Source organism: Hirundo rustica, chromosome 3, assembly GCF_015227805.2.
Source record: "Hirundo rustica isolate bHirRus1 chromosome 3, bHirRus1.pri.v3, whole genome shotgun sequence".
NCBI classification, from domain to species: Eukaryota; Metazoa; Chordata; class Aves; order Passeriformes; family Hirundinidae; genus Hirundo; species Hirundo rustica.
The window spans coordinates 39,709,480-39,781,568 of NC_053452.1; the positions used below are offsets into that span (position 1 = coordinate 39,709,480).

At 40.2% G+C, this 72,089-nt stretch overlaps 1 long non-coding RNA gene across 1 annotated transcript; it reads right to left on the reverse strand.

Annotated features, from left to right (window-relative positions):
- Nucleotides 1-18,662: 18,662 nt before the first annotated feature.
- Nucleotides 18,663-38,583, reverse strand: LOC120750601 (uncharacterized). The gene is made up of 5 exons (XR_005700068.2): nucleotides 38,354-38,583; nucleotides 38,090-38,205; nucleotides 37,019-37,069; nucleotides 23,435-23,547; nucleotides 18,663-18,845 (listed from the first exon to the last, which is right to left on the reverse strand). It is a non-coding gene; the product is annotated as an uncharacterized LOC120750601 (long non-coding RNA).
- Nucleotides 38,584-72,089: the final 33,506 nt, after the last annotated feature.

Below are 72,089 nucleotides of genomic sequence, written 5' to 3' on the forward strand. Positions count from 1 at the left end.
TTTTTTTTCAAGAACTGAAAAAATGCATATGATTCAAGAGAAAGGGCTGAAATAATTTCTTAGGACTCTCAGAGCCCTAAATCTTGACCTGGGTTTTTACTAGGATGTACTTCACCACTTTTGTTTATTTCATTGTATATATTTATCCTTTTAATTAGATTGTGTGATTGATAAAACTTCTCAACTTGAAGATTTTGGCTCCTAATATGTTACAGGAAGTGTACCTTCCTTCCCATGTTCCTCTTCCATGTTCCCCTCTGCTTGCATGCTGACTGGGTGAGTCTGCGTGTAGTGACCCCGATTTACAGACTGTGAAGGCATGCTTTGCTTCTGGGTCACAGCTGTGGCACCTCAGCAGGGACGTGCCAGCAGGCAGCAGTGCCAGTCACTGCATTCACTGCAGGTTGTACAGAGGTTTTCAAGGTGCTTCCATGAATGTGATGAGACATCAGAGATCAGCCTTCAGTCACCATGAACTCAGCAATTCAGATCAAGATGAGATCTGTAGTCATCTGTCGTCCTCTCACAAAACATTTTCCTTTTATGGTGAGGTACGCTGGAGGGAATGTGCATGCTGGTAGATAACTATGTTTCCCAGGAAAGAACTTATTTTCTATGGTTATAATGAGGTCATCAGAGCTGGTAACTGCAAGCTCAGCTAACAGACCTGCCTCCATGTTTAAACAAAGTGAGGTTTGTTTTCTTCTCCCTCATTCACCAGTGCCCACTGTCAATTGTCATTGTCTGCACAAACAGTATCAAGCACATATGTATCACTTTGAATCTTGAGTGGCCTGCTCCTCTGAGGATGTTACCTGTTACCTATACCTCTGAACCATCCTTTATCAACCATTTTGTAACTTGCTAATTTTGACTCTCAGAGTGCTCAAAGAGCATGGGTCAGTCAGGTTGTATGCATATTCTTTATTTTATTTCAACTACTAAACATGATCTGTTTTCTCTCTCTGGATACATTACATGGCAAAGCATAAACAAATCATAATAAATGGAGTATGGAATCTGAATGCCTCTGTGAGGTTTTCCCACCAGGTCAAGGACGCGTCTCTATTTTCCTGATGCATTTACAGTTCTATTTGTTAGGAGCTGTGGCAAAGTCTGTATAGCAGAAGGGTATACAGACTCCAGCACTTGGATGTGACTAAAGGAGAAACTTTTGGCTTCATTGACCTGTTACTGAATGTGCATGCCTAGCAAGTCCCTTCTGTTTTACAGAAGGTCATAAATAATGCACATTCCTCACGTGCACATTCTCAGCCTTGGGTGCTGTTTCAGAGTGAGGTACACATATATGTAGTAAAGAGCATGTTATGAAAATACAGTCTCTAGCTGACAGAAATGGGTGGCTGTATTGTGGTCAACATCAGAAATCCAATCTAACTCCTTCTGCTTAAACATGTATGCAGTCACCCCTCAGTCTGATTTTGTTTTTTTTTCCTCCCGGTGATGCAAATGCATCCAAATGAATTCATCACAAGTCTTAACAATGCACAAACTTTCTAACAGACAAGTTGCCTTCTGGAGCAGTAACAGATCTCACTTCCTTCCATTGGCGTGAGGATGTGATGGCTCTAAGCTCAGCAGGCCACAGCCCTCAAGGAAGAGGAACAATTCCTTGAGTTCATCCTCTAGGATCTCCCAGCAAGAAAGCCCATAGGTATGGGCTGATTCCCTTGCTTTCAGCCTGTTTACAAGGGAGTGAAAATAAGTACCTACTCACCAGAAGTAACACTGAAGAATCCACACAGTTATACAACTTATGTCTGTTGTTCCAACAAGAGTTCTGGAGTCGTACTGTGGCAGATATCACTGAGAATTATGGTTACTTAACTGGCTCACCAGAGAATCAGCCACTGTCCTCTTTGGAGCTTGGGAGCCAGCTGTACAAACACCTCAGGGAGTCAAGTCCCTGCAACAAATATCTCATTTGGTGGGCACAAGTCATGTTATGCCTACAAGCTGAAAGCTACAGCAGCAGTTTTCAGCTTTTAGTGCTCCAAAATTTTTATTGCTAGTTAAATAAAAGCCAACTGAAGTTTTCACCTCAATGAAGCCTATAATTTTGTGGGACCCAGTGGCTACATTTTTCACATGGTTGTAGGAAGGGAATGAAATCTCTGGACAGCACTTATTATCCATTCTCCTAGGCATTCACTCCGTATTCTGATAAAGATCAGCCTTGGGCTTTCTGGTTATTGATCTCAGCTGAAAGGCAGATCTCTCAGATCCGGCAAGTGTTTCTGCTAATATATTTTCCTTCCAACATTAATACTCTTTCTAATTTCAACCTCAAGAAGCAGCAATAAATTTCAGTCTGTGGCTTTAGCTTGTAAAAGCAGAGTGGACCGTGTGAATATGTGTTGGACAGCTTGTCACAGACTGCTGCAAAATCCAATTATTTCTGGGGTTATTATACCTTCTTTCTCTACAGCTATTCTAATTGAGGGGAGGGGGAGGAAAATAAGGCTGAATGTCCACCCCAGTGTCAGAAAAACACTAAATCTCAAATAGCTGAGATGCAATCAAACTTGCCTACAGTATCTAATGAAATGCACTGTGTAATTTGAGCTTGTTATCTGAACTGATAGGCAGAAAATACTGATGCATCTGTCTGGAAATCAATAACTGCAAAAGTTACTTTTAAATACAGTTGTGTGTCTTAATTGCCTTGACTGGGCCAAGTTCTGGCTTCTTCATTGGGCAGAAATGTTGCAAACCTGTGATTCTTCTGGTGGACTATTTCCTCATAGACATGACAACTGTGAGTGTTGGCTCAGCCTCCCCACAGAGACCTGCCAGGAGAAATGGGTTTGTACCTTGCAAAGGGAAGGTACAGCCTTGCACCCAAGGTGGGGCAGAGATGATGTCGGCTCGAGACCAGGATGCCGCACTGAGATATCATTGCTGGCTTTCTCCAGGCACAGTGCAGCCATGTGGGCTCTTCCTCGGGGTGCTGTCTGGATACATGGAGTTTTACTCCATCTCAAGTCCTAGGCAAATCAATTGAGAGTATATAAAGGCAGGATAGAAAAGAAAGCATCAAGCTTGCTGTTCAGCAAGACTAATGCAAAAAAAATGACAAGCTCTTTTTCTGTTTTTAACTTACAATATTCTGGATTAATTCTTAAATATATGGAGGAAGTGTTGCAGTCCATACAGACAGATTTAAAGAGCAAATCACACTTTGGCATACATAGCTTATTATGTGCACTGGTATTGTAATATCTCAGTTAATTACTGTGAATTATTTGCTTATTGTTGCTCCTTGGAATTTATGGGACAAAGATCAAGTTTAAACAAATCTTTTTGATCTTTTAATGGATTTTGTAAAGGCAAAGGTACGAAAATCCCATCCGTATTTCTACATATTTGAACGTTATTAGAATTGAGGTTTTCTTAAGCTGTTGATGCAGAAACGAAAAGGAAATTTCATTTGCATAAGCTACAGAGCAAGTATCAATCCCAGCATTAAATGTTGTTACACAGCTCTGTGAATAATAATAACCCTTTTGTTTCATTATAGAACTGACATCAGTTTTTCTAGATGATACTAAGAGAAATATTTCGGAAGCAGTTAGTGTTAAACAAATGGTCTGGCTCTTGGGTGACATTAGCTAATCAGATATAAATGAGGGCTTGAAAAATAGGATAAAAACAACTTAATTTGTAGGCTAAATATAAGTCAAATGGGTTTTGCTTGCCCTTTATGGTCTGGAGGAGTTTTCTCAGAAACAAGAAGATAGCTAGATGAAGAAAGAAGACTGTGACATTTGTCTGGATCTGATGATTGTCATTTGAATTTGTATGCACCATATTCAATTTTTATTTTTATTATGCAGTTTGAGTTTATAATCTTGAATCTTAAAGGCTGGAACTAGCTTCTGACAATGGGCTACTAAATCTGCCCATGGCCATGCAGGCAGCTTTGAATTAGCTGCCACAAAATTGAAGGGCCAAGACCAGACCAGTCTGTTCAGTTTCTAGTATGGAATAGAAGTGGCAGTGGACAGAAATTGAAACACAGGAAGCTCTGTCTGTACATCAGGAAACCCTTTATTTTACTGCAAGTGTGACCAAACACTGGAATATGTTAGCCAGGGAGGATGTGGAGTCTCCCTCCCAAAAACCATCTGGACACAGTCCTCAATAATTTGCTCTAGGTGGCCGTGCTTGAGCAAGAAGGTTGGACCAGATGACTTCCAAAGGTCATTTCCAACCTCAGCAAGTCTATGATCCTGTGAAGAGGGGTAAGGACTCAGGGAAAAAGCCTGCCTCATTTTATATTGCCTGAGAGCTAGAGATATATAATGACGTAACTTGGCATAAGCCATAGTTCAGCCTCTTCCTCAGCATGCAAAGCTAATCCAGATATCAACAGGTCTGAAGCATGAGCCTTTGGCACAAGAAAAATTTTCTGGCACAAGCAACATCCCAGCAGTCTGCTACCCTAAGCAGTTGCCTGCCCTGCTCATGGCTCAAGACAGTCCAGTCTACACCTCATTTAGGTTATGTTCTTACACATCCAAATGCCATTTAGTCTTGATATGCATGCCTTCTCATAGCACACCCCAACTGCACATTTTTTAGTAGCTTCAGCATGTCCTGCCTAAAAGATCTCTGCAATCCATTACTGGATAATATTTTCTTTAGCAGAAGCACAACTAGAAACATATTACTATGAGTGACACTTTTTAAAAATTAGAGTAACTACTGCAAATCTTTATCCTGACAAGGTTCAAGGGGTCAGAAAAGCTTTTATATAACCTGTAATTGGTATCATGCTTTCCACAAGCTCATTATACTGTATCTGTGAAAAATGATTTAGTGGTAGACTTGGTAGTGAGAGTAACACTTGGACTTGATGAGCTTAAAGATCCTTTCCAACCTAAAAACTTCTATGATTCTTTGATTTTGTAGCAGATAACAAGTTCCCTTCATGCTGAATCCGTACACACTGCAGCAACCACTGTCACAGCACGAGGAGCCGCAACCAACAGAATTTGTTGCTGACATTTTACAGCAAGCTGAATTCAGATTTGTTGTGCAGTGCAAGAAATTGATAAAAAAGTGATCATTGGGCAGATGTGACCTCAAATTTAGCTTACACTTCTGAATGTTTTCCACATACTTATTTTCAATTCCAAGGAGAGAAAGAACGTATTCTATGGAAAGATGCCAAATTGCCCAGTAGATTGTTAGTAATTAAATGGTAACAGCAACCCAATTTCTTCATTCCTTAGACCCTGTGCAAGCTTAGTTTGGATTCCTGACAGCTATTTTTCTCTGATGATGATAAATATTATAAGAAATATCTTTAAGCTGGTCACAGCAAAAAACTTCATGGACCATATGTGGCATCTGATCTATGCACTTCATCAGCTTGGGACCTTCAACACATCTAATTCAGATACATTTTCACACTACACTCAGCATGCCTTTCATGTAGCAAAAGCCTCTAAGTGCATCTCAGAGGTAGGAAAATGCTAGAAAAATATTGCTGTATTTGCACTGTGCTCTAGTTCCCAATTTCCCTCATGCCTCTCAAGTTTGCTTCTGCAGACAGCTGCAGGTTCACAGTGATATCCCATGAAAGTCCTCACGAAGTTAGACTTTATAAATCCTGCCCTTTTAGATATTGAAGATACTGAATATTTACCTGGGTTCAAAGAGAGACAGGCAAATTAATATTGCCTCTAAATTCATACAAACCATGGACACATTAGGAAGCCCACATGATGTGTAACTACTGGTGATAGATGAAAAAGTAACTGAGGAAGAAAATTTAGGTATAAATGTCCTATTCTTATGCTCTTCTCTAAGCATCTGCTGTAGGCTATGTCAAATGCAGAGTGGTGACTTAGCTGGCTCTTTGGTCTGACCCGGTATGTCTGTGCTCATGCTAAAGAGCTTCATTTATTCAAGGTATTCCTGACTTACGCACCTTGAATTATTCCCTGGTGAATACGTAGAGGACCTCAGAGCCTGTATTAGAAGACTCAAGTTTGAAAGTATGCTTCTACTGCAGGAGCCTTGAGCAATGAAGACACATCACAGCAGAGGAACAGATCTGCTCATTTTGGTCTGCCAACTGGATGAAAGTATACAGCAAATTATTTATCCTGGCTTCTAATTGGTGGCATGAGATATTCCTTCCCTTTTTAAGTAGTTTCATCCTGCTCTCTTTGGACTTCCTGCCAAAGAGTATGAGAAGGGGGCTGAGTCCTGGGTCTGTTTCTGTGACTCAGAGCTGCAGGAACATTACCAATCAGAGCATCACCCAGACCAGGGGCCATGATGTGTTTTTCCTCTAGCCAATATGTCGGCTCCCATACCCAGGTCAGGAACAGGTTCCCCCAGTGATGTGAACTAATAAATGTCATCTTCCTTCTTTGAGGCTACACACTAATGAACCATAGTTTTCTAACAATGGAAATTCAAATTTAGATATCTGAATCTGAATGTTTATGACTCAGTCCTTTACAGGAACTAACTGTAAGCAAATTAATTTAATATTTATAAAAAGTTAACATCTGAAGACAATGAATAAGAAAAAATTAACCAGGATGGTTTATATGAGATTATTCTGGGAATAAATTCTGCTTAATTGTGATTTGTGTGTTTTAATAGAAAGATCTTTAAATCATGGTTAGTCTGATATAAATTATATTGACTCTTCAAGCACTGCAAAATACTGAGGTAGACTCCAAACATCCCTGATGTAGTTTCAACCATGGATTCCTCCTTTTTTCCCCTTAAGTAAAGGTTTATTTTTAAAATTTGTTTTCCCTTTGCATTTTTTTTACCTACAGAAATAATGTTTTCCTATCCTTTTCTGAATAAAGAAAGTAAAAGAAAAAAGGCCAAATTCTCATATTGGCAGCTGGGATTTCTTGGGGGAACAAAGAATAAAAAAGAAAAAGGAAGGTAGAGCTTTACATGGAGAGAGAATATGGCGAGATTTCTCATGAGCATTGAAAAGGGTCAAACATTAATGGAAATCTGACAGTATAGTTCTCTGAAATGAAAAACTTCATTTTCTAATGCTAGTGTAAGTTCTCTGACAGGTGAGGGGTTTGCTTTTGCAATAAAAAAAATATTCAAAAGTAGTCTCAAGAGATGAAGAAGGGAGGGAGGGAGGGAGGGAGGGAGGGAGGGAGGAAGGAAGGAAGGAAGGAAGGAAGGAAGGAAGGAAGGAAGGAAGGAAGGAAGGAAGGAAGGAAGGAAGGAAGGAAGGAAGGAAGGAAGGAAGGAAGGAAGGAAGGAAGGAAGGAAGGAAGGAAGGAAGGAAGGAAGGGAGGAAGGGAGGAAGGGAGGAAGGAGGGAGGGAAGGAGGGAGGGAGGGAAGACAGAAGAATTTTGCTCTTTCTATTTTAGATATGAAGACCTAAGGACAAACCTGTTCCTAGTCTCTACAGGTCCCAAATAACATAGGAAGATAGGAAGAAAGGCAAAAACAGCTCTTCAGCTTTCCTGGAAGCAGCTACTATGAGGCTTCATCATGAGACATGGAAACTTTTTCTTCTCTCTCTCTTTCCCTGGACACACCAAGCTAGTCAGCCTGCCTGGAGAGCAAGACAACGTGTGTCACCTCAATAAGCTTTGAGTTTTATACCCATAATTTTTAAGTTTATTACATAGGGTAATGTTTATTGTTAAGTCATTTGCAGAGTATTTAAACATGACAGCACAGCTCTAGCTCTGCACAGCCTTAACTCTCATGCTACCTTTGTATAAGCTGGAAAATAAGAAGTCACTTTAATATATTTAAAGGGAAGAGGAAGATGAAAGTGTCTGTTTCTGCGGCTTCTTCGAGACAGCCCTGGCACAACCTTGACTCTGCAAGGGAAAGGATGGCCTGATTTCAGCACCAAGTGGGTGATTTCTCTGCTGGGATTGCTGCTGTGGTCAGTCCAGCAATTAATGTCACTGAGGTCAGCAAGCAGGCATGAGGTGGTAATGACTTTCAGTTGCCACTGACCTGCCTGGATCCTAGCCAGAGACCTAGAAATTGAAATTTTTGCAGACTGCTAGCAGTCCCTTTAGTTTCCTTTTACTTAGCATATTTCAAGCTGTGGAACAACGGAAGATGAAAAAATCAAAGGCAAGTAGATGTTGCAGGGATGATAAAAAAAGAGGCAAGAGCAATGGGAAATTGGATTGGCAGGTAAATGATGTGAAGAGATATAGATCTAGAAAGGAGTAATTTCAGATGTTTGTCTGTCACTGTTTTTAGTTGTGCACCCATCCCACATAGTTCTAATATCAAAAGATCACGAGCAGTATTTGGTTCTCAAATATATAGGGTTTTTTTAAAAATGCAGCTGACTTCCTGATTTGCAAAGCAAAACTTTTTTGGTTGGCAATTAGTAGTGCTGTGGTGAATCACTCCTCAACTGTTGTTTCACTCGCTCCCTTTCTTCCATAAATGCTTCTAAGAATAGCTGTTATAGAAATAACTTTCATCTAGGGGAATAGCCCAAAATAGCAAACTCTATCCCTAAAAATTATCAGACTGATTAGTCATTAGCAGAATATTAGATTGGAAAGAACAAAAGCCTGAAAGTAGATAACAAATGTGTTTGTTATCAGTTTATTTTTCACTATGATTTATGCTTAAAAGTACAAAAAAATCAGTAAGCTCATGTTTCTAGAGAAAGGAAGGTTAATTTCCTTAAAATCCTGTAACACCTTGCTAAAATCACATGTTGTCAACATTGTGCTTACAAGTAAATTATTCTGCCAGAAATAAAAGATTTAAGTTTCATTACATCCTAATCCTGATGTTGGGTTGTTTGGGTTTTTTTTGTTTGTTTGTTTTTGTTTGGTTTTTTTGTTGTTGTTGTTGTGTTTGTGGTTTTGTTTGTTTGTTTGTTTGTTTGTGTGTGTGTGTGTGTTTGGGGGGTTTTTTGGGTTTTTTTTGAAAAGCAGTAAATGGGCCAGTACATATATCTTCCATGTGCTGAATTTTACAGACAGCTATAGTGCTTTAATAAGTCATGTCACTCCAGTGACACCAGCAGAACTGGCAGAGAAATTTTGCCTCAAAATCTCAACACCTTTGAGAAGCCTCTTTTCAGTATAGTATCAGTGAGAGGAGGATAGAAAGTATGCTTTGTGCAGCTGAGAGAATAGTGCCCAATGGACTAAATTTCTGAACTCAGTTCACCTAGATGTAGTTTTGTACGGTCTTGTGCAGCTCAGTGGGATGGTCAGTCTCTTTAGATTCTGTGCTTTGTTAGATAACAGAGTTTATTTGCTATTTGGCAACTGGCTAATGTCCAGGGTTTTAAATCCAATTACATTTTATGTGGTACTTTTGCTACTTTACATAGCCCCTTAAGACGGCCTGAAGGCATGTAATAGGTATAGATTATTTATTTAGTCAACCAATAACTTCAGAGTTCTCTTCCTCTGAGCTTCCACAACTAAGAAGCCCAGGTTATGCCCTCCTGTGCACTGGGATCTCGATTCACCTGTGTGTGAGTTCAACTCTCTCCTCTTTTACAAATAGCTTCTCAAATCCACACACGGTGTAGAAATAGCCCCATCCTCATCTTAAAAAAACCCAGGAAGCTATGTAGGTTGTAAAAAGTTACCGAGTCTAAGCAGCTGATGCCATGAGAAAAGCCTCTCAGATCAGAGGAGACAGAGAAGGGGCAAATGAACAAACACGGACAAACGCACAATGAAGGCTAGGGAGTGGCCTGTGCCATTTTCCCTGCCACCTATGATCTACAAATGTATGTCATGTTCCCAGGAACCTGGCAGGGGGGAAATCACAGCAAAGAGAAAGATACACTCTGAGCTATCTTTCTGTCTTAGTCTCTTCTCTGAACAGACTCTATTGTTGACCTGCTTAGGATGGCTGAGGGTGGTAGCAGCACAAGTTGTCACGAATTGCTCAGTTCACCATCCCGCAGCTCGCTGTCCCCTCAGGCATGCTTCAGACACAGGCTGGCACCATCCCAGTCAAGCTGAAAGCTGAGTTTAATTTCTAACATAATGATTTATTCATTGTAGTATTGGACAGTGGTACAGACTGACAAGCCGGAAGTTCGCACCTTGTGGTGTTTTTGAGGGCAGGCTTACGGTTCTGTGCTCCTTCAGCTTGGCAGCCTTGTTCACTGGCTTATATGCTCAGCCAGGCTAGCTGATGATTGCATCAGTTCGGTGCTTTGCTTCTTGATTCCTAAATCACAGTGCCTGCTACTATGACAAATTCTGATACCACGTCTCCTCACAGACCAAACCTGATGCTGTCCTCCCAGTTTCTTCTGTGCATGTTCTTGATACAGGAATGCATGCAAATTTGAAAATTAAGGACTAGTAGGACTGTGATTAGTAGGTGATGATTCCCTCCAGAAAATTGATGGACTGGTCATGGCAAGGGCACGTAAGAGCAACAGATATGCTGTGGTGCTAAAAAAACTTATAGTGGGACAAATAGCATTTGTTTGAGGTGCCAGTGGCATCTATCTCAACTAGGGTATATTGGGTTATATCTAGGGAGTGAAGGGAAGTACAGTCAAGGTTATTTATTCCATCAGATTTTGTATACTGGCTGTATAAAGTAGACTTTATAGGACCATGAAGTGCTGTATGAGTGTTACCATTTCATCACAGTTCAACATCTGAAAACTGGAAATTAAGACCTGTCTCTGCATTATCCCTGGGGCCAGGACTGACATATTTATTCTCTTTTAATTAGTCACAGCAAACGCCAGGCTGGGTCAGGGGAAGCTGGAAGGGAGAATCTCAGAATGAGCATTTAAATCCTGCCTTACTGCAAGGGGATAAACAGAAGGGTATCTTTGACTCTCTGACCTCTAACACTGTGTGGGCTCTCCTGAGCATTGATTTCCACTACAGGGTTTGCTACAAAGGGATACACACACAATTAACTCTCAAGGAGAGAAGGGCAGTCTGGGAGTGACAACAGAATATGTACGTAATTTCTGGGAGTGACAACAGAATTTGTACGTAATTTTACTTTTGGTTTCAGAAAAGGTAGGCAAGGCAGGGTGTGGATGCACTGCCCTTTCCCATTCCCACTGTTTTCGTGGGAGGTTCCCCTCGCACAGTCAGGCACAGTTCCACTCACAGATTTGTACTGGTTGCAGAGGTCCTGAGGCTCCTCTCAGTCAGTAGTAGACATACGTGTCACCCAGCTCTCCATCTCACCATGCCTGCAGTGAGGAGCCACAGCACCAGCAGGCCATGAAGGGAAGCAGTCTTCTCAGCTGGCGCAGCAGGTGCTGAAAAGGCCATTTTACTTACGTTATTGCATTCATTATAAGGTCATCCCCAGTAATGATGTCGTATGCAGATGCTTCACAGTCTGGTGGAGGGGAAAGGACAGGGGAGCACATAAAAGATACTGAAATCCTCTGTGAATTTCTGTAAGGCGTGGCAAGGAGAGGAGCAAGTGGAAATTCACCTCTGTGCTTTCCGCTGCACAGAGATAACTTCAAGAAAAAAAAAAAAAAATCAAAAATTAAGCGCTACAGTGATTTGCAAAGGTAATTACAACATGGCTTTTGTTTATGTCCTCAAAAAACAACTAGAATAAGAATTTTTCACCACTTGGAGAAAGAAGATAATGAACTATTACTATTAATGTTATCTGAAAAGAACTGGCAAAGATTTTTTCAGGTTTTTTTATTCATCATGTTTCTGTCCATTTTATGTTTGCTTCCTATAAATATTCTGGCAGAAAAATTTACTGTCAATAATGTACTTCAGAACAGTAAATATTTAAAATTTTTACTGATAGCAGATCTGAAATCCTTTAAATTTCTACCAAACATTTTCACAGACACATAATTATTCAGTAGAGGCACAGAAATACCATGTGAATAGCACATTAAATCCAAACAGGTTTGACCTTTTTTTTTTTTATTTTATTTTTTTTTTTAACCTACAGAAAGCTGCTCACAAACAACCAACGGTTTTTGGATATTATCCTCAAGTAAGTTAAAATGAAAAATAAGGAAGTAATATTCAAGCAGATTTGCGGACAGGAAAGAAATGGACTACAAGTCCAAGTTAACTATTTAATTTCTTATTGCTGGAAATTTAGCTAATAAATTTACTGGTAACTATAAATCTATAAAGGATCCATGTCCCAATATGCTATGTATTTTGAAATTATTCTTCCTAGTGTTTACCAGAAAGATTTTCACTTAAAAAGAAATATTGTAAATAAATGGGGGGGGGGGGGGGGGGTGGAATTAAACCCCATAATTATTTTAGTGACAGTATTTTTTCAAAATATTAAACAGTGACTTCTAAGCTACACTTTTTCTATAGCTGTGTTACCATTAAACTGCCTCATCAGTGCTATTCCACATGGTGCACTGGACAGCCCACATTCTCTGTGGGTTTTCCCTCATCTTATGTAGCTTCTAGTGGTGCGGTTCTATCATTATCTCTTATCTTGTTACTGAGTGCAGACCTCAGAGTGCAGCAGTGCTTCTTTCGGCAAAATATTGATCATGTTAGTCTCTTCTCCCTTCCTCCCCATTCCCTTCATCTTCCTAACCTTTTTACCAATTTACTTGCTCTTTCTTTCTACTGTATTAAAACAAGCCTATGGGCCAAGCCATTTATTTCTCTTTCTTGTTTTATGACTCTTCCTGTTGCATCAGAAAGTCTCGACAATGTATGAAAAGCTACTTCACGTGAAGAAAGGCTTCTGTACATAATAATAGCACATGATGCCATTTGTGCCACAGAGGCTCTTTGGGGCCCTCTGCAATGTAGCTTCTGACAGATTATGCAAAACAGACAAGACAACATACAGAACTCTAAAACACATGTGGCTTGCACCCAAGTCAAATTAATTCACTTAAGTGAATTAATTGAAGCTGCCAATTTCAATAAATATATAGAGATTTGAAAAAACAAAAAATCAGTCCTATCTTCTCACATTCTCATTTCAAAAATGCAGGCACCTTCACACTTTATCATATATATTGCATGTGACTTTTCTGCCAAACAGCCTGGAATTTAAAATAATATGGTATTTTAGGCTCTAATTTAGGGGACTGGTTATTGAAACACTGCTCTTATCTAGCTGGTCTGTAACTAAACTGATTAGCTGTGTACAGTGCAGACAATGACAGCACTGAACACTATGAATTTAAAGAAGCAGCCTACTCATAGCAAAAATTGTGGGAGTGAGCTTTGGGATGGATAGCAGAAATTTACTGATGTGATTTCTGGTCTGGAAATTCTTCTGACTATTGAAGCTCTTTGTGCTTTTCTGCAGGCTGTCAAAAGGACAAAGACTTTAAACAAAAGTTCAAGTTCAATCTCTGTTTGACTTCCCCTCTTAAAACAAGAAAACCAAATCTTTTTTCTCAGTTTTACATTTTACTTCACACTTCAGTGTGAACTTAGCCCTCCCCATATTTCCGTCTTTGTGTGACTTGGCCTGAGGGTGGAGGGGTTAGAGAAACAACTTGAAAATAACACCTTAGGCAAGCCAGACAACATTGTAGTGCCCCAAATAAATTCAGTGCCCCTTCTCCAGGGGGAGACATTGAAGGTCAGAAAAGGAGAAGTTTCTCCTGTTTTTCATAGAACATAGAATAATTCAGGTTAAAAAAGACCTTTAAGGTCATCAAGTCTAGCCACAAAGGAGTTCAAGTTAGCCAAACAGGATCTGGCTTTTCCTCTCCAAAGTGGCTTGTTGCCTTTATATCTTTTTGACCACAAAATTAATTAATTATTTCAAAGCCTGACTTCCTACCATATTGCAGGTAGGAATGAGAGCTCAAATACTTCCTAATTGTCCTCAGTTTACCTCTGGTTCTCTTGTTGGAAGGCTTTTATTTCCATAGATAATGTTAAGGTTGACTTACTCCTGCTGCTGGTCCAAGGCTTCCACAATCTGCCGCGCCATTGAAGTCAATAGGAGCTTTGCTATCAAATGAGCTGCAAGCTGGAGGCAATCCATAATTATTTAACTCTGATTGCTACCTAGAACTTGCTCTGTAATGGCCACTAATTTTCTGCTAATCTGTATCTGACTAAAGACTCGGACGGAGTACTCCGGAGCACTCCCCATTCCCAGGGAGGTTAATCAAATCACAATTGCTGCTCTTTTATGTCAGAAATAGGGGATGAGGTAACATAAACCCCACAAAATTTAAGCTAAATAACAGGTCCAAAGGAGACAAAATGATGAGTGTCTGCTGTGGTCAGCAGAGAGTCAGTAGCACCGAGGCCATCCACACATTTAGCATGAGGAGCAGCAGCAGCCCAGAACTCCTCCACCACCCCCCGCTGCCACAGCACAGTCTGATCACCTCCTGCCCGCATCTCATCTGACTAACAGCCAGCTGCCTCAGCCCTGTGCTCAGAAACACTGGCCAAAATTTCATTTAAACCAAATGGGCCCTCATTACTCTTAGAGTCCTCTCGCTGCAGCACAGCATGACGCTGGGACTAGGTATTATTTTGTTTTAATCAGTGTTGCTGATATTTCAGAGAGAAGGGGAGAGAGAGAGTGAGAGGATTTCACTGCAGCCTTTAATGTGGCTGTAGTGAGATGCTGTTATATATTGGGCTGTGTCTCAGTATAGGGGCTTGTTTGACAGGCCCTGTCATCATCTACCTCCAAGATTATCATTCATGCTGCTGGAAAGACAACTTTATTGGACTAAATATTGGCATGTGTCTGTGTGGCCCACACAGGTAAAGACTCTCCCTGGGCCGTGTGTCTGAGTCACTGTGCGTGGGTGTAACGACTGCACTAGTTATTATTAATCTCTCTGAAACCTCTTTACAGTGATTAAGGGAGTACTGTATGAAAGCAATCTGCTTTGTGGGCTCTCGCCAAGGAAGACCCACTAAGCAGATTTTGTTGGATCCTTCAGCCAAACTGCTCTTTTCTTGGCAACTGAAATGTGCATCAACATAGATGCAATGTCAATTTTCAGCATTTTTGTAATGTACTTTATTCAGATTATTTGGATGCTACACAAACCACCAATTCAAATCACAGTATTTAACATTGCCAGTCACTTTTCTGATGCGCCAATGTATATAAATAAACCTGAGCAGGAGACAAAAGGTCACATTTAAAAGATACCTAGAAGGGAAAAAATAGTGTGCTCTTTTTGCCTCCAACCCCCTTTTTGCGAATAAGACACTTGAGGGGGGATTTCAATAAGAGATGAATGGCAGGTATATGCCAGCAGGTGATGGACTCCCTGCAATTCATGGCCAGAATGGCAGAGCAAATTGCCAGGGATCTGCTCAGCTTTTCTCCAAACGGGGCAGTTGGGAATGAGAGGAGCCAAGCTCTCACTGAGGAAGCCATGAAGCTGAGATCATGTGACAATGGCCTGTAGCTAGAATGGAAGTTCTGGTAACCCTGGTTTTGGATGAAAACAATGATCACACAGAAAGCTTTAATCTATGTATGTTACTAAACAGGCCTGGTAGCCAGTTTGCCTGAGTCAGAGGAAGACTCTAGTAGATTTCACCTGACCCGTTTTCTTTGAGCTGTGGTACCTTTAACTTCTGTTTACTCCTGTAAAGTGTCATAGATATATAGAAATATCTAAATCTATCTTTCAGAAAAGCTCAACCTTTTTATCTCTTCCCACATCCATTTCTAGCAACAGATCAAAGCCTGGGTTTACTATTCTACTATGTGCCTCATGACATCTCGTCCTCACATACCAGAAAGTGACTGTCTCTAAAGAAACTAAGCAACTCTAAGAGGCTAAGGAAAGCAGAGTAAAATAGCAGCAGACTTAAGTTTTTCCATCTTTGTCTGTTCCAGGAAGGTTAGGCTGGAGAAAACCTAGACACTCTGAAGGAAGCAGAAAACAAGAATGAAAAAGAAACCTGTCTCAAGCAGGAAGGAAAAGTAAAAAAAAAAAAAAAAAAAAAAGAACATAACCTTAGGCAGAATGATAGATATTTGGAGTTCAGAGTGCTACACCAGTCTGACCATACCCAACTTTGACCACCTACAGCAGTTTTTATATCATCATCTTTGTGTCATTAAGGAATTAATGTTAAGGTGATGTGCCATTTTCTTCCATATCACTTGCATACACTATACATCATATCGTCATCATTTCAGTTTCTATTGTGTTAAAGTACTTAACAGAAGTCAGTTCCTTTCTGACTTCATATATTCAGTGTATGTTAGTTGTGGTTTTTGTCTTTCCAGAGAGCAAGTGAGCCAAAATACCCAGGTAACCTCTGAAATGCATTTCTTACATCTAGAAGACAAACAAGCTTACCCTTAAGAAAACAGTAAAGAACAAACACACAGAAAACTCTTTACTAGCTTAATAGGACCCATGTGATAATATCATAGAATCAGAGAATCACAGAATGGTTTGGGTTGGAAGAGACTTTAATAATCATCCCGTTCCAACCCTCCTGCCATGAGCAGGGACACCTTTCACTAGACCAGATTGCTCAGAGCCCCATCCAGCCTGGCCTTGAACACTTCCTGGGACATTAACAACTTCTCTGGGAAACCCATTCAGCACCTCACCACCCCTACACAACTTCTTCTAATCTGAACTTAGCCTCTGTCAGTTTGAAGCCATTATCCTTTGTCCTGTCATGCTCTGTAAACAGTCTCTCTCCACCAGTCTTGCGGGCTCCCTTCAAGTACTGGAAGGCCACAGATAGGTCACCCTGAATTCTTCTCTTCTCCATGCTGAACAGTCCAAACTCTTTCCCCCTTTCCTCACAGGAGAGGTGTTCCATTCATCTAATCTCCTTAGTGGGCCTCCTCTGGACCCATTCCAACAAGTCAATGTCTGTCCTCTGCTGAGGGCCCCAAAGCTGGGCACAGCACTGCAGATGTGGTCTCATGAAAGCAGAGCAGAGAGTAAAAATCCCCTCCCTGCTTTTGATGCAGCCCAGGGTGTGATTGGTTTTCTGGGCTGCAAGTGCACACTGCCAGGCCATGTCCAGTTCTTATCCACCAGCAGTCCCAAGCCCTTCTTGGGAGGCTTTTGATCTGTTCATCCCCAGTCTGTATTGATAGTACCGGTTGCCCTGATCCAGGTGCTGCAACATGCACTCGGTCTTCTTAAATCTCATGAGATTCCCATGCAACCACTTCTTGAGCTTGTCTGGATCCCTCTGGATGGCATCCCATCCTTCAGGTGTGTCAACCATACCTCTCAGCTTGGCATCCGAGGGTGCACTTAGTGATGTCATAGTCTTCTGCCTTTGCGTACATAACCATAAAATGACACTGACTAAATAAACTTACATACGGATGGGTATTTGGCTGTTTAAAACTGTGCATCCTTGAGTGACTTTCAAAAAGAGATAAGTAGGCAGGTATCAGCCTGCCTCTACAGCACGCAGAGGAACTATCCTTGCTTTACCACACTTGATACGGCACCAGTTATCCCGTTTTAGTTTCATCTGTTTTGTCAATCTGCATCATGAGGCTGCCTAGTGATGATCTTGCCCCTCTCTACTGCCCACAGAGTGACGTACAATCATTGGTGCAGCAGGGTGAAACAGCTTCTCCAATGTGGCTCTGGTCCTTGCAATAGCAAGCAAAACAATTTTGGCAAGCCTCCTTTCTTCCTCCTAGAGTACCTGCAATGTCTAAAACAGTAAGGTCTGTTGCTGGAGGTTTGAGGTGATGATATTCAAATGAAAGACAATTTCTAAACTTCAAATACTGTTAAAGAAACAGGATGATGAGGACTTGGCTGAAGGAAAAAAACCCAAATTCAGGTATGTGCAGTAATGAAATAATAGTATCCCACACTATTTGCCTGTTAATGGTGGAGGAGCAGGGCAAGTGTTAAAGACCCCTTGACCTTCCCAATAAATCTACACTTGAAAGGGAGGGGATTAAAATGTCTTAAAAATCATGTGCTGGAAACTGAAAGAGCTTAACATTTTCCTTATGCTGATGTCAGACAACTTTCCCAACCCCTACATCAATTATACATAACCCCAGCAGGTTAAAACTGAAGTACACAGCTGCTGGTATGTTAAGGTAAGAGTTTTTTCAAAAATCCTTAGGTGTCTTGACTTGGCCTTGCTCCACTTTACTGCCTTTGTCCAGGGGACTGCTACAAAACATCTGAATTGTCTACACAGATTATCATGATCCTGTTCTTGATTTTCACCAATTTTCCATTGTGCGAGTGTGGGATTACAGGAACATGTGATCATCCCATTGGAGAAGGCCCCTTCCAGCTTTACAGACCACTTGTGCTGGGCTCAGTCAGTTCTTCTTCCTGAAAGTGCTGTAAGAATTCATCCAAATTACCAGCTCTGCTTAGCAGCATGAAAACAAAATGAAAAAGAGGAAATAGAAGCATAGCCATAACCTACCTGGTGAAAGAGGAGAAATACAAAACTCTACCAAAGAGAATAAAGAAAAAACATTTTGGTGTGGTAAAAAGAAGATGTAATAATCAATGTGCTGAAACAATGTGCAGTAATGATTATAAGGAAATATTTTATAAGATCCAACAAAAATAAAATAAAAAATAGATGTTCAAATTACCTAAACCCAGAATCTCTCTAGAAGAACAAATGTTTTGCATGTTAGTAGTAAATGTCTGTGTGACGCCAGTAAAACCTTGTTGGATATTAGAACAAATATGAAGAGGAAAAAGCCTTACCCCAAATCATCAACAATCTGCCTCTGTTCCAGTAATAATATGATTACTTCTGTGACTAACACTGAAGATTTTTACAGGCACCCTGTCTGCACAACACTCAGCTGCAACGAAATTGCCTTCTTACTCCAGAGAGACACAAAATTTAACTTGTAGTCATCTAAGAGCTGCTTGCACAGTGCCACATTTGTACTGGAGAGAAAACAAAGAAACAAAGCCAGGCTCACATTTTTTGTTCACATGCTTTCAGTTCTTGTAAAATTATATGCACTGAAGCTTGAAAATGTAATTTACTACTTTGTGTTACTTAATACATATATATATGCATATAATTACATATATATATATGTATTAAGTAACACAAAGTAGTAAATTACATTTTATTATAACTATTATATATATATGACATATTATTTATAATTTTAATACATATAAAATTGTATATAATTATATAGTCATTATATAAGTACAAATTAGTGATAAATTTGATTCCTGGAGGAACCCCTCCATTGCCATCCACTGAGTCTGAAACCAGCTGCTGCTTTCTCACCAAACTGGAGGCAGATTCAAATCTTTGTTGCCCTAAACACATTTCCAAAATAGCATCATCTACTTCAAAGCCTTTTGGGGAATTCATAACATGTGTTGTTCCCTTTTCCTGTATACAATGATATATCAGCTTGTGGGTTGTTATGGTTCACTGATTGGTACTTCTGCCATCCGTAGTCACCATGAATGGCATCTCACTGTATGAATATGCTCCCTGCATATTCCCTTATAGGGCCTGGAACAAGTTTGCAGAAAACCAACATGAATTCTTCCTGGTGGGAGGGAGACCTGAGCACTCAGCCACCATGGGTGCTCATCAGCACACTTAGAGGAACACTTTTTTTTTCAAAGCTGGCTGCAGAGTCTGAACCAGGAAAGGCTATGGGCTGTAGCTGTGTGAGGCTGAATTGAGAAAAAGGACTGTGCAGAGTCAATGGCTTAGAAGACTAAACAAAAATTGGTTATATTTTATGCTGCAAACTTTTTAGTTTGCTTTAAGAGCTGTTTCATTCAATTAGTCTCCTATTTTTCAGTGGGGTTGAAATATTTTCAATAGAAAAGATATCTTCCAAACAGAAAAGTTATCCCTTTGATAGTCTTTATCTATAAGGTGTTTGTATTTCTGAATGAGGCACTATAATAAACAACATTTCAGAAGCAGTACACATATCTCAGTAAGGCTTCAGGACAACAGGTGGATGAATTCTTCAAATCAACCTAGAGATAATTTTTAGGATACTAAATCTTTTTCCAGTTTGAAAACTCATTATGTTTGCCATATGTGTAAGGGAGATGAGGGACTGAAAATGGCTTAATAGTCACATTTTTGACAAATAGGCTTTATCAACAACAGGAAAAAACCCCCCAAACTATACAATACCTTCAAGACTAGCGCTATTTTCAATCGTACATTTAACAAAATGGAAAGTAATTGTGTCTGTCTTTGACAACCATCCGTCTTCAATATTAATAATTCTCAAAAAGTCATACAGGAGTGGTTTATCTGAAATTTCTTTGAACAACTTCTCCACCGTCTTCCCACATAAGAACACTTGGCCCACTCTGCTATGCAAGCACAGAGCATTTGTGAGGAAATTGGTACTGTTTTAATTTCTTTGTGAGCTGACATCGTTGCCTAGTGAAAGTCTTCCCTTTACCCAAGAGCGTATGCATCTCACCTCCACAAAAAAATCATATTACAATAAGACCTTACACATAATTTAAATAAAACAAGACACCCCCTTTAACTGAGCAAGATGAAGCCCAATTTGGACATTTGGAAGGCACTGAAATGTCCAAAGGTTTGAGTGGTTCTGGCAGATTGTGTGAAACTTGAGAGAGTGTCTTAGGGCAGCCTCTCAGAAAGAAGAAAGGGGACAGCCCTGGAGCACTGGGTGGTGTGCGGCCCAGAAGGCACCAGCCCCATTGCTTCCCCTGCTGCTCGGTGAACAGGGAACAAGAACACCCCAGAGGTACAGCAAAACATGACAGAGATGATGTTTTAATGCCATGAGCACAGACGAAGCATGAAGAGCCTCTTTATGCCCCATACCTCGCTTTACACCAGTGCCCGGGTTAAGCTCCCTTTCACCTCTCACTCTTGCAATGCAGAGTAGCTATGAGAAAAAGTGGAGGATCCTGCAGGACATAAGCAGCACTGCTGCTAGTCTGGGCTTTGAAAGCAGCCAGGAGTTGTTCTTTGCAACCCAAAGGAGATACAACGCTGTCATGGAAAATAATTATAGGAAGACCCTTCCAGCTATAAAATTGTTAAAACCCCCATAAGGGCTTCCAACTGTTTGTTTTGTTATTTTGGAATTTTTGGGTTGTTTTTCTCTGAATTTCTAGCTTTGTTCTCAGGCCATTTTTATAATACTATATAATAGAATCTGTTTGAGTCTCTTGCTGTGTCTCATTTGCAGCTGTGTGGTGCACATAGCAATTAGCTGCTGATCTCCAGTCTTTAGCATGTTTTATTGTACTTTTCATTCTCTGTATTCCATAAAAAGTCAAAGTCCTGATCCCCTTACACAAAAAACAACTTTGAAATGTGGGACCTAATACATACTGAAATGCCTGATGAACTTTCTGTGCACTTGCCCTGGTGTGTGAGTGTTTGTGCTTGTGTGCACACATATGTGTGCACGTGTCTGTGAGAGGCCAAGAGAGGGAAAGCACTCTTTCAAATCCAGCTGAGCAATACAGGAGAACATACTGTTAGAGATTTTGGCAAATATACTAAAATATATTGAAGAAACAAATTTGATTTGCATCTGCAGTTATCTTTTTCTGAAGGTGAGTTTTCATACTAAGTATGTGTGTTCTTCCACAGCAGAGTAACCAAACACCAGCAGAGACCTAGCCTTGCCTTAATTAGTGTGATACATTTTTGTGTCTTGTAAACAACTATTTATTGCCTAAATAAACTATGTTTAGATCAAGAAAGTGGTAACACAAAATAGTGACCGATTTAAAATTTCAAAAATTAGGAAAAACTAAGACTAGAATCTTAATAATTGAGACTATGGTCAACAGAATGACTTTCTTGAACAAGGTTCTAGAGAAAAATATAATATTCAAACAGACATATGCTCAGTAATTTGAATGAACTCCTGATCTCGCTAAGGCAAGTAGTAAAATTAATTTCCTAAAGCAACATGTGGAAAAACGAAATATTTCAGCACAGCTTCCATGCATTTGGACAAGATTTTTTTTTTTTTTTTTTTTAAAGGGTTTCAGTAAACCCATTTCTTTTTGGCAAAATTAGAACCTCTCTTACAACACAAACTGAAAATTAATATAGTTTTGCTGGAATCCTGGATTTTTTTGGGATGTGTGTATGTGATAGAGATAAATGTAAACAAAGAAAAACAATTTCAATATAAAGGAAATAAAAATGCATTTTACATCAAGCTCTCTTTCCATTGTCTCCCTTAACAATAATTTCACAGTATCTTTACTTTCTGCTAATGTATGGCTGTGACTTCTCTTGAGGAACTTCAGCATCCATATTGGCTGAGGTTTCAGTGTTGCCTTTCCTTCAACAAACCAACTACTTCATGACCTGCCCATGTTACTAACAATTCACGGTAAAGAAGAGGCAATGGACGTGACTCCCTGTGTTCCTCATGAACAGAGGTCCTCCTCCCTGACAGCCTTTGGAGGGCAGCTCATCATGCTCACAGTGTGATAAGCATTACAATACTGCTCTCACCTCTCCACGAAGATGCCATGCAAACATTACTGAATTTAAGTTTCACAGCATCTCTGCAAAAGGAAAATGTCTGTGCCACCTCAGATTATAAAGGGTAAACTTCAAGTCAGGAGTGGGTGCAGTACAATTTATTTGGCTAAAGGATGTTATCCAAAATGGAGATGCCTACTATAAACATGGTCTCCCTGAGGTGGCCAGAAAGAAGCAGTTCCCTCTGAGAAATATTTATCTCATCCTAAAACAGGAATGAAGTAATTTTGATGCACTGTGCTCTAGACATATTAATTCTTCTCTTAATTTCTGGCTTCTGAAGGGAGACAGAAGTGACAGTCTCAGATATACTGTAGAGTCATCTGTGGGGAGGTGACCCTCGCATAATTTCCACCCTACATGCCAAACTCATAGAAAGCTTGCACTCCAAGTGAGATTTGCATCAAGATCACTCAAGTACCAGACTCAAGCTAACCAAAAATAAATCTTTGTCCAGTAATACAAGGCACAGGTGTGAATATACAGACCTCTGTATATGCATGTTAGGAAAAAGAAGGACAGTGGGAAGAGGGGAAGGAGAAGGATGTTATTTTAGCAGTAGGACTTCTGTCACAAGCTCTTGGAAGCCTTCACCACAGGGAAATTTAGTCTTCTCTTTCAGCCTCACACATAGCAGAATTCAATGCGTGCAACCTGGAAGCCACAGTGAATTTACAGTAAAACTTCCTGCAAAGGAGGAAAAAAACCCTCCTGGCTGTTACCACAGCAGCTTAGTTTCAAAACCAGAAAGTGGATGAAAATCAGGGTGCCAATATCTAAAGGTCTTTGAGACTCTCTTCTGCCTCTGCAGCCCTCAAAACAAAATGGTTGGAGAGACTTTGTGGCAGGGAATTTGCGCTGGGCACAGCCCGGTCACTCCTCACAGCACAACCAGGCAGTAGGGATGGTCCTGGGCTGGTTCATCCATGTCCAAACCCACAGAAGTTGGCACTGTTTTCAGCAGATGATTCCTGAAGTTTTTTCTCACCTCTGAATCAGTTTCCTGCAATTCAGCTGAGCCATTAGCAGAAGACTGCCATGCTGCTTCCTCCACCAGAAGTGTCCAATGCCAGCAGTACTCAAGTGCCTTCAGGAGCATTACTGTTCCCATAAGCAATGAGAGGATAGAGTGAGCCTTATGAGCTGGATATTTTATTATTTTGTGTCTGTAAGAAAGGCTGTTATACTCAGGTAAGGCAAACACAAGATGTTCCTTAGCTATATGTCACAACATACAAACACAAGCCAGAGGCACAAAAATGTAAGACTCAGATTTGCCTTAGATGCTATCCCCCCATCCCTTTACCTTCTGATAACTTTTATGTAGATAACACATTATATTTTTTTCAGTCACTTTACCTTGTTTTCTATTATTTTTTCTTCCTGCCTTCCCTGTTGCCAAAAGAATGTACAATTTTACAGATGGATAAAAGCAATTTTCAATTGCAGACAACTACAGGAAAAGCCTGCATGAACTCATCTTTCCTATTCCCAGCAAAGGAGAGCTGACAGAAAGTAGGAATCATACCACATATTTGTGTGGCCATGTCAAACCCACCTGGATTTGAAGCATAGAGCAGAGTTTGTGCTTTGTTCTGATATTACCTGGGCAAAGAGGCAAAAGGCAATTAGACCAGCTTGGTCCTCATCTCACAGCCAGAGTGATGGACCATACCTCCTGGGAGACATGCGGTTTGCTCTCTCTGGGGCTCCAGTAATGTTCATTGCTCTCATTTGAGACCAAGAGAATGGCTGAGGAGACACCAAGGTCCACTCATTCCTGAGCCTTAGGTCCTCCAAGGCACTCTAATTCCTTCTGATTTTGAAGGCTTTTCCTACCATCATATCTGCCTGCCTTCCCGTCTTTTGTTCTCTGCTCCTTTTCTTTCTCTCCTCATGCACACTTCCAGCACCCCCTTCCCAGTAAAATGCAGCACAGGCAGGCAGAACAGTCTGGCATTGGCCTTTCAATATATTTAAATACCAGCAATTCACTGAGCTGGAAAATTGTAAATCTGCAATTTTATTAAAAAAGGTGGTCACCCTGTTCTTTGGAGCCATGTTCAGAGACAGCAGCATAATTAATGGACCTTTATGCAACACAGAAGCAAAGAATGGCAAATTTATTAAGACTAGTAAGATGACATTTTTAATTTCTAAGAAACCAACTTTCCATATCTAGTTTTGCTTATTGTTACATGAAAAGAAAGGCTGTTTAAACCATTCTATGCAGGTGAAAACACTGTCACATATTTTTTGTTTGTTTGTTTGTTTGAGCTAACATGGGTGAGGATAGCACCTGGCACTGAGGGATTACTAATGTCTTCTAACAGCATGCGTGTGGTGCCTACTCTATACCATGTCTAGACACCTTCCTAGCATTTCATGTAACACCATTTCAAACAAAACCAGAGACAGACCAGTGCTGTCAGCACAGCTCATTTTAGTTATAAAGGACATTCTTATTTGATGTGCTGCTGGGAAAGCTAAGCAAGGCAACTCAAGCCATAAAACAAGCTTTCAATTGGGCAATATAAAAGGGGAAGCACAAGCCACCGAAATAGAAAATAAAGGTAAAAGATTTCAAAGGTAAGACAGGAGTCTCTCACATGGGGGGGGGGGGGGTGTATAAATGAAATGAAATGAAATTAAATCAAATTAAATAAATCTTGTCATCATCCTTTTCACAAAATGTGGGTGGACTGACATAGCTGTAGTGAATTATGACAGTGGTGTGAATTATGTGTGCAAAGGGACAGATGACATTACACCAGTCTAGAGAATAAAAAGGCCACAGAGCTATACAACTGGCCACAGAAATGTGGAAGGTGTGATGAGACATGAAGCACCATCTTCTTTGGGGAAACCCTTTTGAATTAAGGACATGGTATGAACTCAGAGTGGAGCACCTTCTCCAGAATAACTAAAAGTGCATATCTCTTTCTTCTCACTAGGAATATTTTCTCCAAATTAGCAAAGACACTTTCACAGGAACATGTCTTGCAGAATAAGTCCTTAAGCAACAAAGCCCTGAGAGGAAATAAGTACTCTGCAGAGAGGATGGGGAATATAGCAGCTCTAGAATAAGCTCTTGGTTGCTGATGGCCACTTCCCTTTTCTAGATAACTGAGACTTCCTAAACCCCAACAGAAATGTTTGGCTGGGGCCTGACACTTCAGTGCTCTTGGAAAGAGTTCTGCCAAGAAAAGATAACTGAAATGCCAAGTTAAAAAAACCCAGACTTCTTCCACCCTTTCTGTTCTCCTTATTCTGGCAGTTCTGTCATTCAGTCTCTATAAGACATCCATCATTCAGGACTTGAGTTGTCTGCTTAGTCCCTCTTTTACACAGAAAGCTGTGCAAACACTGAGCTTAGCTGAAAGAGTGTGAGCCAGTGGTATCTGTCAAGAGAAACTATTAATTCAACCCCACGATATTTAAAAATATCTAGACATTTAAAAGTAAAAGAGCATTTCAATTTATTTCCCTACCTATGTTAAGCTGCATCATTTATGAATATCGCCTGTGGGCTAAAAGAAGATAATTTGCTATGAGCTTGAAAAACCAAATTATTATTGCCTGTTATGTTCTTTACATAAATATTTGGGATATATTTATTTATTATTCACATATTTATGTTATATTTTGTCAAGGACTCTCTCTCTTGTTAGCCCCACAGTCTCTTCAGGTTCTTATTTTCTGTCCTCTCAGTAGTTGCATATAGTTACAGCAAATCAGGCCTGATGAACCACAGGCACTTTCACACTTCTTTCCATATCTGGGTGTAGTACTCAGTGAGAGGAGCCACTCAGGCATATGGCCTGTAATAAGCTGAGCTCCAGTGAGTTGGAACCTCTTGCTTCAACAGCTATTTGGCCATTTGTTTTCTTGCTGCAGCACTTTGATTGTTTTCCTCCCTTTGACAGAATGATGAAAGCAGCCAGAGGGTTTATGAACCACCTCCACCAAATGGCAGCCATATTCCAGTAGTCAGGTAGAAAATGGGGAGATGATCAGGGAAAAGGTACCCACTGACTCTGGAAATCCTGAGGATTAAAAGCACATATCCTGCCAGAAGAGAGAGCAACATACATGCAGTCAAAACTTCCCAAACCAGCTGTGGTGGCTTTTGGTGATCTTTCAGCTAAAGCTGTCCATGCAGCAACTGGCAGTCTCAGTTTCTCTCTTACAGCAAAACTGGGATAACTATTTTTTACAGTACATATATTTGGTAATTATTACAGAATGCAGTTTAGAAGCACATCAGTGTAAAGGTATTTGAATAGTTTAATCCATCTCAGTGAAAAATATCACTTACAGCAAGCAGCAGACAAACCGAGTGCAACAGCGGAATAGGAAATAAGGCTGGAATTTTTCAAACAAATGTGTGAAAAAATATAGGCCTTTGAGCAATGCAAACATATAACAGAAACAAGCAAGAAAAAACTAAGCCTTATCCCTGGCCTAAAGGATGCCAAGCAGTATAATTTCTGAAGAGAATTCAAGGGACTTGCAGTAAATGAGGCTTTGTTTCCTTCCTCTCATGCCTGTATCTTAAGCACGCAAGCTGATCAAACGTTTATTGCTACTGAAGATACAGGACAACAGCTGTGTTACCTTTTGAGCCCCAGGACAGCGCAGACAGAGTTCTACATTTGTCCTAATTGGAAGAAACTGTAAAGTTTTACATCAAACTCTTTTGCAACAGAGAGGCGAGCTTTCAGCTGCAGTGAATTATTCATGAAATGGTTCTGCTTCCCACAGAACATTTCAATTTTTCATTGAAAACCTGAGCAGGCAAACCAAGAAACTGCATGAAATACTTCAATTCTGAAAAGCCATCACAGCACTCCAGAGATCCCATTCTGTTTCTTGGTTGGGGACTTTGCCTCTCTACCAAACTTGATTTCCCAAATAAAATGGCCAGGCAGTAGTACTGATGCATACCTTCCCAGCTACGTGAGAAAGGAAGACTCTTAATTACGGAAGATGAAAATAAGTCAAGGAGTCATAACTGTGCATTTATTTGTTGGGACTTGAAAACTTCTACTGCCTAACTCACTCATTGTTTCCACTGGATAGGGAGGAAAAATGCATGAAGGGCAATGTGGAAGAAAAATGGGCACGGATTCTTTCAGCCTACTCAACTGCAGCAGCTAGCTTGTGTAGGAAGTGAAGCAGAGCTACAAGGCCCTCCAAAAATGAACAGGAGAGCCACTGAAGTACGGAAAACCAATGAGCAGAAAAAGAGCCCACTCGGTCTTGCTCAGTGACAGCCATAGGATGTGTCAGACAGCTTTCACAGACATGTCAGCTCAGCACCCAGTCTAAAAGAAAGGTGCAAGTGAATATGTAGTGTGAAGGTGAACTTACACCCAAAGAGGACCACAAAAAAGTACAAGGATTCAGAAGAAAAATCTTTGACATCCTCAAGCCAAAAGAATACATTGACAAGAAAAGCAGCTTAAAGTCAATTGCTGACTGTACTTACTTTCTAGAACAAATTGCTTTTGATTTCACCAACCAGAATCTCAGCTGGTGTAACTTAGATAGCTGACTTCTGTAAAATTCATGCCCATTTACCTGTTGAGCTTCTTGCCCTTAGAGAAGTGGCCTATTATCTAAGGTGAAAAAGACATCCTTTGGCTATGCTTAAACTTCTGTTCAAGCAGAAAATACCATGAGCTGGAAGCTTTAGAAGTGGCAATGCTTCCTCTCAGCTATTAAAAAAACAGAGGTAAGAAGCCAGTTTCACTCTTGAGATCAAAAAAAAGTCTGGCATTTAGTTTTGAAAAGAAAAAGGAATCATCTGAAGCAAGGTGAAGACTAGGGGTGTTAATGTAGGGGAGCTCTTAAATGTATCTGTAAAGAGGATCAGAGATAAACATGCAAAAGGAGTTTGACATATTTCTCAGAGGGAGAACTTATGAATGATTTGATATGTTTGAAACTTGGTGTGATGACTTTCAGAACCAAAAGATCAAGAGACTCTTGATCAAGGGAATCTAGGAGAGGCAGAAAGAGAAGCATGGGTGAAAGAATATAAGCTCATAGCAAAATACCTTTCTTTCTGTGTTTCAGGTCCTTTTTCTCTGTGGTGGGAAGGAAAGGTCAGAAATATATGAGCACCTGTCTTTGAAAGCTGGGTAGCATCCACTGATAGCATCAGAAAAAGTTTGATTTGGGCTCTGTTTGAGGAAAAAGTCCTGATCAATTCTCACTTGTACTCATGTACTCATCCTTCTGTACAAGGGAAAACAGTTGGTTAGCTGATCAGATAAGGAAATGCCAAACAGGATACCCAATTATAGCAGAAAGCTGATCTACGAAATGAATTATCTTCTTGATTCTCTGAATCACATAGAAAACTGGAGAAAGATAAAGAAAACTATTAGATGCTGGAAAGGAATTTACTGGATTGTTTTGACTGCTCCAAGTGTGTTGGAGTCCACAGCATTCCTTTAGTTGCCCTAGAGGGTCAGGGACCTGGGCAGGGGGGTCTGGGACCCCAGCCCAGAGCCCAGAGCTCAGAGAGACACTGAATTTAATTTCAGTCCATGGGAGAGGCTTCTTGCACTGCAGGAAGCATTGCAGGCCACAAAAGTGTAAAAATAGTAGTTTAGTATATCACAAAGTAAAAAACCAGTGAGTTTAAGATTCGTAGCATTAAAGTGAATAGGGCAAGATGGAGAATTTAGGGTGTTGTCTCTTTCTTCTTCCTTCTTGTTCCCTCACTCCATTTCTGCAGTGACGTTGGCACAAAGTAGTTAGTGAGGATTGGGTCAGAGTAAAGATGACCTTTTTGGTAATAGTGATAGACATTGGTAAGAAGTAGTAAATAAAGAATACGTAGCAATTAGTATAAAAGATAAGGACAGCCCAGAGACAGGAGGAGTCACCAGATGTCCGAGCCGCGGCAAACACCTTTTGGACACTGAGAAAATTGTAAGATAAGAACTAATAAACGAAGCATGTAACCTTGAAGACTCCATCTTTTCCTGCATTTGGCACAGAGCTTTGCAGAGGGCCAGAACTCTAAAACCACCTGAATGCCAGGGAAAAGGAGCCCCCAACACAAGTGATTCCCAAGGTACAAAGTTCAGCAGTGCTTCTAGAGCTGCTTCAGAAAATCTGGGCATATCATCTCCCCCTAGCTTAGTGGGCAAGTTTGTCTGCAGAAAACATGGATGACCTGGTCACTTACAGGAGCTCAGTGACCATACACATAGCATAGCTATGAATCACCCTGCCTTTAACCACTCTTTTTCCCTCAGCACTGGTCATGCAGAAACTGGCTGTAACAGCAAAGTGCCTAACAGAGCTGGAAGGGCATGCACCATCTCCATGTCCTCCTGAGGTCTTGTACGAGGCTGTGCTTAAGTGCTTCCTGCCTGGCTGACACATGTTGGCTCTGTTCCTGTGCCAGGGTTTACTGGCTCAGCTGCTGCAGCTGTCCAGGGCCACTGCTGGGCTCATCTTTGGTCAGCTGAACACAAAATTCCAATTGCTATTGGGCCAGGCAGCAATATTTCTTTCTCCAAGATGTGAGCACTGGCAACTGTTTTAAAATTCCATGTTGAATATTCCCCTGTGTGTGTGTGTGCATTCTGTTACTTGCAGTATCTGCTTAGAAGTATTAAAGCAAAATGTCTTTGTTTGTTTTGTCTTTTTGTATTTGACAACTACTGATGTAACTTTACTTTTGTTTGTAAATGAAAGCCTGTTTGCCGCTGAGTCACAGAAGGCAAGACATAATAAATATAGCTCCTAATGAACCCAGAAAATTGTGGATCACTGGAATGACAATCAGAAAGGGAGTCTTTTTTAACCAGCGACAGCAAAACAGAAGGATTGTGTTTCCTGTGCAGAATTCCCTGTCACTCACATGCTTTGACTTTATGTCAAATGTGGGTTATATTCCCCAAAATACAAATGTGAGTATCAAGAGCAGTAGCAGATACTGCCCTTTATATGAAAACCAGAATAGAGGAAGCCCAGCATCCCCCATATAGGCCTCCTAATGCAGCTGTCTGCTGGAAGAAATTATAAATGCAAACCAGGAAGCTGAAGCACAGAATGATGACAGAATCACATCCATGTTCTGATTCCCCCAGTGTTTATCCCTCATCTTCAGTATTCCTCAGTCTTTCAAATAGCTTGACCAAGGCATGAAGTATTTGAACCCTTGTCTTAATTTTTAAGTTTTAGGAAAGTTCTACTATTGCTAAGACTAGCATATTTCAGATCCACTGGGAGACAGGAGCATCACAGGAGCTGACTGTGTACCCACATTGGTACTTGATTCTCTGAGACTGAGAGGACATGTCCACACAGTGTGTGACAGAATTCTTAGAAAATTGGCAGGCTATAGAGGCACTGAGGCCTATGCCATCCTTGCAACCACAGAGTTGGGTGAAGTAATAACGATAGTGAGGACATTGAGCTAATGAGTGAAAAAAACTGAGAGTAGGACCCTACTACACTGTCATCGTGGAGATTACGGGGTTGTCAAGCTGGTAGCTCGAGGGATGGAATGAGAGAACAAAATGCCTCTTCCTCAATATGAATTAAAGGCTTTCTTGGACCTCTAGAATGAGAGAACAATGTGACTTGGTGACCTTAGCCTTTTCAGAGACACCGTGTAAACCTTCCTATGTTCTTCACCAGCACAGTACAAACTATTTTCCTCAACTCTAATGGCTTAAAAACAGCTACCATAAAGTCCTGAATGTTTTCATAAGAGAAGTGGTGTTGCTGAAGTTCTGTGGGGAATCACAAGAGGAATCATGCTGTGCTTCTGAAAAAGTTTTGTCTCAACAACCTTAGTGGTGGATTGTGTCCGTCCTGACCTGCAACCACAGAGGCAGTGGATCAGAGCACAAGATGTGCTCAAAATGATCCCTGGAATTAAACTCTCAGTACCAAGAGAAATGTCTTCATGGGTGCTCTGGTTTGCAAAAATTCTCTGTTTCTCATGGCCAGGTTTATTTTGCTGTAAAGTATTCACTGAAGCAGACAGCAGACACAGAGACTTCCCTCAGGTCACAAAGAGAAGAAAGTATCATTTCCCAAACTGTAGTTGGCCAATCACCATGGTGGAAGGCTGTAGTGCTAATGTAGACTATTGCACGCACAGCTAGCAACATAGTGCCTTTGAGAGGCTTGCAACACCTGCTATTCTCAGCCTTCTCCTTTCCTCTCCTTTTGAAGTTTCCTCACATACAATGCAATGCTGCTACTTCCGAAGTCCATTCCCCTGAGGAAGACCAGAAAGTCATTCTGGTTTTCCCCATTTTATTTGCTTCCACGTTAATTACTCAGGTGGTAATTGAGGGGACTTTGAATATTTATTAAAACTACATCAAAGGTGTAGCACTGTTTTTTCTTTCTGCATGACCCACAAGGAAACAAAAAACCCCAGATAATTCCATTCAATTTCAGGTTATTTATTCCCATAGCTTCCATCTGGGTATTTTTTTCTAAAGTGGTGGTAGACTGGGTTTCATTGTTGTTCATGGCTAATTTAGTTCTCTGCACATGTTTCAAGCATTTTGCTAAGAAGGCACATTGTAATGACACTGATGGTGAAGTTTCTTCACCAACAGCCCCTCTCTGAAGTACTAGACTGTCTGAGGGGAATGGTCCCAGACTCACAACCTCTTTGCAGGACTGTCTGAGGGGAATGGTCCCAGACTCACAACCTCTTTGCAGGACTGTCTGAGGGGAATGGTCCCAGACTCACAACCTCTTTGCAGGACTGTCTGAGGGGAATGGTCCCAGACGCACAATCTCTTTGCAGGACAAAAGGTACACTATAGCTCATTATCTCAGAGAAGAATTCCAGAAGGATTGAAATCTGCAAGTTCTCTCAATGTGAGCATCAAAGAGAGGCTGATCCCCTGCCAAGCAAGAAAGTTAAAGCTATGAGAACATCAGCCCGCTAAGCCACAGTGCTAGACTTGATTGCAGATTAAGCAAGGATAAATACATTTTATTCACTACAGCATGATAGCTTGAAATAGATATTCAAAATATATATCTGAAATAATTTCTTCTACTCACACTCTAAAAAGGTGTCATTGCCTCACTGCCAGTGGAGCATATTACATTATATACATACCTTTTTCATGGCTATGACATTAATAGAAGAATAAGCACAGTATTGACAGCTGATTTATCTACTTATTTAAGAAAAATCCATGTATTTATTAGAAAATCATTAGCATAAACTGGTCTCAGGGATTTCTTACTGTTTATAATTACTAAAAATATGCATACATTCTTTATTAAAAAAAAAAAAAAATAAAAATGGAAGCATGGCTTTGTCGTCCATGTGAGCTATGACTTTTCTTTGTTACAGGTTATGGCAGCAAACTGAAATAGATGCCATTCTGAACTCAAAAAGGAATTAAATTCCAGCAATTGAAAGTTTTTCTGGTGTCTGGTGCATCAGGGACCTCAGTCTACCTTATCTGGGGCTTGATATTTTGGTTATAGTTGTATATAGCATTCATGGCATAGAATGAGAGTTTAGCAGAAATGCCTAACACTGTCTGCCTCTCTTTCACAGTGGCCACTGCTGGAGTATTCTACAAATTTATTTCCCTCCAACCCAGCCACACATGACAGAGGATTTTGGCTGTTGCAGCATATCTACTGTGTTAGGGTACTGTTCTTTCCTTATAAGCATCAGCCTGGGTCATAAATGGGGTTCACTTCATGTTAGTGCAAAATGTGGAAAAAGTAGGGAGGTTTTATCCTGTGGTTTTACTCCTTCGACAGAACATATCTTTCTGGTTTAAGCTGTCTTCCAAATAGTTGAGATTCATTAACCTGTGGAGCTGTCTTTTGTGATGGTGCCTCACCAGTCTCTAGAGCATAACGGATTTGATTCAACTAGACATTGAATTTTTTTGACAGCTGTGACTAGTGGAGCTGAATCCCACTGTAAGTAACATCTTCTGCTGGTTTTGTAAGTCAGGGCTGGTTCCAGCTCTAACACACTGTTCTTGCTCACCCTGCTCTCTGTTCTGTACACTTGCCACAACCTGTACGAGGTTGTTGCCACAATTCTGTATGAGTCACATTCTTTCTGTAGTTCCATACTGTATTTTCATAGTTTTTCCACCTGCACCAACAGAAAATTATTAAAACCAAAAAGTGCTTCAAAACAAGCGTGTGTCAAAAAGAAATCTCTCTTCTAAGTATCCCCCTTGCTGCTGGCAACTATTACTTTCAGTTACAAAGATAATTTAAATTTTGTCGAGATATCGCTCACATTTCTAAATTACCTCCTTCTTGACGGAGCTGTAACTTTTCCTGTCGTGTTCTTCCACTCGGGATATTTTTTCACATTACTCCTATTAACGTATCTTGTTGAGTAATTACTCAGGGCCAAGGCATCTGGCCGAGGTTTGCTGCTGTCAGTGCCTATGTCCAGCCGATTGGCCCTTGGTTGCAGAGGTTGCACAGGGCCAAACTGCTCTGTCTGCATTGTGGTCCTTGCTTATCTCAATTCCCCTTGGACTGGGGAATGTATTGCAAGACATTACAAGCCTCCCCTCAAGGCTCCCACCCAATTGTTGGCTTGGTTCGATATTTTTTTCTTTGGGGGGCGGGCAGTTTTGTTTGCGTTTTTTTGTTTGCTTTTTACTTTGGCTTTGGCTGGTTGTTTTGGGTTTTTTAAAGAGCCAATAAGGGGATGGTAAGTATTCAGATCTTGTCATGATGTTCAGAGAGCAATCAGACTTCAACCCAAGAATGGGGTATTTGGGTGAAAGGCTATCTATCCTATGGTGTAGAAAACACCATTGTTGGGAGTAAATATACAGACTGATGTCAAGAGTGTTGTGACTCTATAATACAAAACTTTTTATTTTCTGATGCATGCTACGTAATGCAAATCCAAAAGGATTCTGTTGATATAATATCTGAGGGGTCATTATTAGATGCTGATTTTAAATACAGTTGTGTTTTGACAACTTAGAGATAAATCCTATGCTTACAGAAATGACAGGTTTACACAGAGTGGTGCAAATTATTTTGATGTACAGCAAACCTCAGTTGTTATTCTAATCAGGTTGCAGTACATTTGATGTATAACTCCACTGCTCCATTTACACCACAGCATATAAAGTTGTCCTCATGTGTGTGCACATTTATACTTATAAATACACATGTACCCAAACTGTACATACAGGTATATTTATATGCACACCAAACTTTATTTTATACACGCAAGTAAATATGAAAATATATACACATAAACAGATGTATATAAATCTGTGACCTCTAGTGACCTACAATAAAGAATTACAAATTGGAGAGAGGATAAATACCATTTTCTTTTTTTATTGTTGTTGTTCTTTTGTCTGGAATGGGTTACATACCCTTTGAATGGAGCTAAAGAAAAACATAATTAGTTACACAGGAAGGAAAAGCTTTTGATGTTTATGAATCACTTCTGTCAAATTTGTACAAGTATAATACAATAGACAGGGTATATATACACAGCAGCCCCCTTCATGTTTAAAACATTCTAGAGAGCTTAACAAGTGATAACCTAAGATAAAGCTGCTGTTGGGTCAAAGCATGAATTAAACAAGTGTTGCCTTTAGTCTTGACATGAAAGCATTTACAGAGCCAATGTTCTAAATCTCTGCTGGCAGAATATTCAGAGGTAGAAAACGATAGAGCACTTAAGATGCACAGGCCCTTTCAGCTATGGATTTATAATGATATTTCTGTAGAGCATTTGTAGAACACAAAACCTGACTTGGGCAGTAAGGAAGTAATACCTCAGCTCAATATGCAGGGCCTGGAAATTAGATGTGCAGCTGGAATTTTAAGAGCTAATGAAAACCTGAGAACAGTTCACCTTCTGAGGGACAGACAGAAACAGCATCTGACTTCATGAACTGTCACCCTGGTTTTTCTGAGTTTTTTAAAGCCTTTTGATTGTTCATAAGATGGAGTCACACTTTTTAGCTTCTGTACAATATTAGGAGCAGTTTTTGCCTTTTCTCACACATGTAACATAAACAAATCCTTTGTTTTTCATTCTCTGTCCTTTGTTTGCATATTTCTAACCTGAAAACAATTGTAACTGACAGTTGGTCTGGCCATTCGGCTGGGAGGTGATAACTCCAGAAGCCCATCCACAGCCAGACCCACAAATGTGTAAAAAGTAAGAAATAAACAGGCAGAGGGGCTCTCGGCCTTGGCTCAGCCTTGGGCTCTCTCGGAGGAACGTCTCTGCCTTGCAAATCTCTCATCTCCGTGTGGTTGCTTTGCGTGTTGCAATCACAGTGAACCTTCCCTCCCCCTTGCTGCTTTTGTAAATTCACGTGACTCAAGGCTTTTTCTTGCTTATACTTTGCAGGTACACTTCATGATTATGCCACTGCCAGGCTGGAAGTTCCTAAACAGGTATCACTGAGGCAATGGTTCAATCACATAGTTTATTCAATAAACTACTTCCTTCTATCCTTAGTGAATCAGCCCAAAGAAGGGGAGAGGGGAATTTCCCTGTGTCCAGTCAGAAAATATGGCTGAGCAGTTTATTGTGTTGCTGTCACCTTGTGGATGGACACCTGTCAGCCAAGATTTAGACAACTGGAAAGATCTGGGTGGATGCCCCTCCCTAAACAGCATCAAAAATCTGGAGGATGGTTGTGGCTTGTAGTTGCTTCTTGACTGATCCCAACAATTAATCCAGCTCTCTGGTGTGGGCCAGATTCTGTTATAATCTTGGTCTTACATTGGTCTTACATTATATTAGAATGAACTATTTGTATCTTCTTGAACCTCAAATGTGCTTTAAAATAAATTGCATTCACTTTTTAAAACTCTGTTTCATGTGTAAAATGCCCCCAGGAAAACCAGAGTGGATAAGAACAAAGAGGAAACTCTCAAGGTGCTTAGCATTAGCCAAGACTCAGGTCACAGACAGAAGCCTTTCATCAATACAAATTTTTCATGTAAAGTATAGAGCTGAAGACTAAATTGTCCTTGGCCCAAATTTGATTTTTTTAACAATGTGTTTCAGGATGATTTCAATAAAGAATGAAAGCAGATTAATTTGAAAGAAAATGGATTCTAACTGCTTAACTCCAGGCTTGCTATCCAAATCTCCTTGGTTGCCCACACTGCATCAGCATCTTGACTTTTGTTTTCCTTTTTGTAAGCTCTATAAATGTCCTGGATTCTGTATTCCTGAGTGCACACAAAACCTCTTTCTGAGCATCTACCATCTAATGAAAGTCTAAAAACACTTGTCACAGAGTACACCTCACCCAGAGGGATGGGGTCAGACACCAAACAAAACAGAAAAGCACCAGTATTTCCTAAGAGACACTGCTGGATAGGAAGGGGCATGCACGGGGTCTGTGCCCTCGGTATCCTGCCAGAGACCAAGCACGTGATTCCATGCTGTGCAAGGACCCTAACCTTGGCAGGACATGCTATCCTAAGCAAAAGGTCTCTCCCCTGGGCTTACTGTACCTGCACAGAAAAAATGCAGCATGAGAGACCAACAAAATCAGAAGAGAGCTCAAGCAGTAAGGGCACTCACCTTCACTCTTGGAGATGTTGGGGGTTCAGGCCCTCTTACACAAAACACAACCTTTGGACAAAAAATTTGAACTTTACAATGTGTATATCCCATTTATATCCAAAAGATCTGTGTGAAGTGTGGCATAACCTTTACCTAACACAGAATCTCATTTTACCTTTATAAATGGCTTTAAGGGAGTTTACCTGAAGAGCAGGTGCTTTCTAAGGATTGGTAGCTGATGGCACTAACTCATTAGCACTGTAGGTGAAGGGGCTGCACCACACATCTCCTGCCTAGAAGATCACTTCTCCTTGGTGTAGAGCCAACCACTCCAAGACCATGCTGCCCAGTATCACTACATGTAAAAACTGCTTAAAAGGCTGCTGCTAATATGTACTGGAGGTTAATTGCAGGAGCTGGGAAAGCTGATGTTTGTCTGAAAACAAACATAATATATGTTTGTAGTGGGAAGTTGTAAACAAGGAGGCATGCTGGGTAGGTAGCCTCAAGCTAGCGGAATTTTTAAAAAATCTTGAGACTTTTCTTTACATTATTTATAGGCTGGAGAAGATTCATTGCTTGTGAAACAACAGGAAGCCTTTGTGCTACATCTATTGACAAACTGAAACCTTCTGGAGTGAAATTTGCTTTGATATCCTGTAGAGATTTTCTCCCAAATTCTGAGTTTCTTAAATATGCTGCTCCCAAGACTGCTCCTTCTCTCACAAGCACATTCTCTTGCTACGCCTCGTATGGTGTGCGCAACATTTCACAGTGAACCAAACCCCATGTGGTGGGGGAGAATTATCAAGGGTGCATGGTATCTTTAAAGAGAAAATTAGCAAAACACTGATTCTTATTAACTCAAATAAAAGCAAATTTCATTAAAGCGTTAGCAAAGAGTGAAAAAAACTGTTACGTACACAAAGTTGGTGTGTTCTCTGCAGAACCCAGCATAAGCTAAAGATGTTACTTTCATAATATTATCAGAAAGTAGGGAACACAGCAAGAAAGAGGACTGAAAGACTAATTCCTCCCCCAGGAAAACAAGACAAAGCACTGTATCCTAAGAGAATAGTCTGTACTCACTGTGATCCTTTATCCTTTGTGGCAATGCGAGAGTAGTCAGCAAAGGCTCAGTGGGCAATATTCCATTGCGTGTAACTCTTCTGAAGTCCAAGATAGCACAACAGAGTTTACACAGCCTATATCAGACTCAAAACAGGGATTGCATTTTATTTTTTGTGATTTATTGAACTGCAGTAGCCCCTAGAGGCTTTTAGTAGGACTGCTGTCCCATTGTGCTCCATGTGTTAACAGGAAAGGACAACGAGAGGACACTTTGGCATTCACTTGGACTTCACTGAGGTCTGGCACAAGCTCAGAAGTCTTCTGTACTTCCTTTCCAGAGATCAGCTTCTGTCCTCTTTTGCATGAATCACTGAGGGAGGTACTCTGATAAAGACCCTCAAAGTTGGTGTTGCTTGCTGTTTGCACCAACTCATCCTCACCTGCTGCAAACAAAAACTCTTTTGCCAGAGGGAAACAAAGACCCTGCAACGTTGTAGATGGGCTTCACAGCAGAGATCTTCTACTAGCCAGTCCCAAGAGCTAAGGGAAAACAACAACAAAGATACAGCAAAGCTAGCAGTACAGCTGTCAGAAAAGCACTGGGATAGTCAAACACGAGCTTCAGTCATTCCCTCTGGGCTGGGAAGAGAGATATCTTGTCCTGTGGGGCTGTTAAGAGAAAAGTAATTAACAACTAAGACAAAAAAAATAAAAGTAGACCAGCAGGAGTAACCACTTCAGAACAGATGTTTTAAATTGATAAACTTATTTTTCTTTATGTGGGTAATTTTTTTTTTTCTTTTTTTTTGGAGGGGGGTGCTGGTGTGTCTTGTTTTTGCTTTGCCTAAGTCTTGAAGCTATAGAATTGCTCAAGAGAGGATCTTCACTTCTAAATAGGCTTTATACAATATGAAAATACCACTACATACTTCAGGGACAGGCAAAGGATGGAAGCAGATATGACAGTAATGCTGGATCCCTGCCCATTAAATATATCTGAAAACAGCCTCTGGTGCAACTGGCACTGGCTAAAAGACAGTTTAACTTTCTCAGCACACTGTTGAGTCCTAAATCCACTTTGAGCACAGTAAATGGCTCTTCCCTCCATGGCATCCTGATGCGTTTTATATAAGTAACATTTTCTTTTTATACTAGGTTTCTTCGAAGGATGTTAAATACTTTAGAAAACTTTCCAAAGCTCATTAAAGTCTTGCAAAAGCAGTAAATATACTTTAAATTATGTTCAATATGATCACTGAAAACAGTACTGCTTCTATCATGGAGATTCATCCCATGGTGGTTTTTCTGCAGTACATTTAAAATCCAGAGGCGGTCTGAAATTCTAAAACACTACTCAGTCGGTTGGGAAAGGATATGCATGACAAAATCATGTGTCAAAAGGACAGCAAAGAAGGCTCTTGTTTTCAGAAGGTAATCTTCAAAATAAGAATGACCTGTAAAGACAAGTCTTTCTGATGCATCTAGTTTGTCTGCAACAAGCATGGAATTTGGACAAGAATCGTAATTTTCTCCATAAAGCAAAGACTGATCCTTTCAGCACATGGCTGTATGCTGATCCAAAGGGATTAGGGCATCCTAGTCATCAGCCAACATCATCTCTGTAGAGCTTTCCTCAGTTACTTCTTCTATTGCAAGTTTTTGCCTCTCAATACTTGCTGAGGGGCTGGATGAAACTCATGCCTCAAGATATTCAGTTAGGGCAATTTAGTGCCAATTCCTCTGCTGGCTGTTACATGCGGTCCTCAGAGGGAGATGTAGAAGGCTCCTCTTTGCACGTGTTTTTCCCAGTAGGAAGCCAAGACTGGTTCTTCTCCTCAAAGATAAGTACTCAAAGAAGAGGATATGGCAAACAGGAATGAGCAGGAAAAATCATCCAAGCACATCCATGGGAAGATCATAGTTAATGAGCAGAAAGTGCAGAGCTTAAAGAGTAAAGTCTGACTTAGCAGTGTTTGTTAGTGTGTCGCTGCTGCAGACCTGGTATAGACACATAGGAGATTAAGGAAATGGAATATAATCCAACCACAACCACTTTTTCTGTAGCTATCTTTTCTTTTCAGTTAAAGAAATCCAAACAAACTCACTTTTCAACATTTTAGCTCTCTAGCAGAGGCTCATCAGGGAGGGGAGGCAGGAACTCCTGTCAGCCTGCTGGGGCCAGACCACCCTGCTAGTTGTGGAAGGGAGCACATGCACTGCCTGGCAAGGATGCTCCTTGCATACATGTTGCACAAAGCCCACAGCATGCTCATGGACCAAATTTCATACCTTGAACCGTGGGCTCAGCCAGGTGTTTGTTCTTGCTGGGAGTATGGTTATTTAGCTTTTCTTTGGATTTGATCTAAAGATCTAAAGGGGCTCAAGGCAGGAATGCTTAAAGGTTTCACTTATATAAAAACTGAGACAGAATATAAAATCACACAGAAGGTAAGCAGTACAAATAAGTATTTATCACATCATGTGAAATGGGTGGCATTAATAGCATGCCTAATATTTTTGTTAACTGAGAAAAGATGCTGCAGAGTGGTATTACTATTGACAGCAGTGCATTCTTATAGATGAAACTTTGAGCCAAAAAGACTGGCACTGCTCATACTACATTTTTGTCTATCTAGCTTTGCTTTTAGCATCTCTATAGGACTAACATTTTTTATCCATAAGATCCAGAACAATTAGGACTACCCTTCTGCCAGGTATGACCAATAAAAGTTTAGCAAGAGCAGTTGCAACGTACTTAGAGATGTAGGTATGACCTTAGGATCCAGCCGCTCTGGATCTATTTTCATCTGCCTACCACAGAAGGAAATCTAGCATGACATAGTTTGCGCACATAAACTGAGCAAATCCTAAATATTACAGTCGTACCCCCACCACTACCTCTACTAAACTCCTTAAATATAGTTCTTTCAGAGAAATGCTGTCAATAGGAGTAGAGACCATTTCCTTTAATGTGCACTTTAAACTAGCCCAGAGCTAACCAAAATATCCCCAGCACCTGGTGAGCACTTAGGACCTGCATAGTTTCCAGCTCAGCAGGAATTCACAGAACTCCAAGACTGTGCCAATTGATTTGGTGGGCCACTGCAACTTGAAGTTGAGAGCAGCCTGCAGTATGTAATATAATAATGTGTTTTCCTTGGGGAGTTTAATTTTTCCTTCAGCCCAGGCTCTGTAGCTAGTTTGCGCAATGCAATTAGCAGAATTTGTTGCTGCAATTGGAGTTTGCAATAGCGTTTCAATCAGGATATGTGAGGCACAATCAAATCTAATTCATTTTTTCCTAACTGTATGGGCTCCTCAATGCTAGTGCAAGGAAAGGATTGTAAAAATTCATTTTTTGTCATCACAGTAAAAGCTCTGCCTATGAATACATACACAAATCATGCCAGGTGTAAAAACAGCAGCCATTTTACATGGTCACTTCTAGAAAAGAATTTAACTTCACAGAGTGAGAGAATGCAACATGTGACAGTTGTGGATTTAATTCAGGCAAATTATCTTCTCTGATAAAGTAGTGGGTGTAATCCTTAGAGAAGGGTTCTACCATTTTAATCACAGCAGTGGAGTGGTAGGACTCTGTGTGTAGGCAAGTGATAAAATAAATCTTGAGATCCTGTTCTGAGCTATCACACTCTTATGTTCTCATTTTATACTTCTTTTTGCAGTCCTTCATGAATTAGGATGAGTTATAATAGAATGTTTATTTAGATGAAGGCAGAATTTGCAGGCAGGCCATACAGAGAGCAGTTTGCGTATTTTGGGTGGGTTCTCTGCAGCTCAGATCCATTCCTTCACTTCTGACTTGTAAATAGCAAAAAACATTTGTTATTCAGTTTTCAAAGACAGCGTAATGTGTTGGTCTATCACACAAGTTGGCTGTCAATAAGAACTTCTGAAACAGCCCACCCCTTCATGGCTGGAAAATATTAAGTAGCAACTATGAAAATGTAAATGCTTGCCTTTTGTGTTTTTCAGGAAACAAAAAAAGAACAAAAATTTGAACATTGTCTTTTCCAATAGAGATTTTTTAATGTGCTGACACTTACAAACTTTTTGAATATTACCACCTTTTAGCTTCACTCACTATATCACCATTAGCTTTGTGGTCTGAATAGCATAGTTAAATCATTGTGAACACTGTAGTTAAATTATTAATGTTGCCTTGGTTGCTAATCCAGTGATGACTGCTTGTTACTTTGGATTGTGTGGCTGGCTACAGCTCATTGCCTTTTGTCCCTGTCTTCCCAGGATACCATCTCTAACCAATTACCTAGTTTGATGTTTTCGTCTTATTCTTGCTAGCTTTTCCTTTGGCATCACAGCAATAGTGCTAATAAAATCTGGATTGGACCTGGAATAGGGAAGCTACATTTTTATCCATGGAGCAAGCCCAGCTCAGTCTGGAGCACAGTAGGCTTCCCTGCTTTACCATGTCAGACTTTGGCTGAGGTACTGAAGTGGACTAATTAATGCCATTTCTGTTACTGTCACCTACACCCAGGGAGGTAAGCTCATACCACATGGCTGAGGTCATGCTATCAACAATTCCTTGTACCCATGCAGGTCCTCTGGATTTGAACCAGCAACCCACAACTGAGTCTATAGCCTGCACAAATTCCTAGAGCTATCTAACGACTTTGCCATGGATTGTTTCAGCAGCGTCCAAAATAAGCCACTTAAAACCAGTGGAAAGATCCAGCTGGGTACTGAATGTTTTCTGGTGGAGTATTCTGCATTTCAGTAATTCTAGTTCCCAGTTAGAATAAAAACCATTCCTAAAATAACTGTTTCCTACAATTGCCAATTCTTAAAAAAAAAAAAAAAAAAAAAAAAAAAAAAAAAAAAGTCAGTAATGGATAATTTTAAAGTATTTTCCTCTGAATCATTTCATTTTGGTTTTTTATGACATTCAGTGTTGTAATTGTACATCTTTAGTATAACTAATATTATACACCGATAGTATATAGGAATTGTTTACAATACTCTAAACAACCCATCAAAATTAAGTGCCCCAGCATTGTATTTTGAATTTTCTCTGTAAAAAGTAAAAAAGTTGAACTGCAAAATACTCTGATTTATGTGAAACAACATGTTTAATGGAGAGTTGGTATTCATCTACTGCTACCAATAGCTAGAGGCACTACTGTGATACATTTATTTGGCTTATCATAATACACTTGGATGTTGGGTTTTTTGAAAATATCGGTTAGTATCTTAGTTAATATTCAAAGGTTAACCTTTGAATACCATAACCTTTGACATACCCAGAGCATCAAAGGCTACTTACTGTGTGGGTCTGGATCTTCTCTCTTTTCTATGGTATCCTCAGGCTTGATTTGGCTGTTCTCTGGCTGTGCTGGATCACAGAATTACAGAATGTTAAGGGGTTAGAATTGCCCTTAGAGGTTACCTAGTCCCAACACCCCTCCCATGGGCAGGGGCGCCTCCCACTAGACCAGGTTTCTCAAGGCCCTATCCAATCTGGCTGGCCAGGGTAGGGGCATCCACAACCTCCCTGGGCAACCTGTTACAGTGTCTAACCACACCCACAGTGAAGAATTTCTTCCTAATATCTAAGCTAAATTTCCCCTCTTTCAGCTTTTACCCATTACTCCTTGTCCTTTCACTACAGTTCCTGAGGAAGAACCTCTCCCTCCTCTTGCTTGTGTTTCATGGCCCCACATTCAGGCCCCACGCCCGCTTGTTCCTTTCACGAGCCAGAAACTCATGATCTAAGTGGAAGAGGCCTATGCCAAAGTGATTTTCTATATACGTACTATATACGTATCTCTTTATTTATCCATACCTATATAAATATATTGATATAAAATCCTCTTTGTATTTAGATGTATTTGCCCATATTTGAGGGAAAAGATGTTATAGTGAAACACTAAACTGTCTTATTTGCTTTCCCAGATAATGATGTTATTTCTTGGTATAATCAGGAAATAAAAATTTGAAGCCTTTGTCAAGCTGAAGACAGCTAAAGTGCCAGGAAGGAGGACAAGGCACCTCTTCCAGAGCAAAGAACACAAGGCTGCCTATCACCACCAATTCTGCTGCTGTAGAAAGCCACCCCAAAGCAGCCCCTACCAGCCCAGCAGAGGCAGCACTCTCTCCTCACCAGCCTACTTGCAATCCCTCTGGGGAAGGTTGATCTCCTGTCCACTCTTGGCAGGAGCCTCAGCAGGGGAAGCTTTTGTATCAAGTGTGTCGGGCAAGCCAGGCTGCTCGATTTCTGAGTTTGACCTAAAAAGAAAATTATCGAAAGGCAGCAGACAGATGTATTGCCTCCAGCTACTATCAAAGATCCTTGGCTTGACATCTGTGTCCGTACAAAGGTCTTTGCTGTAGACATTGAAACAGATGCCAGGCCTTCTTGGATCTTTTGCAAGACAGAAGACCTTTAAACTTGACTGCCTGCTATGTCTTAGATGCACTTCTTTATCATCTTGTCTCTATAACAATTTGCTGCTTATAAAGTATGATAGCACCAGTAAGTCAAGTAGCTCTTTGCTTTGGCTTTCTTGTGGAGCATCTGTCATGTGAAGCCCATTGATTTCAGCAATCTTTCAGAACAACTTTCTGTGCTGAGTGAGAGTGAGGAGAGCATTTACTTGTAGAGAGGCAGGAGCAGGGATTCATCCCACAGGGAATATTTGTTTTGCCTACACCACAGAGAAAAACCACCATTGAAAAAAATGGCTTACAAGGAATAGTTGAATTAATGGTGAACTAAGTTTTCCTCAGGGACAGGCAAAAGCAAATGATATTTGCTATATCTCAGTCAATGTTATTTGCCATCTTGTAGTAAAGAGTTCATTCTCATCTGTACGGACAGTCCAGGTCCAAGAGTCATCCTGAACTCTGCAGCAAAAAACCATGGAGAGCTTCTCACTGGTGCCAATGAGAGCTCTGAACTGCGGCTTCTCAGTAGCCCATTATATGCCAGGTCAACTCAGGACAGGCCAAACAAAAGATCTGCTTTGGGACCAGAGGAGGGAGGAACATTTCTTTGACTCTCTGTTTCTTTAAAAAAAGCAGATGGAACTTTATGACAGAAGGAAATTTAAAAAAAAAAAAAAAAAAATCACTAATGCATAGCATTCACTTTTATTTTGGCTAAATTCTGCAAGAAATCTGAAGCAAAACTGTAACACTGAGTGCCATCAATGAAAAAATTAATTTAATCTTTATCAATGGAAATTCATTATTTAAAGATTCATGAGTGCTTCTCGCACACCGATTTCTGTCTTGCTTCCTCAAATTTGTATCTCTTGCATGAGTTAAAAAATACAGAGTCCTAAGAAATAATGAAGGCTCTGCAGATTTCTTGGCTATCTTCAGAACAGGCTTTGGAACTCTGAGCTGGAAGAGTAAGACCCTGCCAGTGCCTCTGTGGAGAAGAGACAGCAATGTACATTCACCCATTTACACACCAAAGAGTTCATGCAAGAAATAAATAGTTTAAAATGTTCCAGCACTTAGGGATTTTCCAGCAGAGCTCTAAACAACCACAAATCCATCAGAAAACCAACAAACTATATCAACAGCCTACAGAACAGTTTTTCCTGTTTTCATTAAACTTTTTTCCTCCCATCCCTAAATTTATTACAAAAATGAAGTGCATATAATGTCTCATTTCTCCCAATCTTTCTTTCTTGCTTGCTTGCTTGCTTACTTTCTTTCTCTACTCATGGTTATTTCAAAACTTAGCCCAGGTACAAATGAAAAAAAGATCATGGATATCTTTCACTGGTTCTTGCTAATTTTTCTGAAAGTAAGGATTGCCTTGACCGGAAGGCTTAGTAAAAACTGAGATTTGACATGCAGGTGATCTTTTTTTTAGAGTAGGAAAAAGATAAAATTTCTAAGAGAAAGAAAAATAAAAAAAGCTTTATTTCCAAAACATTCATATGAATTTCCTGACTGAAAGTAATTGATAATTTCTCTGTTTTGATGTTTCAGGCAACATGACTGAAAGGTCCAAGAAACTTGGTCATGAAGTGAAAGCCTCATTTCATATTCAAATGCAAAAACATCCCCTACAATATATTTCCTGTGATGGGTTGCTCTTTTTACACATACAGTTATCAGTGACACCTGAAATACGTGACTACAGCTTTCAGCCCCTGAAGGCAGTTTGTTACAAGTACGCATGTTGATAATGGCTAACATGTATTTATATCTTATTTCCCAGTGCCCAAAAGGCACCTTAGTCTTTCCCTATAAACAGCACTTAAATACAGATAATGGATGCTAGCAGCTGCTTTGCCATTAACTTCTCTTGGGCCAATGCAGACTTTAATTATGCAGGTCATTGTGGAAAGCATTCCCAGAGCCCAGTGAGATATGTCTTGCATATTGGAAATTTTGTGTTTTCACATATCTGAACATGAGCCAAGGTTTTTTCCTCCTGCTATGAGGATGGGTCATTCACATTAGGGCCAAGGCATGGACTGGGGTATTTAATTAACAGTATACCAAACTCCCATTTTTCTTTTCTTCTGAGCATTGTTTTTTCCTCGTTCCTTTTTTATTCTCCTTAGGGAATAAGAATATCTATTGTCTTAAAAATAACCTCAGTTTTCTAAGACCAGTTAATCTGGTAGCTTGGTGAGTTTATTTTCTAGAAAACAATGAAATGCAGAGTGCAAATGGAATTGTTTCAAGAGCTAGCAGGATGGAATCTGTGTGAAATTTCCCCCACTGTCTCAGCTGTTTTCACTATATGCCAAATCACAGATTCAGATGGCTGAAATAGATTAATCTCTCCAGTCTTTGATTTGGTTGCTACAGAGCCCTGTACCTCACACACACAAAAGGTTAAAAAAAAAAAAAAAAAAAAAAAAAAAAAAAAAAAAAAAAAAAACCACACCAAAAAACACTCCTTCCACAGTCTTATACAAATTCCAGAGAATTTTGATTTACAGATTAAAAGCATACAAAGTTTCAGAAAACAAGCTTATATACAATCAAAAACCATAGTCCTGTGCCAACTAACATGGCTCCTTTCCCAAAAAGTGTTTTTTGGGAAAGTAGACAGTATGATCCCATGGTTGACTCAGAAGTCCTCTAACTCTGATTTTGCACTGATAGGGAAAAAAAGTGTAAATTTGAATCCCTTAGTGTCAGGCATAAGCAGTTCATCTGTCCAGTCTGTACATTTTTCTAAAGCACATCTTCTGGTAGCCTGCTGAAGTGCTGACTGGCATTGCTGAAGACGCCCTGTATGTGCCTTTCTACTCACATGGCTTCCTCTGCACCCCTCCTTTGGGGTAACTTAAACACTACAAACCACGGGGGCACTGGGACCTCCCAGTTCCCTCTTGTAGCCTGAAACTCCAGACTGCTGATGGACAGTCCTCACACCACAGCATGGTGTCACACCTGACACTCAGGAAGCCCGCAGGATAAAGCATGCCCTGTCTTTACCAGCTTGTGGAGGATAGCTGGGCGCAGGGGAGCTCCCTGAGACCGGGACTTTGACAATCTCCTCAAGATGAGTGAGGAGGGGTGGTGTTCCATGGGCCCAACTAGACAGAAACTAGAGCACAAGGCAAGAGCTGGAATTGCAGGGGAGTAGTATGGGCTCCCCGGCAGTGTGTAACCTTTGGTTCAGGAAGCATCACAAGTGATTGTCTCTGGAGAGTCCTCTTTGGCAAGCTCAGAATTGTGTCCCTTGAGTGATGGACGTGCACCAGTTTCACCTCAGCAAATATAAGCAGCCCACACCCAGCTCCAGTCAGTCTCTGAAGTCTGTCCACTGGCTATGAAGCATGTGATTTTTCCAGATATTCTAGGTTTTGGGGTGGTTTGTTTTGCAATGTCCCTGCACAAGTTCCATTTCAAAAGGTTCATCTCAGAGCCCTCAAATAACAGTGACTTTTAATTACTATCTATCCATATTGGATTTGAACAAGTGACAAAGAGATTAAAGGAGCCATTCCTGATCCCATGACCCATCTCCTGAGTCCAGCAATCCCTGAAGAATGCGATTCATTAACTGAACTGCTTTTGCTGACTGTATTTTTCCAGTGCCTCATAACCTACATGAAATTACAATATTTTTCCCATTCTCACTGTGTGTATGTCAGACACTTACTTCAGTTATTTTCCTAGCTAGCCTCATAGGAGTTGTGTAAATGGCATTATCAAAATTGCATCTCCCTGATTCATTATTTCCATTTTTATAAAATAGCTGAGTTAGTAAAGACACTATCAAAGGGGTTTTTAAATAAACATGCTTAATCTTCTGGAGATTAAAAGAGATAGTATGGGTGACATATAACGATTATTTTACCCCAAAGCCATCAGAAATACAACGTACAAGAAAAACACATCAAACAAATAGGCACAATAGAGAGCATTTCAACGAGAAGATAATCACACTTCAGGATTTGCTTCTACTCAGTGGCCTAAATATTGCCCTATATGTATAATAACCTGAAAGAGGAATACTAAAAACCTCTAGATTTATACTCACAGTCTGCTTAAAAGAATGAACTGCAACTAGTAACTATACTCATTTATTTTAAAATTAATTCTTAGGAGTTCAATCTGTCCAACAGGCAAAAATAAAAAATAATTTAGGAAGCTGGAAAATAAAAAGTAAGGCAATCAATTTCTGGCATGATGCAAATTTTGATTGAGAAGAGTAAAATGATTAGGCAATGTGTCTCTAACCAGGTATCAAGAAAATTACACTGACACTCTGATTATCGTAATATTTTTCACAGAAAATGTATGATATGCAGAGGAAACATATGGCATGCCAGTGTAAAAACTTGTGGGAGGCAGCATAAATTCAACTTCATAGAGAAGGAGTTCATTTAATAAATCAGAAATCCTTCTGCTATTCATCCTGGCTGCAGAGGGATGGCTGATGCAGAATAATGCCCAATTTTCATACACCATGCTGGACCATTAGATATAGAGATGATATCACGTTCTGTCCCGATCCTCTGTTGGTGTAACTGGCATAAATCAACTGAAGTTAATTGAGCTATGCAGATTTACCCCGGTAGCTGGGAGAAAATCACATATTCATTTACAGCATGCCTGAGAAGCCTGGAGAAGGGTATTTTAAGGCATACTGTTGGGGGCTTACCCCAACATTGAGGTGGTTTCAGGGTCTTTGCTCCCCTGCACAGCTCCGAGCCGAGCCAAAGGAAGAGACGGAGTTCTCAGGTTTAGATTTTCAATGTTGCATACTTCGTTTATTGTTTCTTATCTTACAATTTTCTCGGAGTCCGACAAGATGTTCGCAGCTGCATGGATTCCTCACGTCTCCCCCCGAGCTGGGCTGTCCTTATCTTTTATACTAATTACTACGTATTTCTTGTTTACTATTTCTTACCAATGTCTATCACTATTACTAAAAAGGTCATCTTGACTTTGACCCAATCCTCACTAACTACTTTGTGCCACGTCAATGCAGCAATGGAGTGAGGGAAGGAGAAGGAGAAGAAGAAGGAGACAACGCCCCAGATTCTCCATCTCGTCCCCATTCACTTCAATGCTAGGAACCTAAAACTACTATTTTTTCATTCTGTGATAAGCTAAACTACTATTTCTCACATTCTTGTGGCCTGTAAACCTTCTCTCAGTGTAGGAAGTTTTTCCCATGGACTGAAATCAAAGCCAGTGTCTCTCTGAGCTCTGGGCTGGGGTCCCAGACCCCCCTGCCCAGGTCCCTGACCCTCCAGGGCAACCAAAGGAATGCCCTGGACTCCAACAGCATACCATGTTCTTTGAAGTTAGGGCCCTGGTTAACTCTTTCCAGCAGATGCAGCCACTTTGTGACTAATGGCTTCTCCATTGACTACATATGTGAACTCATATTCCATAGGATCCAAGTTCCTGCCAGATTTTCACTGAGACAAGATCTCATTTCTACTGTGTAATTATTCTGTTAATTAAGTTTTCACACGTTTCAGTCATGTGCACTGTGACATTTCATCTGTCCCCAAATCATTCTACTAGTACAAAGAGACAAAGTAAGGAAAAAAAAATCAGAAATGGTACCTGTCTATATAACTACAGTTAAAATTGTGGATCATAGTTCTTGCTAGCTGATAGTCCATATTGCCACCTGACTAGCACATAGTCTTAGCAAGATCCAATGTTTTCCAAACAGCTGAGGCCAATGGCCCAAAAGAGCCATGGATTACAGAGAGTGTTTGGAAAGAGAAGGATTTTTTTCAATCCCTGTAAAAGAATGGTCTAAAATCCACTCTCTTTGTCCCTCTCTCCCCAATCACTTTGCTTTAATACATTTTTCTAAGACAGCTTCAAGCACTGCAATTTCAAATCCACCCCTTTAATGTTTGCTTACCTGGTGTGACAATAAAAACCTCACCTCAGGTAAGGAGCCCCACCACAGATCCTCTTATCAGTCACCACCTATGAACAGTACATGCTGTGTTCACATCACCATCAGGAGAGAAGTTAAATAGTTAGCTTCTTTCTGCTTGAATCAGACAATAGATTTTTACTCTGTTTGACTTCTTTCAGCCCAGACTATATGACAAATGCATTACACGTCAAGCAGTGGGCAGGCTCACAGCTGCTGCTGGAAAAGCAGTGGTTACTGAGACCATTTCACTCTGGGCCAATGCTCAGGTCTGTTTAACAGCTGAGAACATCAAGATTCATCACTGCTGGGCTGCAAGATTTTCCCCTGTAATCAAGCACGATATTGACATTGAGTGAGTGTTAAATCAGGGCCCCAAATATCCAGAATTTCCAATGTATATTTAGGCTTAAATACAGGGAGGAGACAGGAATATTACTTGGTTTAGTTCAAAATAAAATGGAAATTCAATTTTGTTGTTGTTCTGTACCTGTATACTACCAGTAGTTCTTCTCAGAAGTAGTAAAATGCATCATATTCTTGTTGGCATTAAAAAAAAAAAAAAAAAAAAGGGCAAGAAAAGAAAGAAATCCAGAAAAAACACCAGGTGTTTGATATTCAAACAAAACATTCACATATTTGCATTGACATGAATGAGCAAGGTTTCTCAGTCGTTGCAATGGGAGCTTGGATGAAAGAAACAGATCTAAAGGTTTATTCCACTGCTTTTTCCTAAGACTGCCTGCAAGGTACTTTTCTGCCTTTTTTTTTTTTTTTTTTTTTTTTTTAATCTTATCAATATGTATTTCAGAATTTCTTACTTTTATGTTTAACACATCTCTTTTAAAAGGGAGCACTTTCTAAGGATGCTACTTAGATAGACAGTGGTACAAAAAGGCAGACACAGACCAGGAGGAAATCTTTTGAAAGCCCACGGGAAATGGCAGGGATGGAAAGCAGATCTTTCCAGAGCAAGTCAGTCCTTGGTACCTTCCCATTATATGCAGCCAGTGTTTATTGTGGCCTTTCACAGGTGCCAGGTGGTGCTCTGGACTAGGATAGCTAAGTGCTAAGGACAAGCCCAACATTGTACACTATTACAGTCACTCATCAAAACGAGAGCTCTGAGGTCTGTTTTTCCCTTCAGAAAGCACTCGAGTTCATTTATCCCACCTTTTAATCAGGCACCACTTCTCTTTTGAGTAAAGCTTAAGCCAAGGGAAAATCTGAGTACAAGCTGAGGAAAAGAATCCTACCTTTTTGTCAAAGAAGAGCAGTTTGTTCTTGATTTCAAGCAAGAGGCAGTTTGATCTTAATAATATTGTGCTATAACCTCCTCTCAAATTAGGACATTAAGAATTCTTCCACTTTTGCTTCTGCAGGTCTTCAGCACGTAGCTCTGGTTTGAAATATGGTTAGCAATCTGTACAAAACCATGGAGCTAAGAATAAAAAAGGCAATTAGGGTTACATTCAGGTGAGCACACCATTCTAAAATAGTAAGGATTTTGATAATTATACAGTTCAAGGATAATACGTATCAGTGTCTCCCTTGAGAACCTTCAGTTCATCTCCTGGTCTTTATTTCTAATTAATCCTTGAATCCTTTTGTAGGTTAATACAATTAACAATAGTGATAAACTTGCTGTAGTGTATAGCAAATTAGATTTATAGAGCTTGCTTTTCTTTGCTATGACCATCAGGGGTCTGAGGAAACCCTCTTAAACTGGTCTTAATTTCAACATTAGTCAATGACATGCATGCTCAAACACCTTTTTTTAACCATGCCGAGGGTACCAAAAAGACAAAATCAGTTTTGTTCAATATTTTTTCAAAAGACTACTACAGAAACCAACATTTTCCACTCCTGGACACTTGCTGTATTCTCATTGCACTGTGACTATCCAAAATGAATAATCAGCATGTCCTTAAAGACATAGACTAATCTTAAAAAAACTCAGGCTTAGATATAAACCCAAAAATTAATACATAAAAATAATTATTTTCCTCATGGAAATGTAAAGAGAGAAAGGCTCTGTAGGGTGAAACGGTATTTGGCATTATATTGATTCATTTTCTCTTTGCTTCTCACTCTTATTTTGCCAGCCTGCTGTTGTTTCTACCTTTTCCAGGTCTTAACAGCTGGATGTGAATCAAAACACATGGGTGCTTCTCTCACTGCTGCAATTTAGATTTTCCTTTTCATCACCCACAAATGTATATTGAAATAAAATAAAATAAAATAAAATAAAATAAAATAAAATAAAATAAAATAAAATAAACCAGCAAAATGAGACCAGCTATTCTTACAAAAAGAATTGGTTATGCAATATAAATACTGAAAACTGAGAAAAAAAAGAGTAATTTTTAAAGGGTTTTCGATTAAATCTATACTCCCACTGTCCTCTGTTGCTCTGTGTCCATGCCTTTTTTGCTTCTTTTCTCTATTTTCAAAAATATCTCTAGTGCTGTGAAGGACTTAAAGGTAAACATTTTCATCTGTGTGGTTATACATTCAAAATGTGTGATTGAGGAGTGGAAGCCTGAAATGAAAGGGCTTATTAATAACATTTTTTTTTCATACAGCAGTAAGAAAAAGCTTCATTTGTTCACCCCTTGATTGTCTTTTTCTTTTCAATTACCTCTTCTAAAAGGAAGTTTAATGTCATTTCTGGATTCCAGAAGGTCTCCAATTAAAAAGAAAACAAGACAAAACACTTTCAGCTTCAGGTAGGTTTTCCTCTGACTTTTTCCCCATCATGTTATCTATTTGTTAATAAGGCAGCCGGGATGCACTAACTTGGATTGAGAAAAGCTAATTTTTGTGTGGGCCAATAAAACTTACGTCCCCTAGCCCTGGTGCCAATCCCCTACCCTGGGCTGCCTAATACCAGGATCTCCTTCTGATCTAAGACATCAGGCGGCCCTTGCACCTGGGCTCACTAGCAAGGCAAGCTGTCCCTTCTGGGGCTTTCCTGCAGCCCCCCTCTCCAGTGTGCCCCACGGCAGAGCGCACCGGGCTGCCCCAGTGGGGGTGGTGCAGCAGGAGGGCACACAGGAGCTCAGGCTCAATCCTGCTCTAGGGGGTCTTTTCACCATTCTCCACTCCTGTGCTGCTATCCTACTCTAGCATACTCCAGGATAGAGTAGGATAGCAGCACAAGAGTTTCACCACTCTCCACTCCTGTGCTGTTCCTCCAATGGTTTGTACTCCCTAAGTGCACAGCAGTGTTCCCTGTTTTTTTCTCCAAGACTATGTTCCTACAACAGTGATGCAACCTTTTTTCTTCTTAGACAGGGCACAGGACCCCAGATTTTGTGAGGCTGTCACAATGAAAAGAGGGTTTATAAACTGAGACAAGCCTCAGTTGAAATAGGAATGCAAACTCCTACCAAAATCTAGCAGAAGAGCAACAAAGGAACACATTCCACCTTAAATGAGTCTTCTTTCCAGTCACTCTGTGTGAAGGACTGCCCTATGAAAATGGTTCAGAAGATTTAAAACATCTTGCAGTGAAGTAGATCACGCACTTCAGGACCCATTGAAAATGTATGGTGCTCCAAAATCTAAAATAAATGAATACCAAATCTTTCCATGATTCTTTGGCCTAGGCTAGTGCCAGAAAGCAGATGAGCAGAAAAAGAGGAATGCCTCCAGATAGTTTTGTACAGGTAAATGATTTTTAACCCATCATTTCAAACTGAACATGCACCCCAGGGCAGAACTTTCTAGCTATTCAAAGAAAGGCTTTTCCTTTTACTGTAACATTGGAGCAGATCACCAACATTAATTAATTTATCTTTGCGGTATTTCTTGTCTTGCTCTAGTGTTTACAAGACACCAACATTAATACCAGTTTACACATGTATTACACAGGAGATCATCTGCATTTCAGCTCAGGGACAATGTTTCTGGTAGTTGGTTTTGCTGAATGCTAATTAACACTAGCATAAAATACTTATTTTAAAAATGTTCAATAATATGGTGTTTGGCTGGTATAAGAGTAAATGGCGCTATTCTTTAAAATCATGATTATTGGTAAACCAGTTGTCAAACAGAAGCTTCTTAAATGTACTTCCAGGACAGCAAACATAAAAGAGAGAAAAATAGGCAACTATAAACTCTAAAAACCAGCAAACATTCAGGTGGTGCTGTAAATTCTTCAAAGGCAACTTATCTTTTCCTTGTTAAAGAGCTGTAAATGATCTCCTGGGATCATGGATCTTTGCTGAGATTATTCAAGACAGCTGAGAGAGATTCTGCCCTAGAAAAAGGAGTATTGTTTTGCTCTGCAAAATATGTTGTTCCTTGGCTCTTACATGTCAGAATTAAGAACAGTCCACTTAGAGAAGAACCATAGTTGGATGTTTTCAGTACATTTCAATATCTTGCTGCTCTTCAACCAAAATATCACTGTACTTGTCTGGCTTGCCAATGTTGCACCTTTCTCACCTCTCCCAGAAATCTCCGTGATCAGTCTCTAGAGTGTCCTGAGGCACAAATAATGGGACAGGAAAAGAAGCATAAAACCAGCTGATTTGTGATGGGTTATTTTGTTTCCTCTCTGATTACGTTTTGTTGAGTTGTCAAGGGGTCTGTTATGGGAGAGCTTTTGATAACTACCCTGGCTTTACAGAGACAGTCCAGTTTTTCTCAACTATGGACTTTTTGCAGTAGAGTTTGTACCTTGAAATAGGGAAATGAGTGATTAAGCAGCTATTTTCATGGCTCTGTAATTTTTATCTCACCTTTTCTTCCTGTGATTTTTTCTTAAGTCCAATACTTTAACAAGTTACTCATCTCTTTCTTGCAACTCAGACAGCTCTTATTTTTTAACAAAGCCAACTGATTGCTGCCAGCCTCCTATTTAGTGGCTATTTCAAGTATTTATCCCAGCATACAACATTGTCTGTAAAGAAAGATATAGCTGCACATTGAGCAGGTCTGTGTCACTGCCTACTCTCTCTGCAGCTTTGCTTAATACTCCCTTCCTCTTGAGTCTGGCATGCTTAGGACACCCAGACTCAACCTTTTGTTCTAGCAGAGATCTGACATGTCCAGCATAAGAGAGAATATCCTTCTTGTCATCAAGCCATGGGTGAGGCTGGGCAGGACCACCTTCTGCTTGTCCTTTTGCATGCAGACAAGGAGGACAAACACACAGATAACAATACCACCCAAGGGAGTGCCCCTATCCCTTTGCCTTAGCTGCTCTTTTCCAGATTTTCCCATGTGTCCACAAGTGCCTATCTTGCCACATGAAGACATGGATCTGTTTAATAACTGATATGCTATAAAATGAATAAAACTGGAAAGGTTTTCAATCAGGCTATTGTTAATGAGCCCCAGTTAAACAGAATATTTGCTTGTGGTGGGTTGGCCCTGGCAAGGCAATGGATGCCCACCAAAACCACTCTAACACATCCCACCTCAGAGGGAGAAGGTATATCTTTGATATATTCTCTCTCCTCTTCCCACAAGAGGAGAGAGAATATACCAAAAAGGTTCGTGGGTCGAGATAAGGACAGAGAGAGATCACTCACCAGTTATTGTCATGGGCAAAACAGACTTGATTTGGGGGAAAAAAATAACTTTACCTACTACCAATCAAATTAGAATGCAATAAGGAGAAATAAAAACAAATTTTAAAACACCTTCCCCCTACCCCTTCTTTCTTGCCAACCTTGACTTTACTCCTGACTGCGGAATGGGGCCTGTGGTCAGTTCATCACAAGTTGTCTTTGCCACCCTGTCCTCCTGAGAGAGAGGACTCCACAATCTTGCCCTGCTCCAGTATAGGATCCCCCTCACAGCAGACCATCTTCCATGAACTTCTCCAGAGTCCTTGCCACAGTTCCTTATGACCTGCTCCAGCACGGGACTCTTCCATGGAGTGCAGTCTTTCAGGAATAGGCTGCTCCAGTGTGGGTCCCCCAAGGGGTTACAAGACCTGTCAGCTAGCTTGCTCCAGCACAGGCTCCTCTCTCCAGCATCCACAGGTTCTGCCAGGATCCTGCCCCAGTGCAGGCTTCTCCTTTGGGCATCCATCTGATCCTGCATGGGGTTCTCATGAGGCTGCAGGTGGATCTCTTCTCCCTGTAGAACTTCATGGACTGCAGGGGCACAGCTGCCTCACCATGGTCTGAGCCACAGGCTGCAGGGAAATGTCTGCTCCAGCACCTGGTAGAAGCCCTCTCTTTCTTCACTGAGCTTGGTGTCTGCAGTGTTGGTTCTCACACACTCTCACTCCTCTCTTCTTTGGCTGCAGTTGTTGTTTTGCAGGGTTTTTTTATCCCCTTCTTAAATACTCTACCAGTGAGACACTACCACTGTCACTGACAGGCTTGGCTTTGGCCTCTGGCAAGTCTGTCTTGAAGCCAGCTGGAATTGGCCCTGTCAGACACAAGAAGCTTTAATCATCTTCTGTCAGAAGCCACCCCTGGCACCCTTGCTACTAAAAAACTTGCCACACCAACCAAATATACATAATTTCTATATTTAAAATTACCTTTTAATTTTAGTAAGAAGCTTGTTTGAATACTATATATATGAGATCTGGTCCTGTGGTTAAGTGCCAGAAGGAATGCAAACTGAACCTTGTCAGTAAAAATTGCTTAAAGAACCAGTCAGAGAATGATAATATCACCAAAAAATCCCAGCACCCACTTTTTTCCTGACATTGTGTGTCATCGGAGTTCTGTGTTTACTTTGTGGGAACAGAGATAAGTGACATGGAAACATCAAATTAATTGCTTTGCAGTCAACAATCCATCTGCTAGATGCATTGGATTACTTTTTAGCTTACCACCATTTCTAGAAGAGGTTGCTTTCTAAATTACATTCCATTAGTTGCAGTTATCCTAATTTGAACCTAAGGCCCCTCTCCTCAAGATAGTATCCACTAAAAGAAAAGAAGTTTTGACACAAATCTCCATGCATTTTTTAAATGCACTTCTTCTGCGTAATTCAAGCAAGAGTACATCATTATAATAATCTCAGACACATTATACTATTTTCAGACACACAAAGCTGAATCTATATTGAATGAGCAGGTAAGATTAGTGTGTCTCATTACCACTCATAAACCCTTCTGCAACTGTGTTTTACACTTGGACAGTTAAAATGGCAACCTTTTCAGAAGGAAAACAGTTTAAATACCAATCAAAGAATTTTGACATAATGTAGTTTGAACATCTTGGCAAGATCATCAAAAACGGAATTAATTGCTGAATGATAGCACAAATGTGGTACTCTGAAGGATTCAACACTTCTGGAGCTTATCTCATGCTCCACTGAAATTCCATAATGTATCTACACTGAATGCTGTGATTTCAGAGAAACTAAAATTAAGACTTTGCATGCCTATTTACATGCAAATTATTGCAAAGAAATTGAATTACCAGTTCTTCCAAAAAATTAATTTTGGCCAGGCGTTCTTGAATAAGTTAAATAACTATACCTGTGGTGTGTTCAATGCAAAACCAAAGGAGTTTTATATCAGAGATTTTGCAGAAAACTCAGATTATTACCTTAAATCTCAGGGTAAACAGATTAAGATTTAATTCCATGGAAAGGATTAAGAACCTCTAATAGACCTTGATGGTTAGAAATCAGGCACGACAGCAATCGTATTTTAAATACCAGATTCCTACAATCTGTCTGGACTATGTAGGGGGCATACTTTTCTGCTAGAAAGTAGCAACAAACTAAAATCATGGAATCTCCTCTTGCTGTGGCACTATGCATCAGCAGTGAAGGGGACATTCTATTTGGAGCCTATTCCTAAGCACAGCCTGTCATTGTCTTTCTCAGAATTTATTCATGTCTCTGGCCATTCATTCATTTAATGACTAGCAAAAGGAAAAAATATGTTTAGGTAACAGTGATGGTAATGACAGTGGCACATACTATTCACTTTGCATTTAACAGAAAATATAGAAACATTCTATAGAGTAAGCACTGGTGTCATCTTTCACCTTATCCTCCCTTTTCTCAATTCTAGCATTAGACCCGATTTTTCCATGCCTTTCTTTCCATCTGTCTTTGACTCTCAGATGATTTCCTAGATTTTTCCTTTCTGCAGGAAAATAGTTTCAATATGACATGCAGAAAGTAACTTTTACTCCCGTATGGTATTTAGGACACCTTCCTTGGAAGTGGCAAATGTAGTTTTGAATGTCCTCTGATCCAGGAGTGAGTCAAAGACAATTCCCAGTTCTATCCAAGGGATGCTGCCTTCTCACCATTGAAATTAAGTTGTAGTTTGTGTTTTGGGTGAGCCAACACTCCCTGTGTACCCTAAATGAATTATGAGGATCTCTATTGGTCAGAAACACTGAGAATTCTGAGATAAAGTTTGGAATTTCCTACATAGATATTCCTATTTTCCTTCTACCTCTGAGACACATTTACATCCCAAGGATCACACAATGCTGCTGTCCTTTGAAAAGCCACCAGTTCATTAATCATTCCCAATTAACAACACTGTGGAGGACCAAAAATCATTTTTAAGGATGGGGAGCATATTGCCAAAGGAAATAATGAGACAGATTTTTTTTTTTTTTTCCCCCCCTTGAGCTGTTTACAAATCACAGTAAAAATGAAGCAGTATTGCACATAGTGTTTTACTTCAGAGTGGATGCAAAAATGGATAAATGAAATAGCTTGAGTACGCTTAAACAGGAAGTACAAGTCAAAACTGGAAAATTCAGCCAAAGTTGAAGTCTTTGGCGGTGCCTTGGCCCCTACCCTTATCTCATCTGTTGGACTGACCTTTTCTGAACCAAAGAAAAATTTTTCAATGCTGAGTCAAAGATTGTAAAAAACCAGCCTAGGTACAGAGAGATGCTGCCTCTAGAATCCATTCCCAGTTTCAGTCACATTTGTGGTGGGTGCTGAAAGATCAATTGCCTAAGATTCAAATTCTAGCCGCTCCTTATTTCAGGAGAGGAAAATTAATCCAGACAAAACTTCACCTGGCTAAGATGACCCAGTTGGGGTGGCTGGTGGTGGGAGGGCGAGCGATGAACTCAGTTCTGCCATGCTCTGTCCCACCCCCTGTCTGCACCCATGTGTGGGAAATGACACCCAGTAGTCACCCTCCAAGTCATCTCTGTGCTGGCACTTACCCCACTAGGAATGAATGCACTGGAAATGCTTCTTGCCACAGGACGCCCTTTCCCTTCCTCTGCTTGTGTTTCACTTTTCCTTTTTCTTTGGAGCACAGAAGAGTCCCTCAGATTGATGTTGACATACATGAAACTATATAAACTTTTTAATCCATAACATACATACATATATACATAAACATATACTCATACATATGTTCTTCTATCAAAGTGCTTTAATTTATTCTACTTATATCTTTTGCATTGCACAGGTTTCTAAATCTACTCTCTAATGTTTTTTACCTAAGTCTCAATGTCACCTTAAATTCAAATGTCAATGTATTTGTCCAGGCCTACTTGCAGAACCAGCCAGCTGAGAAATAGGGCACGAATTCATTAGCAAATCACACCTACCAGAACTGACCTTACAACCTGCATGAATCAAAAGGAAAGTCTTAGCTTGGCTGACTTCTGTGAAAAAGCAGAGGCTAACCAGTATAGTCAAAGAGAGCAAGATTTGTAAAGCACAAAATGTTGTTATTAATCATGTAACATCAAATCAAAAACAATGAAAGGAAAAAAATATAGAAATAAGTCTCTGAGACTATTCTGGTGAATTTGGCAGCTGCTTACTAGCTTAAAAAACTAAGGGCACAGGTAGCCTTTATCAGTGTGGAACTGTAGAGTCACATAATGACAGCCTACACATTTTCACTCTAGAGAAGTAAACATTTTACAGCATGAAAGAAATTGCTGTAGTGACCCAGGGGAGCTACAAACGTTTCTTGGATGAGGACAATTAACCAAACCAATATAGTTAATTTTGCCACAGGTTTTAAATGATGTAGAAAGCAGACTACACACTTTGCCTTAGTAGACTTAGATACTGCAACAGAAGAAAATTTCAGTAAAATCCCACAGCAGCCAGGGCTGCAAATGAGAAGCCAAGACACCTGCAGGAATAGATTTGCATGGATCTTAACAACATCGCTGAATTTCTGTTAGCTGGGTTCAGCAGGGACCAGCCGAGACCAGCACAGTCCAGCTCTGTGATACAGCCCGGTTGGCACCTCTGTCACCACTAGAACAGCTAGAACAGCTGTAATCACCTGCATGAAGCACCTTCCCTCCCTGGAAGGGTCTCCTAATGCACCCTTCTTCATCAAAACAGGCTGTGTCTTAACTAAATATTAACTCCATACCACAGATTAGGAAGTAGAGGTCCATGGCTTATCCCTGCTTATGCAACAGGACATTCATGCAACTAGTCCAAAAACAGTCCCTACTGAATCTTGATTCCCACACAGCTGTGCTTACAATGGTTTTAGAGATGAGCCTCTCTGTGAGCCACTCACCCTTAGAAGCAGTGAAGGAGGAGAAGCACCCATGGCTGCCCACAGCATTCAGGCAGGTGGCACTCCAAATCTGTGCCATAGTGGCCGAGGCATGCACACACCCAGGCTGGTTATGATGGTAGTGGTTTAGACACACAACTGTGCCAGGGAGCTGTTGCCTGCTGCTGCCCTGTCCTAATTGAGGACAAGGCTGTGATGGATGCACGCGCCCCATGCTAGCCAGCCAGCACACAGCAGAGCGACAGCAGCAAAACATCACTTGCACAGAGCCTGTGCCTTTGTCAGGAGCATTTCTTTCCTCCTTTTTAACTAGATGACAGGGACCAATTAAACTAATGAGCCTCACAAAGTATTTCCCCTGGCTAACAGCAGCCTGTATTAATGTTTGCAGAAGTGCAGCATTTGGGCCATAAGCTTTCTTATTAGATGTTAACACTTTGCAAGATGCTTAAACACCCTATGAAATTCTGTATCTCTTAGACCAGTATCTTTGCAGGTGTAGGATTCACCTCTCATTGCCTGTAGCTGACTGTATCCCAGCACCCTGTAGATGTGGGCACCCAAGTACCACAGCTGTTCCTGCACAAGACCCAGTTTCTCATAAAAGAGTCATAGGGAACTATATGAAACCCAGCCAGGCACTTTTTCTTCAGTGAATCGAGCCTGATTTTGCAATTGTGTCATCTACTGTTTTGGTTTGTGGAGTATTGGTTTGGGGTTTTTTTTCTGGAGAAAGCTTAAATTAAAAATATAATTCCTTTCAGTTTAATCTCCCTCAGCCTGCTAAATCAGGTTTGGAAAAAAATATGCAGGTTTACTCTTTCAAGATATCTTGGTTTTAGAACTTTTGTAATAAATTATGATGAAGAAAATTTCTCTGTTGAACTTGATGAGCTTCTGCTTAAGAGAGAAAAATAGGCAACTATTGACGTTGGCTTGGATTCTTTCAGCTTGCTTTAATTACCAGTCTTCTTATATTCCTGTAAATTGCCAGACTTTCAAATGTGCTGTAAATGCAAACAGTGAAGAGAAATTAAACATGGATATAACATCAGAAAAGAAAAGAGTTTATTAACTTTTTCAGGTCCTATTTCAGCGTTCCATCAAGCATATGCCATATTGCAATGGATACAGGCCCTGGAATTTAAATCTAGATCTGAATTTGCTTGCCTTCAAAATCAGGGTCTTTCCAGAACTGTGGCTGCCCCACAGACCCACTGCTGAAACTGAAACTATTGCACATTCTAGACTCAATTTTTTTAACTTGTGGGCAATATTTTTTTTTCTTCTTTTTTTTTTTTTTTTTTTTTTTTTTTCCTTTTTTCCCCCTTATTAAACTCCTGCAGTGATAAGCAATCATCACTGAGGTTGCAAGCCTGTAACAGATTAACTACCTCAGGCTCTCCTGCTAGACCTGTGCTGTGACTTTTCTATATGTGATTTGGGTCTCTATGTCATTATTACAGAGTGTTTGGTCAGCATTGCTGCCAGGGAAAACTGCCTGGGCCTTTTGGTGGGAGGTTGGTACAACCATGATCCAAGGCTCCCCTGGGTCCTTGTTAGAGGACCTCATGAGAACCAGGATGGACAAACAAGCAGACGTGCAAAGCTCTCCATTTATGTGGAAGGAAAGCACAGAGCACTTTCAGAATAGTCTAGCACTTCATGCAAGAAAACCAATCTAAAGAGAAAAGAGGCAAGAGCTCAGCATATCCTTGGATACAGACACAACCACAAACTTCCATGAGGGTCAGACTGAAGGTGGAATAAGACAGGAGTTTTGGTCTTTTGATGAGGCTTATAGATTATACAGTTAATAGACTAGAATCTACACACTTCCTCAGAGCAGGAACTTCCAATTCTGGAAGAAAACTGTTAGCTGAAATCAGGTTTCAGAGTCCAAGGATGCAAAAGCAATATGAACAAGGCACTTAGCACTGCGCTAATCACTCCAGCGTTTCATGTTACCTTAAGGTGCATAAGTAATCCTCTATTAATCACCATCCTTTCCTTGTTTCACTCCTGCTCAGCTGTAGACAGAGACTTCTAAGTACTTTGAGGGATTGCTGCTGGCAAAACATTACACTGGAATGTTCCCCAGTTGTCCTCCACCTTGCAAAGAAAGGGTGTTAGGATTTACATAGAAAGTGCTCAGCTCTTAACCAAATAGATAATTTAGAAGCCAATAAAAACATCTAACTAGCAGAGAACTAGCATCCTGGGAAGCCAGATATCTTTCACATCTGAAATGATACGTCAATATCACAGGAAACCCTTGCATTCACATATCACTTCATCTCTAAAGACAGCAGCACATATAAAATTATTTAACTTCATAGTGTCTGCATTAGCTCATCTGTTGTAAAGATGAAGACATTTACGAAGATCCTGGACCTGCAAGGAGTTACCCAGATGACACTACCCTCCCACTCTGGCAAAACAATGCCCTGACTGATAATGCCAAAGACACAGAGAACAGTGATCAGTGACCAGAATAAAAAAATTAATTCCAGAAAGCAGCTTCATTCAGGACATGTCCTTAAATCTGAGCATTTGCTTTTCTGTTCCAGGAACAGGATACAGGGCTCCTGGTTACTAGCCATTTGCTCAAATCATTATTCTTGTAATTAAATATAATGTTAAAAATTTGAAGGCAATAATTCTTTTAGCTCATTCTATAGAGCAATTTTATCTTGCGTTTTTGTATTGCTGCTGAAGTCAGTGATATTTTCACCAATTATTTCAGTATGATAAAGATCAAGCTCTTCATACACATACTAACTTTTATTTGACTAAGGTAAAAGAATTAGGCTACTGTTTGCTTTGCGTTTACCTGAGTTTTTTTGCAAAACAACGCCTTTCATTTTACTTCAGTGACTACCAGCTGTTCTGAACAGTGTGTACTTTTCCATCTAAAAGCTAAATATGTCAATTACTCTCCAAAGGCATTTGCCAGGCTTGAGATTTCTTTTAACAGACAGTCAGTAACAGTTTCAAGTTGCTCACAACACTATGAAACCAGCTACAGGCAATCATTGCTTTTATTGAAGAAAATAAAATGACCACAATTATATTATATTGGATTCTCTTATACTTGGAACTTGAAATTGGAGCTGTGCTGAAAGGAACAGATAGTGCACAGACTGTGATTTAATATACACCAATACTTGAAATTAAAACCCACAAACTACACCCATCATCTTTACTTACACATCGGTCACTTAATAACTTTTAACGATCATGCCAAGGGAAGAAAACCACATGGCAAACACTACATTATTGCTGCAGTCCTGTCCAAAATCCCACTTTGGGTAAACAGTATTCCACCAGTATTTTGATATGACATGCTGCTTTCTTCACTTCAGCTTACATGCTGTTGATAAGCATTATTGAATACTTTGAGATCCTGTTCTCAGTTCATAGCTGCTGAGGTCCTCCTTAGTGTAAAATAACACCACATTTCTGCTGTCTAGGTAGCTACACTTCAGGCTGAAAATTTCAACTAGTCCAGGCTGAAAATTTGGCTCACTGGATTTAGATATATAAGAGACTTAGTTGGTGTAATGTAATAGTAGTAAGAGCAAACAGATGACAAAAAAAAAAAAAAAAAAACCAAGAAAACAACCAAACCATGCTTTCATAGTTAGTCTTGCTGAAACTCACCACAAAGAAGATGTGTTCCTGGTGTTTTTGGGAAGGCAAGCCTTAAGAACCTGATTGCAATGCCAGTGTTTGGGGTTTGGTTGCTAGTCACACTAGAAACCACCACTTTAGTAGAAACTTGGTGGAGAAAACCTTCTCATACAAAAAATATATGTATATTTGAGCTGCCATCCTCAGAGTTTGCTAGCACATGAACTCCCTGAAAGATGGATCAATTTTGAAGCAAGCTCACACAGGACCCTGCAACTCTTCAGGACATGGAACACTTTCTGCATGACCCAAGGGGATACTAAAGGCACCAATCACCCTGCAGGTGTGCTCTGTATTAAAGCATAATGAAATGGTATACAGGAGGCTCTACTTCAAGCAAATCACTATCCCACAGTCCAGCCTAAACCTTTCCTCAATCTGAGTATCTCTGCACACACGCACACAAACTTGTAAGGTCTTGTCAGCACACAGACCTACAGTGTTCATCTTTCTGTACTGCAGAAAATTGTACAGCATACAAAGCCTGTCTTATCTGGTTATATTCCCTCCTTGCTTAACTCAGCTCTTTCTATGGTAAAATTCTTCCAAAATTTGAATTTCTTAGCACATTCTATATTAAGAAATCCCAAAGAAACAAAACCCCACACCCCAAATAAACTCCAAAACTCCAGAAAGACAAACCCCCAAACACGCAAAACAAAATCAAACAAACCCCCGTTTTGTTATAAACAGATGATTGAAACTGAGGTGGGAGAGATCTGAGAGCAACAAACAAATCCCCTCCATTTCAGAATGAAATGCAACGAAGCCTACATATTAAGAGAGAATTCTCCACCATTTTCTGATGCATTTGCCTAATATCCTGCCCTTCCTAGTGCTCCTCTATATCATCCCTACTGTCAGTGAGGATAAAGAGGCAACAAGCAGAAAAAATACCTCATCTACTTTAGAAATTTGTGCCAGGGAAAAGGATGGGTTGATTTTTAAAGGTGCTTGGCTCTCTCTACTGGTCACTGAGGGAGATGAGATCATTTGCTTTGATGAGATGGTCAACTTTCACCAAGTTTCTGAGGGAAGGCCTACTCCTAAAAGAGTTTCTAAAAGGGTCACTGTTTAGATGAGCCTAAGTTTCTTCAAAAAGGTGGTGGATATACATATTACATGCAAGGGCACACAGTCAGCACCACCCCTCAGCTCTGCCTTCTCCCTTTGTGATTCTGATTAGAGAGAACCTCAGTAAGATTTCTTGGTTGAGATAACATTTCAGTGTCTTGGCCATGAGGCTGGGTCCTCCAGAGGATCAGAATGTTAAAAAAACCCTGTTTGCGTTGTTTCGTGAACAAAGGATGCAGAAAGGAACAATTTTACTCCTCAATACATGTTTGTACCTTAAAATAAGACCTGTAGGAAGGCCTTGCCTGCATAATTGACAGACTGAACTATCAAAGGTGAAAACTGCACTCCTGGTTCCCTTTCAACATTTTTTTTTTTGAGGGGGGTAAGAGAGGAAGCCTTCAGAATATATTGGCTGTGAAACTCCAATGAAGTAATTTTTTTTATTGTTCAATGTGATTTATAACTTACTGGTTTGGGATATATACACCTAGCCACTGTTTGGAAAGAACAAATAGTATGTGAGGTCAACAAGGAGGAAATGGCTTGTATAATGCTATTTCCTTTGATTTCCTGCAGAATCCCTCAAATCTTCCTGAAGAGGGAGGTATCATTTGTTACTGATCTCTGCGGCAGCGGAAACCATATCCTAACACATGTGCTCAAAAAAAAAGCTGAAAATTAGAGCAGAGTAGTAAATAGAGATCTCTTGAAAATCACTCTAAGATTCTGCTATTCAGACTTGGTCTTTATCCAGTAAAAGAAAGAGAGGAGAAATCCCACAAGCCAATGTTTAAAACCTGCATCTGAGATGCACAAAAGCTAGCCCGAAGTCTCTAGCTGGCCTGCCCACAGCAGCTTTCTGAACCTGTCTATTGCACACTTTAGCTTGCAAAGCTCTGACTCCCATTGAATCTGCTATAGATTCAAACACTCTCAATGCCTCCCATTACAACTTTTCCACTTCATATAAAAAAAAAATTAACTACTTCTTGGCCCAGACACAGCACTTGGAGTATTTCACCTCCCAAAACACAGGGAAGAGACTGAATCACCTGTCTGTGTTTAGTGCAAACTCCAGAAGAGATTAAAGAAAGGCTGACTACGGATTGCTGGATAGAGAGGCTATTTGGTCTCAAGAAGATCCAGATTTAAAAAAAAAAAAAAAAAAAAAAAAAAAAAAAAAAAAAAAAAAAGGTGCCTTTTCTTTTTAGTATTTTTAATGTAATTTTATTACATTTCAGAACCAAAACACTGGATATGGAACCTAAACACTGATAATGTGGGAGTGGGTCCTTATCTCTATCTGAGCATCCAGGACCCCATTGAAAAATTGTGTTTTTCAAGAGAACATGATACTAAAATTTAGTGAGCCACCTTAGTGCAGTCTTGAGTAGCCTCTTCTGGCAAATAGCACATTTATATATGTTGTATAGAACAATACATTGTGAGTTTATTGGCAAATGGCAAAAATTCTATCTGTCTCAAGATTTACATACATGTCACTCTTCTGTGTCCAGCTTTTAACAGATAGTTTGAGGGAGCCAAGACATTGTGAAAGGAGCTATGCAGTTTATCCAGATACCTCAAGACAAAAAGAGAAGAGTAGCAATTATCATCTGCTGGTGCAGTTTGTTTCGGGAGGAATTTCTTGAGCTGAGCTGGGCTGAAGACAGACAAGGACAGGAAAAAATACCCATAGTAACTTCAAATCCTGACAAAGTGCCTCGGGGAACTTTTGTACCTTGATGAGCAGCATGAATTTTAGAAGGTTTTGTGTTTGTTGTTTGTCTTGTTCAAGATCCTTTGGATTCTGGTGGCTGTGGTTTTATTAAAACCTACCCTGTTTTGAGGGCTCCTGAGCTGATGGCCTTGGGTTGAATGCATGCCTTTACAAGTGGCTTGAAATCACTCACTGTCACACTGACTCTTCTGTTTCATTTTCTGCTTACTGAGCACAGAGCGGAGATGGATGCTTTCACTGGGTCTGTCACCTGCAAAGCCTTGGAGGGAGGGCCCAGAAATAAACATGGTGATTTTTCTTTCTGTCCTACTAATCCCAGTGGAAGTCAACATTTTCTAAATCCCCCTAGAATATTTTGTGGTTAAAGGAAAGACATCATCTCACTTACTTTTTGCACATTAACAGCACATGCATATTTTTCAGTAAAGCTACAGTACAGAGATGGCTCTTTCACTTGAAGTTAGCCAGAAGTGAGGCACATTGTGCCATTTCCCATGTCACTCCAGTGTATGCCCCTATGCTGCACTTCCAGAATAGTTCATATCCATCCTTCTGACAGTGGGCGCAGAGCCTCACTCAGCGCTCTCAATATATCTCACATTTTTCTTTCATTCCTATTATTTTCCTTTGAATCTGCATGATGCCAGTGATCAAAGCTGGCCCCCCTTTTCTTCCTCTGCATGTCATCCTATCAGTGAATGACCCTAGAGGAGTGCAGCTCGCAGAGCATTCACCCATTGGGTGCCTCTATGAAACCAAGAAAAGCCAAGCAACTTCTTTAGTAGAATTTCATCAGAGGGTTGTTAAGTTCTAAAACAAACAGAAAATAGCAGCTTTGATTTTCTCTGGGTATGTGGAGTTAAAGATCTGAAATTCTATAAAGAAAATAAAAGTGGGAGAGCCTTTCAAAGATGGAAAGAAATGGGAGAACAAAGATGATTTCTCTTAGAAATGTCAAGTGAATAACCTGTTTCTCTGGGTAAGACCAGGCTGGAAAGGAGCCACTCTTTACTCTGACATCTCCTTACTAAAAAGTGCTGAATCCATGGTACCCATGCTACCTTTATGTTGTGCCCTCACTGCTGAGTGGTGAAGTAAAAACTGAATTTTTTAAGCATAAAGTGCAGTCAGAGGGGCAAATTTCCCCCAGGGTTATGATTGCCTTTTCCCATGTATTCTACAGAAACTCTAGATGTTTCCTTCATAACAATTCCTCTTTCTGAATAATTTTTCTTAATTATTTATTTTACAAAAATTGCATGCATTATAAGATCTTAAGTCCAGGGTAAGTTGAATTCTGTCTGATCAAAAAAACCCCCAAACCTTCTCATCTCACCTTAACAAAAAAGAAGGTAGCTTATTTTCTAATTTGTTCTCTTTTTTCTTCAATACACCATCTCCTTCTGGGGCAGTTGCTACTGATTGTGATGCGGGGTTTGTTAATTTAGGGATTTCTTTTTGATGAGATATTTTCTAAATAAAGATTAAAATAAAAGCCAATAAATACTTGCACACTAATCATCAGGTAGCTTCCAAGTCTTTCCCCATCTGGGTCAGAATTTAGAAGCATTAATCTAAGAATCCTATGTCCATTCATATGAACTTCTGCGTCCCCTACATATATTAGCACTATTTTAAAGCTGGTCTTAGTCACAGCAACTGCATAACTGATCATCTCTTACAGCAAAGGTTTTTCTTTTTCATAAAAGAAAATGTTCCTCTTCCAGTTTACCTAGGGAAAGAACTTATCAAATTTAAATTATAAATTAAGTAATTGAGTAATAGCCCACTTTTTTTTTTTTCCTTTGGTAAAGGAAAATATTTCTCAAAATTAGTCATCAGGGACCAGTGGAAATGTTCATATTTTAGGAACTGAAGAATGCAGCTTTGCTGAAGTTCTGGAAAACTTGAGAGAAGAGCAAAAGTTGGTATGCAGACAGAGGAATAAGAATCATAGAATCACAGAATCATTTAGGCTGGAAAAGATCTTTGTGCTCATCAAGTCCAACCATAAACCCAACACTGACAAATCCACCACTAAACTAGGTCCATAAATGCCACATCTACACACCTTTTAAATACCTTCAGAGATGGTGACTCAACCACTTTCCCCACTTCAACTTTTTTCAATGCCTAACAATCCTTTTGGTGCAGAAGTTTTTTCTAATATTCAATTTAATCCTTCCCATGTGCAGCTTGAGGCCATTTTCTCTCATCCTGTCACTTGGTACTTGGGAGAAGAGACTGATCTCTACTCAGCTATAACCTTCTAGACAGTTCTAGAAAGTGTCAAGTCCCCCACTGAGTCTCCTGTTCTCCAGGCTAAATGATCCCAGCTCCCTCAGCTGCTCCTCATCAGAGTTGTGTTCCAGACCCTTCAAAGTTGCCATTCTCTAAACTTGCTCCAGCACCTCAATGTTTTCTTGTTTTAAGCGACCCAGAACTGAAGACTGGGCTCAAGGGCTGACCTCACCAGTGCCAGGTACAGAGGGGAAATCATTGCCCTACTGGACACGGTGCAGAAGCCAAAAATTATGTTCATGACAACTACAAAGTAGGAATAAAGATAGAATAGAGTGAAAAGTTGCAGAAGATACCTCTTGGGGCACATCATGTGTAGAGCAAGAGAATGGTCAAGATGAGGTTTTGTGACCATTTAGAAATCAAAATAAGCATAGAGGTACCTTAAATAGTTTCAATTTTTTGCCTTCTATGTAGTCACCTGTTACCTGCTTGTTTCAGTTACAAGGAAAAAAAAAAAAAAAGCTCCTGCTTCAGTTCCTATCGCAGCTCTACTGCAGCTGTGGAAGAGCAACTCCGTGCACCAGTTGTCAGCTGAGCCCCCAGCTGCAGATTCTTTATTAGTGGTGATAATTTCAGAAGCAGAAGGGAACACAGCTCGACCTGCAAAACCCAGGCTACTAGGTTCCCAGGCTATATGAATTCCTATTCATAAAAATGATCCCTTTATTCATAAACTGAGCAAAATTGATAATGAGACAATAAAAAACCAATGGGGAGCCCTTGCAGTCAACCATAAGGGGTTTCATCTGACTCCACAGGATATGCAATAAGGAGCAAAGACATAAAAGGAGAGTTTAGTAGGATCAAATCCAATGGGATTGCACAGCAGTTATGTACTTCCTATATGGCAAAATATTTCAGAAAACTGTGGAAAATCATCAGTTTTTAGTGTGCAGTTGGTATGAGAAAAAAAAAGATTGGACACAGATGAGTTATTCTGCCTTGCTACTCATCTGAAAAGCTTGCCCTTCTCTGGACACTAGAGAAGCAAAATATCCTTCATGTAGTGAGGTGCCCAAAACCAGACACAGTACTTGAGGCGCAGCCTCACCAGTACTGAAAATCCTGTTTTCAGAGATATGTCATCATGATGGACAAATTGTTTCCCACTGTAGAGAATACTGTAAATCCTGAATGATGACTTGGATTGTCTAAGAAAAAGTATTCAGGAAGTGCACACTTAAAAGATGCATCAGAAGTCCTGAGTGATTTTTGATGTGTCTACATTAGGATTTTCATTTGTTTCAGCAAAACTTACTATGTTTTGTTTCACACTGCAGAGCTGTCCTGGCTCTGAAGCCCCCGCAGAGGAAATGAAATCAACAGCTGGAAGACCCCTCTGTGCATAGACTATGAGGGCAAATAGCCCAGTTTTTCCTTTTTTGGGGGGGTCTCTCCCCAGAGGCAGTAGCTTGAGATATCATTCTGCTGCTGCACCATGATAAAATTAAAGGAACTGGGGGTATGAGACTGCTATGGGAAATCTGGTATCATGGCATTTAGGAAACCCGGCCTGGCTGTGTGAGAGTGAATCGTGTAGAGAATGAAGTGGGGCATCCATTGGCTTACTGCAGCCACCCGTGAGAAGTGGATTCAGTCCCAGAGGTTAAAGCCACTGGTGGTGGGAGTGTGATTGCCAGAGTGCCTCCTAAATGGTCAGACCGAGAAGTTTCCTAAAAAGTTCTTATCAAAGATGCTGTTAACAACCACAAATATGCCTTAATTTGCAGTTAAAACATGCCAAGAGCATTTATACCCACAATTTCTACCTTATCCCTGCTCCATGTTTTTTCCAGCCTTCCTTAGAGTAATATAGAGGTAAATTCCCTATCACTTTATCATCACTTCCTTACTGAAAGTGTAGATAACTCAGAGTTTTGTGTTTTAAACTGAATGTTTGGAAAAATGGACTTAACGCTAATAGTTTTCTGTGTTTTGGGAACATCTCGAAAATTCTATGCATCTTTTTTTCAGCTCTTTAAAATAAAGGCAATCTTTCTTCTAAATCTCTGTAAAGCAACCATAAACTACCATAGCAATACTAAAGCAGAACAGTATCCCGAAGACTTGAAGCTTCCCCATGAAAAAGTTAACAGATTTTGTGTCGTCCTAGTTCTATTCAAAAACTGCTTCAAGAAAATGACCTAGTAACAAAAAACCCCATATTTTCAGTACTGAAAGCTTTTCCCTGGCTGAAAGACAAAACCACAAAACTGTGCCAAAGTGAAAAATATTTCAGGCTTCAATAAAATAACTTTTTGGTTTTCTCATGAACATTATGGAGAGCTACTTTTTTTCCATTTAATCCAGATGGTTTGCCCCTTCCTCTGTCAGTATAGACACACATAAGATCAATTCACATCTG